General features: G+C 45.5%; 3 protein-coding genes, 2 long non-coding RNA genes and 1 pseudogene across 5 annotated transcripts in view; 4 read left to right on the forward strand and 2 right to left on the reverse strand.

Annotated features, from left to right (window-relative positions):
• The window catches only part of LOC135395481 (uncharacterized), a 10313-nt gene extending 8060 nt beyond the window's left edge, over nucleotides 1-2253 (reverse strand). The window contains exons 1-2 of the long non-coding RNA XR_010423113.1: nucleotides 2206-2253; nucleotides 2041-2139 (exon numbers count right to left, since the gene is read on the reverse strand). This is a non-coding gene — a long non-coding RNA (uncharacterized LOC135395481). The remainder of the gene's footprint in view (nucleotides 1-2040; nucleotides 2140-2205) is intronic.
• A 2286-nt stretch (nucleotides 2254-4539) lies between these two features.
• On the reverse strand, nucleotides 4540-9016 carry LOC135395688 (uncharacterized). Its single transcript, XM_064626785.1, has 2 exons — nucleotides 4686-9016; nucleotides 4540-4606 (listed from the first exon to the last, which is right to left on the reverse strand). The coding sequence occupies exons 1-2, from the start codon at nucleotides 9014-9016 to the stop codon at nucleotides 4540-4542; spliced, it is 4398 nt and encodes a 1465-aa protein (XP_064482855.1).
• A 14700-nt stretch (nucleotides 9017-23716) lies between these two features.
• LOC135394330 (tubulin alpha-8 chain-like) lies at nucleotides 23717-25146 on the forward strand. The gene is made up of 4 exons (XM_064625020.1): nucleotides 23717-23793; nucleotides 23846-24188; nucleotides 24264-24791; nucleotides 24847-25146. Exons 1-4 carry the CDS (start codon nucleotides 23717-23719, stop codon nucleotides 25144-25146), a joined length of 1248 nt encoding a protein of 415 aa, XP_064481090.1.
• A 2999-nt stretch (nucleotides 25147-28145) lies between these two features.
• LOC135394327 (tubulin alpha-1 chain-like) lies at nucleotides 28146-31518 on the forward strand (annotated as a pseudogene).
• Nucleotides 31519-45120: 13602 nt separating this feature from the next.
• LOC135395482 (uncharacterized) lies at nucleotides 45121-47711 on the forward strand. Its single transcript, XR_010423114.1, has 3 exons — nucleotides 45121-47188; nucleotides 47280-47372; nucleotides 47635-47711. It is a non-coding gene; the product is annotated as an uncharacterized LOC135395482 (long non-coding RNA).
• A 92-nt stretch (nucleotides 47712-47803) lies between these two features.
• LOC135395484 (uncharacterized) lies at nucleotides 47804-52188 on the forward strand. The gene is made up of 2 exons (XM_064626670.1): nucleotides 47804-47939; nucleotides 48798-52188. Exon 2 carries the CDS (start codon nucleotides 50100-50102, stop codon nucleotides 51228-51230), a length of 1131 nt encoding a protein of 376 aa, XP_064482740.1. The 5' UTR covers nucleotides 47804-47939; nucleotides 48798-50099; the 3' UTR covers nucleotides 51231-52188.
• Nucleotides 52189-71934: the final 19746 nt, after the last annotated feature.

The following is a 71934-nucleotide window of genomic DNA, read 5'->3' on the forward strand; positions in this document are numbered from 1 at the left end:
GGGCTGAGATCACAACAGGAACATTATGTCTGACACCTATTTACTGTTGAATACACATACACTCTTAAATACCAGAGTAGGTACGCGTTCCCCTATGAATCCGACCTATTGTTTGAGATAGCACAATTCCCGCTGTATGAGGGCGATAGAGGGAGCGCTGACACATTTTCCCCCTTTTTCCTCTATCAAAAATGCTTCATATATCTCTCGATCCTGCTCTGATCGGAGATTAACTTCTATTGAACTTTCTCTGTGTTTGTGGCTGCGGCGGTGTGAACTTGTCATGTACCGACTTCCCCAACTTCGGACCCTCAGGACCCCAGACGACCACGTCCCAGATGGACTTCATACGAATGATTATGATTGATCGCACTCTCGCGATCACAATATCAGATGTCAAGAATACACACGATATCAGTTACGGCATATTTGTGCACTCACGAAAATGTAAAAGATCACACCCGGAAATGTACAGCTGCGATTTACTTGATATCAAAAGTTGTGGCGACGTTGACCATGACTGAATGGCGTGCGGGGGCGGTGTTCGACTGAACCTCTTTCTTATGTGTATATTCAATGAGTGATGAACCACATGAGCTTCCGAAGCTTGATAAACATATTGGGACACAATAATTATTCTGTTTAGCTTTATTCCGGCAAAGGCGTAATGCGTATAATGCGAATTATAGCCGCGCGAATACGCAGTGCGAATCCCGAAATCCTGGGATCACGGCCAATTTTTGAAGTCCCGGGATTTCGTGAGAGCAAATATGCCAGGAAAATCAAACACCTGTAGGCCATCAGGCACAAACTGACTCCTTCGTAAGGACATGGCAGTTTTGATGACTGGAGGTGGCAGAGGACGCTGCCTACACGCGCGTACAGATATTTGCTGACTGTCGTTTCTTCTACCGCAAAGTGAACGCACGTCGTGAAGGCACGTCGAACGTGCCTTCAGTTTGGCAGCCAGTATTTGCACAAAAGTTCGCTCCGAGCTGGGGAACACCACCCTCGACGCCCTGTGCTTCTTCAGGTCGTGTTTAAAATCATTGTACAATGTGATAAGCACGCAGCAACGGCGTTGTAAGCCGTTTAGTGTTTCGCTTATTTCCATTCCTTGATTTCTTCCTTTTTTTTTCAAAACTGTTCTTCATTCAAATGGAATGTTACACCGTTTGAGGAAATTATAAAGTAATATTTCCTGTTACCTCAAGGGTAGTGGGACTCGCCTTCTTTTCACGTGCAACAGTGAAATGCAGATGGATAAAAAAGGAGTCACATTATTACAGCAAAAACAAAGACAAAATAAAATGTAACCATTTCACCGTCACTATTTTGCCAATGTGGTTACACTGCGCGTCAGATAATTCTGACCCGCGCAGGACTATACTTGGAAGCACCATCTGAACTCGCCACAATCCCGAAATCCCGTCCCGGGATCCTGGGATTGACAGCAAAAATCCCGAAATCGCGGGACTGCAAAAATGACTGGGGGGTGACAACCCTAGTTGCGCACGATTAGTTATTTACACCTACCAGCTGTTGTAATTTTAATTGAAATTAAAACCCCACTATTGTTAGTGTCGCAATGACGGTGGTCACGTATAGGAATCTCAGACTTTTTATAATAAAACTTGTAATTTTGATTGTTGTCATATTGATTAAGAATATCTTCTTTAAAGGTCAGCTACGCCGATTTCCCGATGTGTTAAAACGGTTGTGATATTCAGAACGAGCACGTCCAACTGCCCCCGAAACGCGCCTTCGTTTCTCAATCTTGTCTTCCTATTACGAAAATTAATTAATCAAACAAGCCATGGGCGCAGCCATTTTTGTGACGTAGATGGGGAAAACCTGCTCCATCTACGTAGATAGAGAATAGTGCTTCTGATTGGATGAAAGCCGAGGCTTTCTCCGACTTCCCTGGCGGCTTCTCCCGTTTGCGAGGAAATCCAGTTATGGCGGCCGGCTACGATGAGCGTTTCGTCCGAGGTAATCCCGAGAACTATTGAACGATGAAAACAACAACTGCGAACTCACCTCAACAACATTTTCGATGTGAAATTGTGGTTATGTGCTCGAGAATTTCGCCGCTCAACCGTTCGGCTGCCATTCACGTCGGCCCGTTTGCTGCTTTTACTGCAAGTGCAGAAATGGAAGCGATTGAGCAACAACGTGAGACTTGGTGGTCGTTTGAGCATATACCTGCAGAGGTACTCACAGTACTTTCTTTCAGCACACAGTACTTTTCTTGAAACAAGAATCTATAGAAGGTACACAGTCATCTTCAGCAGTGCACATATCTATGGGACATCACTTAATCACTTTGGAATGTCACAGACGTGTCATGAAGGACGCCGCATGATTAGTGGTGTTGAACAGACAGCTATTTGTCATATTTTAGGCACAAAAAGCAGTTTTGGCACCTGTATGTTGAGACAGATGTATCTCTACCTACTTTGCCGTGACACAAATATATGAAGCAACAAATGTACTCTCTACTTTATTATGGTTATTAGTCAACACTGCCAAGAATGCGGGAACACAGTCTTGAACCTCCTACACTCTTCAAAATGACCTTCACACACAACACATTGTAGGTCAACGAGAGTCCAGAATGATGTCCTCTCCCCCCCCCCCCCCCCCCCATTGGCTGAAAACATTTTCTACGACTTTGCATAAGGGGAAGTTAGTACAAGAAACGCACACGTTCCTTTTTTGAGCAAATCAGTATTCCGAGCGTTACCATACTGTAACAGAGCGAGTGTTTGGGCTGGTTGGTACAGGTTTCGATTAAAAAGAATTAAAAATCCCCAGTGCTGGGTAGGACTAGGACGGAGAATAAAAACGACAATCGAACGACGATCAAAGCCGGTCCTTGTCGTTTTTATTCTCCGTCCTTGTCCTACCCAGCAGTGGAGGTTTTTTTATTCTTTTTAATTGATACCATACAGTGGTGGGCCTGCGGTGCATTACGTGGTACAGCACACACTGTAAAAAATTTCACCCTAGAACATGTCCCCCGTTCTAATGACAGTCTTCTCCAGTTTTTCAAACTGCCATTTCCCATAGTGGTTTATGATATGACACAGTATTTCTAAATCTTTACTGTAGTTTACCGGTTGTAGCAGAAAAAGATACCATTGTTTCCGATCACAGGACGCAAGCCATAAATACTATACGGCAACAGTACATGCTGCTGTCTAGCAGTTGTTTGTGTTTGAACATGGTATGGTGCATGCAGGGTAAATCCCATGGTTAAAATATCCAGACGTGAACAACTGTTAGATTACATGATGTAGAATGCTGTTGTGAATCGATAGAAAGTCACTCGAAGTGGGACTTACGGAACTGCGCTGCTCGTGGGTGGACTCTCGAGCACCGATGTATTTCGTATATGCAGAAGCAAGGATGATAAAGTCCAAGCACACTCCTTTAATTTAACATGTCGTCTATCCAACTATATGCCTAAATTCCCGAATGTCACTCAAAAAACCCATGTTCCTTCGTCACCAAAACGTCAACGTCTCTTTTGTCCTCTTCCTCTTTCTCGCGGTTCCTTCGAAAACTACGGAAAGAAATATTTCCGCAACATCCTCCCCCCGAGATGAGTGAATTAAACAACTCATCTCTCCGCACATTCTAAAGGGAACAGTAACTGCACTGGTCGGCGGGTTACGTGTCCGGAGGGTAGCCTTATAGTACAGGAGCGAACTCGCCCGTCCCTGCCTTTATGCAACTCGGCTACTCTGACCAACTTCCACAGATGACGAGGGACCTTGTCTTCATGCAAGAGTGCGATGTCCCCGTTGTGTATGCAGTCCTGCTGGTGTCTCCCTTCAGGCGAGAAAGTATGCGCGGACCTCAATTCCAATAAGTATTCCCGTTTCCATCGTTGCCAAAATTGGTCGGCCATTTTCTGGAGATGTCTCCATCGGTCTCGCAGTATGACGCAATTCGACAGAGGTCTTTGTATAGGAGGCAACGCGGGTAGAGCTGTAAGCGTGCGTCCAATGAGAAGATGCGCGGGAGTCAACGCAGTCGGTTCGTCTGGGGTCGAAGGTAGGAAAGTGAGGGGGCGAGAATTACAAACGGCCTCGGTCTCGTGTAGAAGGGTAGTTAGTTCTTCGAAGGTGAGCCGCTGACGTCCGATAACTCTTCGAAGACTCTGTTTAACCGTTCTGACCATTCTTTCCCACCAACCTCCCCACCAAGCCGCACGCTCTGTAATGTATTTCCAATGCACGCGATTGGTGGAGGCGAAGTCTTGGGTTGTCTGACATCTGATGACATCCCATAACTTGCGCATGTCACGGTCTGCTCTCTTAAACGTGAGGGCGTTATCGGTATAGACCGTCGATGGCAGTCCTCGACGTGAGATGAACCGTCGGAATGCCATGACGAAGGAGGTGGACGTGAGATCAGAAACCAACTCTAGGTGAATGGCTCTCGTCGTGGCGCAGGTAAAGAGTGCTATGTATGACTTTACGGACGTATCACCAATCTTTACGTAAACTGGGCCTGCGAAGTCTATACCAGTTACAGAAAATGGGTGACTGCGAAGTACGCGGTCTGCTGGAAGAGGTGCAGTCGGTGCCGTTGCACTCTTTACATGGAAACGTGCGCATGATTTGCAGGTTAGCATAATGTGTTTCACCAGTTGTCTAGCTCGCGTAATCCACCACCTTTGTCGGAGTTCTGTTAGAGTTGCTTGTACTCCTCCATGCAGAATTCGGCGGTGAGCTGATTCGGCGATGAGTCTAGTTAGGGTGTGTTCTTTGGGCAGAAGAACAGGGTGCTTAATGTCTTCAGGGTCGTCGGTGTACTGGAGCCTTCCAGTAAGTCGTAAAAGGCCCGTTTCATCCAGAAACGGTTTGAGCTGATACAATTTTGATGTCTTTGGGAGATCCAAACCTTGAGTGAGTGTGTGGACTTCTTCCAGGTAGGACTCGTGTTGGGCCTGTTTAACCCATACCAGCTCGGCCTTCTCCATCTCCTCTGTTATAAGCGGACCCTCGACTTGATTCGTTCGTTGACAGTTTGCAACAAAACGCAGGATCCAGGCGGTGACTCGTAAAGTTCGTGTGTAGTTGCTATACTTGTTCAGCTCGAACAATGGGGGTTTCGTCGTGGCCGTGTGGACTACAACGACAGCTTTTGCCGCCTTCTCTTCTTCGAGTACTTGTAGGTCCGTTGTTGCCGTCCGGGTACCTGCTGGCGGCCATAATGACTGTGCTTCAGCTAGCCAACTTGGTCCTAGAAACCACAGCCGGGACTCAGCCATGGCAGAAACGGTAAGATCTCTTGTCAAGGCGTCAGCTGGGTTGGATACGCCCGGACAGTGTCGCCAATGTGATGGATCGCTTTTTTCTTGTATTTCCATCACTCGGTTCTTGACGAAGGGTTTCCATTTGCTGGCATTTCCCTTTATCCAACAAAGTACAATGCTGGAGTCTGTCCAGTATGTGGCCACATCCGTTATCGTTGGTAAGGAGTCGCACACTAGTTTGGCGATACGCACTCCTATCACAGCTCCCATCAGTTCCAGCCGTGGAAGCGTAAGTTTCTTGAGGGGCGCTACACGACTTTTCGCAAACACTAGTCCCACTTTAATGTTTCCTTTTGCGTCAACCACTCTCAAGAAAGCGCAGGCTCCATAGGCTTGCGGACTTGCATCGGAAAAAATGTGAAGTTCTGTGGAATAGTCGCTTTCTTCACCAGGTAGCAAACACCGCTCCAGGGAAATACTGTGAAGCTTCGGTAGATCAGCACACCAGGAGTCCCATTCTTTAGATATGTCCGCTGGCAACGGAGCGTCCCAGTCGAGGCCTCTTTCCCATAGCCGTTGAAATAAAATCTTTACTCTTATAGTGTATGGAGAAAGAAAGCCAAGTGGGTCAAAGATTTTTGCAGATGTTTGCAAGACACTGCGCTTAGTCGACTTGGCCGCTATGATGGTATCTAGGAGGTGTTCTCCGGAGAACTTGAGGTGGTCAGTCGACTTATTCCATACGATGCCAAGAACCCTGCTGTCCTCCGTTTCACACAACCGCCTCTCAGCGTTATGGTCTTCTCTGCTAAACTGCTCAAAGGTCGTCTGAAGTTCAGAGGAGTTTGACGCGAATTTAGTCAGTTTCATACCTGCCTTTTGCAGTATGCGTCGTGCACTGCTGACTATCCGCTGTGCCTCTTCCAACTTGTTGGCACCCGTAAGTAAATCGTCCACATAGAAAGAGTTTATCAGCGTATGGGCGATATCTTCTTCGGATCCTGTAGTGCACCTCAGGTGATGTTGAAGGGTGGCGCTGAGTAGGAAAGGGCTCGCGGTTGTACCAAACGGCACCCTAGTCATCCTCCAGACTTCAAGCGGTGGAAGCGTGGATCCTCGTAGGGGTGCGGTGGTAAACCACAGAAAGCGTAAGGCATCTCTGTCGGCTGGATTGATGCCAACTTGCAGAAAGGCTTTCTGTATGTCTGCAGTAACAGCGATCGTGTGCATACGGAAACGCAGCAAAATCGGAACCAGGTCAGAGTTCAATTTGGGGCCTTTTTCGAGGTGGTCGTTCAAAGACGTAGCACCTGGACCATGCGAGGAGGCGTCGAAGACTACCCGTACTCTGGTCGAGGTGGATCCATTGCGGATTACGGCTCGGTGAGGCATGTAGTACGTGTAGCGAGATTCTGGTGAATCGCCAACCACTCTCTCTGCGTGCCCGTTCTCTATATAACTTCGTATGGCCTCATCATACTCAATCACCTGGTCATTACATTGCAGCCGTCTTACCAGACCTCGCAATCGGGATTTTGCCAACTCTAAGTTGTCTGCCATTTGAATGGTACCAGCTTTCCAAGGAAGTGTTACCTCGTATCGGCCATCTTTCATAGTTAACTGTCGCTGAAATTCTTCCAGGATCGACGCGTTGTGTTCTACGTTTGAAGTATCTGCATCTGTTATGCCGATGCTGTCCAATTCCCAGAATCGTTTAAGTACGTCTGACTCTTGATGTTGTGTCCCTCCAACGCGGAGTACGCATACGGCTGTCGTGGTCTCCTTAGAGAGGCGACAGTCCAGAGTCGCTGGGCCTTGGAATGTCCATCCAAAGACCGTGGAAATAGCCACAAACTTCTCATTTCTGTCACATCGCTTCAGTTCACCGGTTAGGAGCTTCCACATCTGATCGCAGCCAATCAGGAGACTTATCCCGACCTCTGATGGGACGTTCCAGTGCACCAGCTCGTCGGCGATGAACACGTTGTCGCAACGAATTGACTGTACAAATTCGTTGTCTTCAGGCGTAGCCGTAAGGTCTTTGCAAATAAAGGGTACCGTCAGAGCTTCAATGCTGTACTCTTGTGGGCCGTACTGACTGCGTAACCCGAGCTTCACAATCTTCACTGTAGTTGGCGTTGTGTGTGTGTTGTTTGCAAAGGTGTTTATCTGCAGAGTGGTTTCCCCCACAGTCGTCAACTTAAGCTTCGTGGCCACGTCCTCTCGAATGAAGGTGCGCTGGCTCCCTCCGTCGATGATGCCTCGAATATAAGCTGCGTTTTGGTCGGAGGTTGCCCAAGCACGGAATGTCTGCAGCAATACGCTGGTGTCCTCTTGAGCCGGCACACTGTGGCTGTGGGTTGCCATCATGTTGGTCGTACCCATCGAACTGGGTTCTGTTGAGGCGCTCTGAGATGACTGTGACGGGTCGCACAACGACGACGCGTGTCGCCTCCCACAGTGGCTGCAACTTATCCTCGATCGACAGTCCTTGGATCTATGACCTCTCTTGGTACAGCGGTAGCAGCGCATATCCTTTGCCAGCTTGCTTCGTTTCTCTGCTAGGGGCATGGAGCACTGGCAGTGTGGCGCATCGTGGTCAACTGCGTTGCAGAAGAAGCACTTGGGTACTGCCTGTGCGCTGCTCTGTAGTACTGCTCCCGTAGAGGTAAGGTTGCTACCTTTAGCTCTGGGCGTTCTGTGAAAAGTTGTAGTCGTACGTTGTGGCGTTGGGAAAAGCTGAGGTGTGCTTGCACGATCCTTTACACCAGAGCGTTCACGACTCTCTATTTCGATGCGAAGAAAGTTCAAGACTTTGGTCAACTCGCTGCTTGTTGTCGTATCCACCCTACTCGACGGATGTTCGTCGACCTGTGCGCTCTGAGTATTCGCTGTAGGCTCCTCTAAAACAGTTCCATATCGAGCCAGCCGGTGATATTCGACGACCAACTCCGACGGCAACGCTGATAACAGTATGTCCACCATCATCGAGGCATAGCTCGCACTGGAAACACCGAGGGAGCGTAGTCCACGTATGTTATTCTGAACGTCGTCGTACATCGTTCGTAGTCCGCGCACATCGTTCGCCGATTTGACGGCAGCCAAGTTCCGTAGCTTTGCTAAATGTTCTCTCTCGATGCGACACTTGTTACCAAAGCGTTGCTTTAGGATTTCGAGGGCGTCATCGTAGCAGGACTCTGACGCCTGCAGACCCATGATAGCGGAAGCAGCCGACCCACGCACTAACGATCTCAGGTACTGAAACTTCTCAGTCTTGGAGAGGTTCGGGTTATCATGCACGGTGGTCTTGTACTGCTCCCAAAAGGGCTGCCACTGAGTTAACTCACCCGCGAATGACTGTAGTTGAAGCTTTGGTAATTTCACACCAGTGCGTGGTCTCTCCGCGTCTGACGTCGGTCTCGGAAACGACGGGGCCACTTGCGTTGCGGCCTGCTCCGAAATCTGAATTTCGGCCATCCTCGTTTGCAGTTCGGCTATGGCGTTGTGGGCTTGGTCTTCGTAGCTGAACATCGTTGCGTATTCTTCCTCCAGGTCGTCGTTTGGTATCAACGGCTCTATTTCCTTGTTAATTTGCCGTAGTTCGTTGTCGTTAGCCACGAGTCTATTTAGTAGCCCGGTGAGTGTAGCCTTGGAGACGTTCACGTCGCTTCGTAGCTCTGCCACCTCGTTTACCACCTTTGTGATCTGCGTTCGGCGGGCGGCACGTTTGTGCTTGAGACGGTCCATCTTGACTGTAGTGCAGTCCGTTATTCCCGGGTTTCGGCACCAATAATGTTGTGAATCGATAGAAAGTCACTCGAAGTGGGACTTACGGAACTGCGCTGCTCGTGGGTGGACTCTCGAGCACCGATGTATTTCGTATATGCAGAAGCAAGGATGATAAAGTCCAAGCACACTCCTTTAATTTAAGGCGGTGCATCACCACCGACGCTCTATGGGAATCCCCATACATTTTTCAACTCCCGTAGCGCCGCGAAAATTCGGTTGATCTCCGTGCAACTGCTTTTAAATGGAAGAGGATGCTTAGATCTAGTGCCTGATCGAAGCAGATTTTGCGTTTTAGACTCAGAAATTTTTATATCGTCGTCGAAAGGTTTGGGAAAAGCTATATTTCGAGATTCCGCTCGCTTACAAAATAGAGCCGCCCAAAATCGAAAATCTGGCTCGATCACGCACTAGAAAAACATATCAAGAACCAATACCAACAAAAAGATTTCATCTATGTTAAGCCGTTGACTCGGCACACGAGTTTTTGTCAGGTATGGTCATCCGTGGAGTACGCCGCTTCAGAATGGGCAGCGCAGTGCTGCCATCTCTCATGGAGGGTATCGTCACAAGGCACAACAATTTGAGCGCTGGAAATGCTATACCGCTGCACGTGCAGGTGGACGACGAAGCCGACGTTGACTGTGACGCAGGAGCACGAGCACACGCAGCTTAGCCCTGCCGCAAATACGTGAACGGACTATACTATACATGAGCTGTTCATTCATCGATGTTTATTTTCTCGGGGGGAGGGGCGGGGGAGGGCATGAACGTGGCATGTCATTCCCCCATATAACGCCGGGACGATCGCGTTCAGCCTCACTTCATTGGAAATTGTGTATTAAAAACAGGAATGCAAGAAAAAATTCAGAGCACCAGTCAGCTATCGTATAAAGGAAACACTTGAAGCAAAACCATTGCGGACAGGCACGAAAGCTTCTGGCTGTTTGAGATATGGAAATAGCGAGTTTTAGTATACCGCTACCGGGAGCACCGTAGGTTACCGCGTCTACCGCACTCTATCAACAGCTAAGATTCTGTATCACGCACGCTGTCATTGGTTCCGGTGGGCACGGTAACTTACCGGCGACGTTACCAACGGTATACTAAAACTCGCTAATAATTCATGAGTGCAGAACAGGGTTGCGCACTGAGATCACACTGGAGATCACTGAGATCACACTGAGTCACTAAGTCACTTAGTCACTGAGTCACTAAGTCACTGAGATCACACTAAGTCGTGTTGCAGGCAATGCTCGCAGCTTGTTGATGAATGTTGACAATAACGCCGCCGAGCACTTCAATTCCGTTATCGCGAAGTTTGTTGGGGGAAAGCGGATCAACTTCTGTCAGAGGCGGTCTTACCAAACACGCGCATTTGCCGCAGCCGTAACAGTGAACTCACGTGAAGGTTTGCATCATCGTGTGCACAAGGAGATGTGTCAAACAAAGCCAGGGAAGTACACTTTGAGCCTTCAAAAACGTTGTAGTGCACGTGAAGAGGCAAGGGCCAAGCGCCGTCTCAACACCAAAGCGAAGAAGGCCAGCCTTCCAGCCCTGCGTAAGAAGCCCGAGCGCCGAATTGCTGACTATGGGGAACAAGCGCAAAGACCAGACATGGAGCCAACGTCCTTCGCGACGGCATGCATCGACTACAAAAAATTGCTTGAGCTCTCAGAGGAGGAGCATGCCGCATTACAGGAAGACACCATAGAGCAGTCGCTGAGCCTCCGGTGGAAACAAGAAAGGAGAAAGCGGCTTACGGCGTCTTTTTTTTTTGGTAGAGTATGCAGGATGCGCCCCTCTACAAGTGCTTTAGTTACATGTCAGTATTTTGGGCTTTAGTTACATGTCAATATTGTGGGCTTTAGTTACGTCTGTCTGTCACTAATGCACCTGTTCAGTAGCTTCAAGGCGCTCGGAAACCATCACCCATTGTTGTGCACTTGCGGACATGAAAGTCGTTTCTGAACGCAGAAAAGGATTGCGCAGTGAACTAACACTGCAGTGCAAAATGTACAGACTAAAGGGTGTGGCTGACACTGAGCGTCCACCAAGCATCGGACAAGATCATATGGACGTGAACACCGCTGTAGTTTTGGGAGTCCTCTCTAGTGGAGCGCGATATTGAGCCCATGCTCAGTTCTGTGCTGCGCTGAACATGCCGTGTATAGTGACCGGAACATTCGTGAAATATCAGGACCAACTGGCGGACCGTAGCAAGGGTATAGGACAGAGTCACGTACCGGAACTGAGGAAGTAAGTGCGGTCTGTGGAAGTGCACGCATGTCTACCGGTACCAGATCCACGGCCAACTCCACGTATAACCAACCGTCAGTACTGCCTCTTCGTTGTAGGTACTGGACGACGCCTTGCGGAACGAGAAAAGGGTGGTGTACCTTGCGCGAATTTATAGCGACTGCCTCCTGCTAGAGCTTGTTGACCCTCGCTATCCTCGAAGCATGCGAATTAGAGTTCCCGATTACAGAAGGAAGTACGCCAGGCCAGAACAATTGTAATCAGTGTGCCGTGTGCTTTTTGCTAATCGAGACAAGGTCGTGATGTCGGCAGCTACGACGAGGACGAAAAAGAAAGCTAGAGAGGATTTCTGGAAGTTCCTGCGCGGATAGGCAAGATGACACTCACAATGACAATTTGTTACGAAATGCTCTCACTCCGAGATCCAGACTGACAGAACCACGAGCTGAAGGTCACTTCCAGACGAATGGGACATCAGAGACCCAGTTCGCGGCATGCTGATCTGTGCTTGGGTGAAGTCTGGGGCCGTGGTTAGTGACGACCAGGATGAGCACAACGGACCCGAATTATACAGACGACCAAACTGGAAACCTCCATTCGCACTTTACGTTCCAAGCAGCTGTATGGTCCAGGCAGACACATTTTTCTCCTCTACCCTGCTTTTCTTCCCTTTTCTTCTTCTCTTTTGCCTTTTTCCTCCTTCTCCACTGATGTCCAAGGATATGGGAAACGTCATGCAGCCTCTTTGCAGTTTTATTTCATTTCCGCTGACTGTGCAAGTAAATGAAGTGTTTTGTACCACCACAACGTGGTCTGAGATTTGTAAGCCCAGAGTGACAGAAAATAACAAAAACAGGTTGCGGCTTCGTTTCGCAATTTCCGCGTAATGTCGGTAAGCTATAACATGCCGACACCAACGTGTTTCAACCGCGTCGTGTCCAACCTAGGTTTTTTGTGTTACGAGGAATTTCATTTATTATATGCGAAAGCATTGCCGAAATCACACGAAACGACTGGTGACTAACCCTTCGCCCGACAAGAACACAGCACGGAACAGCAACAGATCGACGAAGAAGTTCAGGAGACAGCTGGACAGCCTGTGCGCATTCAAAAGCCGCGCCACTAATTGTTCCGTCTGGCTGAGCGCGATATGCGTGTTTACAGTATTGGACTTGGCATGGGTGAGCACGAGCGGTCATATGTTTGCACAAGATTTCGCTTGACCCGTCGCGCGCAAAGAGAAAACAAAAATAACAGAATAAGAAGACGTTACATCAGCGGTACCGCATTTCCAAGCAAGCGCCAAAATGTTGTGAAGTGGTGTCTGCGCGAACCATTTCGCTCGCTGCGCCATCCCTCGATTGTAGACGACGAAGTGCCGGCTCTGATGCACCGCCTTAACATGTCGTCTATCCAACTATATGCCTAAATTCCCGAATGTCACTCAAAAAACCCATGTTCCTTCGTCACCAAAACGTCAACGTCTCTTTTGTCCTCTTCCTCTTTCTCGCGGTTCCTTCGAAAACTACGGAAAGAAATATTTCCGCAACAATGCTGTATAGTATTTATGTAAACAACGAGATTTGGCCGAGGCAGGCCAACAATTAGGGACGACACAGACAAGCAAGCCTCAAGATGCAAGCAAAGAAGAGTTGTTTGCATTCGTAGTATTTATGTCCCGTGTCATGTGACCAAAAACAATATGTGCTTTCGCTCATGCTGCACAGCACAGGCGAAATTAACTGCATGAGAGGATAACAACATGAAACCAGAGGCACGGAGGATAAGGCATGACTTTACGATCTCTGTGTCAATTGTTCCATGTTGTGCGTACCAGCTCGCCTGTACCTGAGAATAAGTTTGATGCATTGTACACACACCTTAGACATGCAGTGTGTGGTGTGTTGTGATAGTAATGCCATTGCCAATTAAAAAATAATGCTCCAGGTGGATTGTTTCGGCATAATCTTGAACTAAGCATATCAAGGGGTAGGGCATCTGCGTGCCAAGTTTATCTGGAAGTCAGAATGTAAATGTTAGCTGAAGTCATTGAATAATTAACATTATCAATATATACTACTGCTGCAGATCATACCAACAATAGCACACAAGATGCTCCGATATGTTCTGCAGGAATGTCTCTGTACTCACAATATTAGTACAGCAGCTACAGAAAGGCATAAAACAAGTTTTTGTATACATGATACAACTTGAATGCAACACAAGCTTCTACTGCATTGCCAGAACACAACAGCGGAGAGATTTACATTACCTAAACAAGAGAAAAAGAATGTACTGTTGCACACATGATGCTGTTTGAATGTAATGCTGAAACGTCTCGAAAAACATAATTCATGACCGAAACACATCAACTGGAAGATTTCGATTTACCTCACTCAAAACTGAGAAAAGGTATGTGCTGTTGACACATGAAACTGCTTGAATGTAACCCTTGAGGACTCTGGAAGAACACCTTATTTGTGACCAAAATACAACAGCTGAGCCAACATTTAAATTTATACCTTGCTCAAAATACACAAGATGTGCTACCGTGCATGTGATACAATGATACTGCTTAAATGTACTCTGAAAGCGCTGACGTTAGAACACAAACACCTCAGGCATGGTTGCTTTAAGCTAGCGAGCAACGGCAAGAGTATAAACGAAGTCGAGCACAAGTGATGCAATGCACTTGATTCATCAGAAAATGGGATGTCTCAGTACCAGGTGTCACTGTTCCGTGACCAAAAACAGATGAACTTTGAACGGGCGTCTGGTTGGCACTGGTGACAGCCTTCAGCCTGAAACCCAGAAGGTGATAGTTGAGAGGTGGAATGCAAGCGTTTCGGTGATGCCAGAATGCCTGCGAAATCATTTAACAAATCAGGCAATTCCGAATCTGTTCTCAGAATACACCTGCTGGGGCCTAATCTCTAAAAGATAAAGCAGTAACTGACAGACAGCGCGTATTTTTCTTTTCTATGTGATGGCATTTGCACCGCATGACTGACTTGTCTAACAATACGCGATATCGACTTACCTTTATCTGCTGCTTAGTCCTGCCTCTGCAATCTCCTGCTGCAGATAAGGTTGGCACAGGATCCCGGACGAGATATCTTCGGCTTCGTGTGAAACAAGTTGCGCACTGCTTCCGTAACATTCGTATGAGCGAAAAGAACAGATCAAATCGCTGCTTTCGAAGGTGGCACCCAGTCGGAGTTGTAACCGAGTGTTACAGTCAATGGCTTTTTCTTTCGCCTTTTCGAAGGTTGTGGTTTGAAACATTGGAACTGCATGCTGAAGTGTTCTTGCAGACGGGAGCAAAACGCTCACGCATTCTCGGCACGCAGCACAGAACACGAAAAACACACCAGGAAGTCTGTACTGGCCTAGCAAATGCTTTGCAGTCGGAGGAAGCAAAACTCACGTTCCTCGTAGGTTTAGTGAAGTCCAGAAATATGCTGGCCCCCTAATAGCGAACTGCTTATCACTTCCCCAATGACAATCTGCGCAGCAGACGGCTCGGCAGAAGAAACCGGCCGGTTTGGCGGAAAAACAAAATAGATACAACTGGAAAGCTACCAGTTAGCTACCACTGGTAGCTTTCCAGTTGTATCTGTTTTGTTTTTCAGTTTGTACCTCCCCCCAATTTTTGTGGGGTCTGCTTATTGTAAACTTTCTCTCTCTCTGTATATATATATACTCATTGAACGATGCGACAGCACCAGAGGACACGTGTTTCGCCGTGTTTGCGGCTCGTCGGCCCTGGGTAGCTGCGCATCGTTCACGTGCAGCCATAGAAGCCATTTTAATCTATAAGTTTGAATTTCAAACACGTCTAGCATCATTTACTTATTTTTTTAATCGCTTTTCCCCCCTCTTTATATATATATATATATATATATATATATATATTTATATACTTGTATAGGCGTATATATAATTTCACACCTTGTACCTGATGAAGCGTGGTCCCCCACGCGAAAGCTTGTATATTTTAAACTAAGGAAGCTTCAGCGTTGCTTTTTGTATTGTGCTACATTTCTTATCGGAGCAGACTTCACCTGTTTCACCGAGATTCTGCTATTAGCAATTGACTGCGTAAAGATACACGAACTGCCTGTGGCCTTTAACCACAGTGCAATGAAATAAGCTGCGCCTCTACGGTTTCATGGTTAAGCAGCATGGTTAGGCTGTATATGCCCTGACAAGTGCGGTTTCGGAAACGATATTGTCAAACGCAGCTTCTTCGAGTGCAACAGGGGAAAGTGGTACGGGGATGAAACCCTGTGATCATTTTACATATACATACTTGAGGCATTTTTTATATCATATTTTTTATATCATTTTGATATCAGTGGTGTAGCATGAACTCCTGAACGTTCACCAGCGTTTGGGAGTCATGGTTGAGTGGCATTTCAAAGTTGAGGAACCTTTGAAGTATTAAGCGGCGCTTACGAAAGACAGTTTACGAGGACCAAAAAAATGATCGAACATAGCACCTCTATGGGCCGTATTCCCAAACCACCCGCAACTTTGAGTGCAGAAGCCCCAAAGTCGCAGAGCATAGTTTTCATGTGCTCCCACAGGACCTTCGGAGCCGTGCAAGAGCAAAAGCACAACTCAGCGGGAATAAAGTTTGCATCTCAAACGCTGTGCATTACGCGCGCCGTAGTAGTTTTGCCAGCGATCGACCTCTGAGGGGGGTTGGGAGGGCGTCAGGGGGGAAGCAAGGGGGCAGTTGCCCCCCCTGGCCTTAGGCTTCCTGGCCCATCTAACATGGTCGTTTGAACACAATCACGTTTTCTTTCTTTTCTTTTTTTACGTGGTTAGCTTGGTGCAGTGCGTAACGAACTTTCTGTTCATCGTTAATATGACTGGCTTTTCATGTAAGCAGTTACAGGTGACTGGCATGGCCTGCTGTACATTATGCTGACTGATGATATTTATTTTCCTGAGTACGCATTATCCAGTATTCCTATCCAATTAGTACAAGGTTTAGCCTCCTTGTCTATTGTCTCTTCAGACGCTATGTCCGTCTCGGATTGTTATGACGATTCCGGCCTCCAAGGACACACCAGATAAATCCTGTCGTGGGAACGTCGATATATAATTCGCCAGACAGCGTAAACACGGGTCAGCACCTTGCAAACAAAGCATTTTATCCCCTATTCCCCCAACACATTTAACGACGATGAACAATGTCCATCTGGGGTCAGCTCGTATTGGGAGCAGCACACTTTTCTTTCATGGTGTTTGCCTGCTACAACATGTACCGTGGAACAGTTTTTCAGCACCCTGCGGAGGGCAAGAACCTGGCTTTGTTCCACAATGACTGAGGACCGGCTAAACGTGCTGTGTATGATGAACGGTTCATCGCGGAAAAGTAGGTGGCGACAACACATTTGTGGAAAAAGCTGTCAACTCTTTTGCGCGAGAAAAGCAAAGGCGCCTACGGTTTCTGTTTAAAGAGTGAGGGACTTAGGGAGTAAGGATAGAGAATTATCGTCTATACTGGTACTGATGTCCATATCTGCTGAAAATAAACCACCACTTGATATTGTCAACTTGTCACAAGTAGACACTGCTGCTTCACCGTGTGTTCTCGTTTTTGCGAAATCAACAGGAATGAGATAATCGCTGACGGAAAGGGCAGCAGGAGTGGCGACGGCAAACGTATTATGAAACAGAAAATCAGGAGCGAGCCTTTGCACGGACAAGGGATTGCATTGCCGAGAAACGGCAAAACGCAAAAATTCCGAAGCATAGGGTTACTGAGCCAAAACAACATAGTTGCGGGCGCATTCGACACCCAAAACTAGAGGAATATACCGTACCTTGAGCAGCAGCCCGAACACCTCCGCTCCCGCCTTGCACTCGCGGCGCCCATGACGACACCCTTCCCCCCCCCCGCCACCCCCCCCTTCTGAAGAAAATCCTAGCGGCGCCCATGCCAGGGGGTGTTTATTAATTAATGCCTGTGGGTGTATGCATTGGCGGCTAGCCGACCTGTATTGGGCATTCCCAAAAATTCCACGTTTCACAGTGTTGTTACTGCGGCAAACGAATATTTGCTTTAATGCGTCTCATCTCACAGAATGCCTTACGCAGCAATCGTTCAACGTCCCGGACGAGCTATATTTGCACATGAAAACTAAATAAGCAACCACAGAGAAGACCTTGCGCGAGCGCTCGCGACTTTTGGCGCAGATGGGCTGTACAGCTACAATTAAGCTTTTCAGCCCGCGCGAATCTGTGCTGCAGGAACAGCACGTGGTCGGCTCTCAACAGAAGAGCGTTTGTGAGCCCCACAAAAACGTGCCTTTCCGCGTGGCGCGCTGCGAGCGACAGCGCGAAGGCTCGTGCAATTCGCCGCCATCTTGTCCACGGCCGTGACCACGCGCTCCCCATGCATCAAGCCTAGTTCTCACATACGACAACGGCGCACGGCAACGGCGAACGGCACGGCAAATTATGTCGTTCCGACGCCGTAATGGCGCCGTTCTGGCCGCCGTCTCACGGCAAAAGGAAGTTGAGCCATGCTCAACTTCTGCCGCCGGAACAGCACCTCGAACGTTTCGGGAGACATCCGCGTGAAGCTGTAATCATGCATTTTTATCAGCACAAACGGTACATCGCAATGCGTATTCTCAGACTTATTGAGTGGTCACGTACTTGAAGAAGGTTTCGTGGTCCCTTGCACGAAGCCTTGGAATCAGAGTGGCGGAAGCACCTTCGGCGGCTCTGTGACGGTGGATTTCACGGACCCAGAACCTTCTGCGTCTTCGTCTGTTTCCCGTATTTAGCTTACGGATGAGGTAAAGCAGCAAGAACGTTCCCAGGTATGACGCAGAAGCTCGGTTACTCGCATCGCTGGTGGCGTCCATCTTTGCTCGCTGCGGCTCGTGACGTTCGACATCACGTGAACACGGCAGCACGGCGAGGTGGAGCGACGGCGACACGCACGGCGGCGGCAACGGCACGTCACCGTTGCTGTTGCCGTGCGCCGTTGTCGTATGTGAGAACTGGACTTAGATTAGGCGCTCGGCACACCAGTCCTTCTAGCCAGACTTGTACGTATTTGGAGTATTGTATTTAAAATACTGTATTTTAAATACAATTTGCGGTATTTTGGTACTCTACTCAATACTTTTTGTTTTGTGTATTTGTACTCTATTTAAAATATATTTTATGGTATTTTCTACTCAATACTCTAAGTACATATTTTGGATCTTCCTCTCAAACTTTGTGTGTCTCGTCTTCCCATTATCTTGCTTGTTCAGTGGAAATTTCCTGAGTCCCTCGGACTTGACCCGGATAGTGACTCCAGACCCGGACATTGGCCCTTCTTGGAAACATCTTAGACATCTTGCCCCGTGTGTACTAATCCTTGGCCAGTGAGGGGCTATTATGTGCGGCCTGCTAGAAGTTTGCTTTGTTCTGGCTGGGTCACATATACTTGGTGGTGTTATGTAGTATCTCTTTATCACCTTTTTGGGACTTGTGTTTAGGTGACTGCTATCACATAGCGGCGGCTAGCGTAGTTCGCGGGGTTTAGGTGATTCATGTGACATAGCGGCGACTTGCCGCATTGACCAGTGACCGTTGAATTTTTGCGTTCAAGGATAAATAGTATCTTAATTTTATTTCAAACACTTTTTGAAGTATTTTATACTCTATCTTAATTACTTTAATTTTTATGTATTTATACTCTATCTTAATTACATTCTAACGTTAATATTTATTATCTTATCTTAAATACATTTTTGAGTATCTTGTACATGTCTGCTTCTAGCCCGCCATACACGAATGTGTCGTCGACACAGGGTTTGCGGGCATAAAGACAGAACGTCAGTGAAACTAAAAAAATTCACTTTTTCGAAAAACCACGAGGACTTTTGCACACATTATCATTGTTTCCTTATGAACACATCGTGTGAGTACCATTCCATTCTGTAACACTCGAAAATCGGCGTAGCTGAGCTTTAACAAAATGTAGTGTCCTTTGATATAGAAAAGACGTTTTAATTTCACTTGTGTTCATACGTCCCTCTATGTGCCCATGGTCTTTCAGGGTCTCTGTTGTGCTCGAAGTTCGATTAATTACTTACATCTGTCAGAACTTGTAATTTTGATAGTTATCATATTGATTAAGAATATCTTCTTCGGTTAAAAGTCACGTCCTGTGATATAGATTCCTTGAAAACTTGTGTGTATGGTTACCAATAGTGAAAAGGTATCGTATTCATTGTGTTTGATTCTTTCTGTGTGATACCTCTTCAATGCTATTCCATCATACCGGAAATGAGTAAGTATATTATTTATTATGTGAATTCTATTGTCGTGTTTCAGATCGTGACGGTTTTTCAGCTGGCTTTTTCCCCTTCACAGATCGGCATGACAAATCCCAGCACCATTGGCATTAATAAATATATTTCCACTGATCCACCACCGCACGGGGAAATAAAATCGCGAAAGAAGTCAGCCTGGGCTGAAAAATGCGCGACAGTAAGTGCACCCGCAGCCCTCCGCCCACATGCCACCCACGTCGCACGAAAAAAAAAACGCCAAAGAAGTCGGCCCAGGCCCAGTATAGGCTCCGTGCACTTCGCCAGAGGGCAACCCGACGCTCTACCTTCAGCGTCACTCCGCGGCGGAACTGTTCGCAACTGAGTAGGTGAGCCGGCTGCAATGGCGGTAGTTTTGTATGCCGCGGCTTCCAGAATTCTAACTGATCTGTTATGCGACTCCTTCCGAAGTTCTAACTTGAAAAAAAAAAAAGCATTAAGCTTGATGGGAGTGGTCATATGTACGGAGTCCGTGACACTCAGAACCCGATAAACGTTGGCCCAGTCGTAATTTCAAACTATGCTACGTTGCGCATACTGGTAAACATGGTTACGGCGTACAGATCAGTCGGTGCTGTGTAGGTCCAATGTCACATTGAAACAGCCTGCACTTCTAGCACGTGATGAAATATTCTTTACACCGTTGTCTGTGTACTGCGGTCTTTCCGAGCCGTGTTACCCATTACTGCGTCTCGAATTCAGCATTATGTATTTGATGCACGACGACTTTAACATTTATTTTACTTCACAAAATAGTATAGTTATGAAACACATACAGAAAGTGGTCTCATAGTGGAAACTAGTTTTGAGATATCGTGCTACTAACAAGAACAGATACCGAGAAACTCTTCCATTAAATGGAATACAGTCCAGAATAACGTAGAACACAAATGAAAATGCCTAGTTATGTTAGTTAGAGCGGAGTTGCAGATCATAGATCAGTTATTACAGGATAAGTGAATATATATTGGTTTTAGTCTATGCTTTTTCTTTCTTTCTTTTTTGGCGGTTTCACTAGTATGGTGAATCACACACAAGAATGCTTGCCCAGACTTGTTGCGCTTAGTGTGTGCTTAACATCTGTTGGCAAAATTTATCATGCTGCAGTTTTCCGAACATTAAGGTGACAGTACACCAAAATTGAGGGAGTTGGGAACAGTCCTCCTGGTGTTGGTAGTTGTTGACCAAAAAATGTTGCGAAATTCATCATCAGGCGCTTGTGTTGCCCTTCGACAAACACTGATTCTCATCTTGTCTGTGAAGAAAGAATTAGTCCTCTTCATGAAATTTAGAATGATATGCTTGCTTTAACAAACAAACAAAACTCTAACCTTGTCGTTTGAATTATTTTGAGTGACAGGTAGTTTTGCGCGACGATGTCAGATTCTACAACGCGTAGACCTTCAGCATCCGCTCCGATTGACTCTCTAACTCTGTGATGACGATAATCTTTGATAGTCTTTCTTAGAGCAAGAGCACGGAGTAGTTTAGAAGTGACAGCAACGTGCGAGCTCCGCATATGTTTCTCGAAGCTGACGAAGTGAGGGTGGATGACTTTGAGGAACCTACTACAGCTTGGAGGATGTTGTGCCTATTCGGACGGCTCCTAAATTACGCCCCGGACGACGCACTTGTTCGTTCATGCACATTTTCCGTCTGTAACGGTGAAGGCGTTCCCTTCCCTGTGTACCATAGGACCATTCAAAGGCTGGACATCCGCTTGGTTAAATTTGAAACGAAGCAATCGAGAATTCCTTTTCCAAGAAGGGGAAACACGTAAGGGGTAAGGGGGTTGTAAGGGGTGTGTGGCACCCATATTTGCAGCTTTTAAAGCTTTTTTGGCCTTCCTTGCAGACAGTTTGGAAGGGTGTTACAAGGTTTTTGGGGGTGCCTTAGCGGGGTGTAGGGGATGCTTGAAAAATCCCTACGACCCGATTTTACGGAGCACAAAATTGAAGCATTTATTGAAGGTGTGGCGGTCCGTGGACGACGATGAAGACGTGCCTATGCTGGCGCGCGCCACTGCGCCTGCCAGCCAGTTCTACCGGCACCGCCCTAGCGTGAGGCCACGTCCATCTGCCCGCTGGGACATTCCATCATCGCTGGTCAGGACTCATGAACACCGCCTTCTCTACATTTGGTGACCCGAACAACGAACACCATGTTCGACGTAATTCGGCCCAGTACCATCCCAAATTTCCGCAAGACCGCATACGAAGCCATCTCTGAAAGTCCAGTGCATCGTTCTCCCGAGGAACCGCTAGGCGACGACATCAATTCACCGCGGCTCACTCATCGCAACGCCCGGCTGCTCAACACCATGGTTCGTTCATCCACACAACTCAGTTCGCCATGGTCGCTCACTCCACGTTACGTCGCCACACGCTTCGTGATGGCACTCTTCGGGCTTTCCCCAGCGCCACTTTCCCGAGCATCACGCTCCAGTACCGGTCGCGGTACGCCGCTGGCGACTGCATGGCCCCATCCGTATCGCCATACCAGTCCCAAGAACCCTGCCCGCTTCGCCTTCCCACCAGGCTTCGACACAGTGTGCTGGCAGCCCAACCAATTGTGGTCAAGAGGCACCGGGCCAACGTTCCACCGGGGACCCGCACGGAGGCCACTGAGTTCTACTCCCGGTCTCCCCGTGCTTCGCGATGGTCCTCCCCGGCACTCTCCTTGGCGACATCAGCTCACTGCTCATGAACCGGTCGCGGTTCTGTCGCCCCACCCTCTTCATCACTTCAGTCTACCTGCCTGCTCTCCCCTTCAGCCCGCCCCTGGAACCCTCCCGGCCAGCCCTTGTCCGCACCATTCATCCCACCAGTTCCGCCAACTCAGCACCAGACACAAGTCCAGCCGTCCCTGTTCCACGTGTCGCCCCTCTTTCCCCCATGAACACACACGGTCCTCAGGATGTCCCCACAGTGTCATCCTGTCCTCGTCCTTCGATGTCTGTCCCCAGAGCGTCCTGAGGATGACACTCGCGGATTGTCCGTGAAGAGTCATTCAGGTGCGTCCGGTACCTGTCCCTAGGGGACGCTAGACGGACGGGAATATTACTTCATTTTCAGTTTATCTGCTAAGACTCCCCAAATATTGAGTGACACATTTGTGTTGTTTTCCGGGCCAATCCTAGGGGTGAATGACATTTTCCACAAAAAAGCGGTAGCTTATCAAGACAAATCTCAACAAGGTCTCAGTCAAAAACAAACAGGGTACAATAAAAGAAATCTAGAGTTTGTCTCTGATGTGCCGTCACACTGTCCTAAAATTGTCATTAAGGATGACCCGTGAACATTCAGAGTATACTGTGGGGACGCGGTATAGTGCCAAACTGACACAATGAAGGACAACTTGAGGATCAGATTTGACCCTCCTGAGGACGTCACCCCGTCCGTGAATGATGTGCTTACGCTGTCCCAAGGATGTCAATGTGTTCTTGGGGTCTCCTCTTCACGTATCGACGCGGACCTCAACCGCTAGCTCAACACCGCTCAGCGTCTGAGGGGGCAGTGATGTGGCGGCCCGTGGACGACGATGAAGACGTGCCTATGCTGGCGCGCGCCACTGCACCTGCCAGCCAGTTCTACCGGCACCGTCCTAGCGTGAGGCCACAACCATCTGCACGCTGGGACATTCCATCATCGCCGGTCAGGACTCATGTAGAGGAACACCACCTCCTCTACAAAGGTTATCAAGCAAAAAAGTGCGTCATTGACGCTTCGGGGGTTGTCTCGCAGGTTCTGTGGCAAAGTGCAAAGCGTGGGCGCCTATTAAGGAGTCTTTGTTTGCCGTCTCCAAATCCACCGCTCCCAAATACGCCGCCATCTTTCCTCGTAAGACCGCTCGTGAGCTCTAGTAGGATTCCGCCGTAAAGCTGCGAAGATTTTGCGAGGCGCGCCCTTCGGTGAATCTACACTTCGTCGTAACTTTCCCGTACGACGGAGTTACAATCCGACCCCTGTTTCTTGGCACAACCTCGCTGATCTATCCTATAGACTTTGAGGTACTTGAGCAAATAGTACACAATATGCGTGAATGATATCCATTCATGGGACAAACTGGCGTCCAACTAGGAAATTCAAGCTGGGAGTTGTTCTGTTTGGAACATGGAATTCAACCTGATGGGTAGGTGATGAAAGACACCAGGGTTGGAGGAATGATTCCGTCCATAAGAAAGTTCCTCGGCAATTTATGGGGACCTAGAACCCACTGTGATAAATGAGGTGCGGGAAGGTCTCTACAAGGACCCGTTTCATCCGGACATGTTGATAACTAGCAAGGAGGATTCCTCAAGCAAGTATGCTCGTGCACGCTATATTGTTGGGAGAGAGATCCTCGAACTGGTGTTGGAACGCATCCGTAAGCTGGCACGACAGTGCACGGACCTGCAAGGCTTCTTGATTTTTCACAGCTTAGGCGGAGGCACTGGCTCCGGCTTCACGTCATTGCTTGCGGAGTATCTCTCAGCAGCGTATGAGAAGAAGCCAATACTTGAGTTTACCGTCTACCCTGCATCCAAGGTAGACACCGCCGTTTTCGAGTCGCCTGTTTTGTCATATAGTGGACTGAGTTAATGAGCCTTTTTGACTGCCTAGGTTTCTACCGCCGTTGTGGAACCCTACAATGGTGTCCTCACCACACACGCAACTGTGGCGCATTTTGACTGCACATTTATGGCGGACAACGACGCTATATACAACATGTCTAAACACAACTTGTACATCGACTGTCCCGTCTACACGAATTTGAACAGGTTCGTTGGACAGATTGTCTCTTCCATCACTTCGTCCCTGCGGTTCAAAAGAGATGTCAACGTAGATCTGACAGAGTTCAAAACCAACCTGACGCCTTATCCTAGGACGCATTTCTCCCTCGTCGCCTATGCTCCCGAGATTTCGGCCGAGAAAGCATACCACGAACAGCCAACAGTGTCAGAAATTACCAAGGCCTGTTTTGAACCAGCCAACCAGCTGCTGAAGTGCGATCCCCATAACGGTACGTACATGGCCTGCTGCCTGCTCTACCGAGGCGATGTTGTGCAAAAGGAGGTGACTGCCGCCCTTGCTACCCTCAAGACCACGCGTACCTTTAAGTTTGTAGACTGGTGCCAAACTGGTTTCAAGGTAGACAAACACTTTTGAATTAATGTTGCGATAACTTAGTCTGTAGTTTTCACAGGTGGGTATCACCAACCAGCCACATAATGTAGTCCCAGAGAGCGAAATGACAAAGGTTCATCGTACAGTTTGCACCATGTCTAATACCACAGCCATTGCTGAAGCCTGGGCCTGTTTGGACTACAAGTTGGACTTTTTGTATGCAAAGCGCGCTTTCGTGCACTGGTATGTGACAGAAGGTATGGAAGGGGAAGAATTCTGTGAGGCACGTGAAGACTTGGCTGCCCTGGAGAGAGACTACGAGGATATTCGTATTGGTTACGCTGGGGAATCTGGAGAAGACAGTGGAGAAGAGTTCTAAGTATATTTGTTCTTTAAAAAGTATGGTTTTCGCAAAAGGTGCCTTTCTTATAGAAATAGCGATGATGGCATTCTCCACAGAATGTGCTGGTTCAAACCGGGGACTTTCGTCTTTTGGAACTCGGTACATCTATTATATCAGCAAACTGCAATTGGAAGGAAGTTGAACAATATGCATTTGTGGCACATTGCTTGCAACGATAATATTTCAGGTCCACTGATGGCAAGTTAATGAACAGGCTTTGGAAAATGCGGGGGAGAGGAGGACCTTTAACATGAACTGCACTAACGTGGCAAGCAGAAAGACAAAGTAAGGACACGAAGTACAGCACACAGAACGACAGTAGTCGTTTTGTATGCTATGCTTCCTGTCCTTGCTTTGTCTTGCTGCTTTTATACCACCATGCCTTTAAAATGCCGTGAATATCCTCAGTATTCAATTATCAGCTACTGAAGACTTGTATACTACGGACATCTATTAGGCGTCCTATACTTGTGCCAGAAGATTGGTAACATCCAAACGAGCCGAATGGTGTTCACTCGATTGATATTAATAAAAATATTCTCTGAGTTGGGAATTACGTATGCAGGATGTATGAGTTCTGTCTGTTGATTTCCTCTGTAGAAAACTTTAAAATATTTCTCGCTTGCTTAGAAAATGATTGTCTTCTATTTGTTTCAGATGTTCACTCGATTGACATTAATAAAAATAATGATCTTGAGTGGAATATTCTCTGAGTTGGGAATCCTCATATTTCTGAGTTGCATTTCAGATGAATACTTGTGTTGTTTCTGTGCAGTTCATCTATGTAGAACTTTCTGTTGCAAGACACTTACATACTATAAAAATTCGAAGTAAATTAATTAAATTTGCAATGCTTCTCGTTTTGATTGAGTATTGTTTCGCTGATGTTAGCATAATATTTCTTGCTTCCGTAGAAAATGTTTGTCTAAAACCGGTTTGCTCTGATATTGATGTATGTTCTTAGTTTTAGTTAGTTTTTCTTAGTTTAGTTCTTAGTTAGTTTTGCTGGTTATTGATTGTTTTGATAGAATTCTTCTTGTCTTCTTCAGAATCGAATAATGCTAGCATCTATTTGAGAAAAATGTTGAGTAAAAACATATCGTCTCCGTACAAACTTTGCCGGCAACCGGCCTTGAGAATGCCCCCGTTTGGGGAAAGAAGGAAAGGAATGAGTGAGAGAGTGAGTCCCCCACCCGTTGGAGTGACAAAGCATGCGAGTTTCGTCGCTTATGCTGTATAGAGAGAGAGAGAGAGGTCTCCCCACTTTGATGAAGAGGAGGAAAAAGCGAGAGAAAGCTGCTTTGGTTTTTCTCACTGTACCGTGTCCATTTTATGTGCGTTGGATACCTCCATCAAAGTAAGGTTTATAGTGTCTGAACAAAAATTTCATTTCATGGTGTTCGATGAAATTAGGTCGCGAGGATGATTTTATAGTGCTTCAAATGATAAATTAATTTCCTCTGTTGTTTATGTGTTGCTGAAAACGCCGCTTAGAGAAATCGGTTTGTTCTGATATTGTTGACTGTTCTTTATTAGTGCTTTTCCTGATTTTCGTGATGCTTTTTCCTGGTGATTGTTTTCCTCTGTTCTTGAGCCTTAAATCCATGCTAGTCAGTTTGAATTATTTAATTTGTAATGTTTCCCATTTTGATAGATTGGTTCGCTATTATTTCCCTACATGTGTCTGTTGTCTGCGTGTTGGAGGATGCGCCGGGTTGGTTCTCTATTAGTACTGGCTATTGATTGTGTTGAGTTGAGTTGAGTTGATTCCAATTATTTTCTTAAATCTGCGAGTTTTCTTAAATGTGGAGTATTTAGTTAATAATAAACTAATTAAAAGTTGTGTCACGTTGGAATAAAAGATATGCAACTTAGCTTCCCTATTCTGCTCACAATTCCTTACAGCACTTAATAAGAAAGTCCCCGCTATGTGATAATGTGGATATTGTTAGTGTCACAGTGATAGTAATCACGTCTCAGACTTTTATAATAAAACTTGTAATTTTGATGGTAATCGTATTGATTAAGATTGTCTTCTTTAACTAAATGCGGTGTTCTTTGTTATAGATTTTATTTCCTCTTGTCTTCGTGTCGCCCCTCTGTGTTCCCGTGGTCTTCCAGGGTCTCTGTTGTGCATAGGGTTGTCAATCGGGATATCCTGAAATCTCGGGATCCAGGCCAATTTTTGAAGTCCCGAAGTCCCGGGATTTCTTCCGGAAAATCCCGGGATTTCATGAGAGCAAATATGCCAGGAAAATCAAACACCTGTAGGCCATCAGGCACAGATTCACTCCTTCGTAAGGACATGGCAGTTTTGATGACTGGAGGTGGCAGAGGACGCTGCCTACACGCGCGTACAGATATTTGCTGACTGTCGTTTCTTCTACCGCAAAAGCTGAACGTACCTTCAGTTTGGCAGCCAGTATTTGCACTAAAGTTCGCTCCGAACTGGGGAACACCACCCTCGACGCTCTGTGCTTCCCCAGGTCGTGTTTAAAATCATTATACAATGTGATAAGCACGCAGCAACGGCGTTGTAAAGCGTTTAGTGTTTCGTTTATTTCCATTCCTTGTTTTCTTTCTTTCTTTCTTTTGTTTTGTCCCGTACGTGCACATGTGGCTTGAGAACGCGACAAAAATACAAAAATATCTGAAAGAGCAAAAAATTAGCGAACGTGGACGCGAAGTTCAAGAAGACATGTGAGAACATAAATAACACAAACAAAACAAAACAAAATGAACTTAGCACGAATTTCTGATGGCCACGGTCGCAGTTACAGTGACGGTACATCACGGTATCATTAAGATTTTATTACTACAAGAAGGCAATCTCCTAGTGGGTCACGGCCATCTTTTGGTGGAAGAAGAAGGAGAAGCAAAAGGATTGCTAAGCTATCATAGCAAAGCTGTTTCTTGGCACAACCTCGCCGATCAATCCAATAGACTTTGAGGTACTTCAGCAAATAGTAAACAACATGCGTGAATGCATATCCATTCATGTAGGACAAGCTGGCGTCCAACAAGGAAATTCAAGCTGGGAGTTGTTCTGTTTGGAACATGGAATTCAACCTGATGGCTAGATGATGAAAGACACCACGGTTGGAGGCAACGATTCCGCCCATAAGAAAGTTCCTCGGGCAATTTATGTGGACCTAGAACCCACTGTGATAAATGAGGTGCGGGACGGTCTATACAAGGACCTGTTTCATCCGGACATGTTGATAACTGGCAAGGAGGGTGCCTCAAGCAACTATGCTCGTGCACGCTATACTGTTGGGGGAGAGATCCTCCAACTGGTGTTGGAACGCATCCGTAATCTGGCACGAAAGTGCACGGACCTGCAAGGCTTCCTGATTTTTCACAGCTCAGGCGGAGGCACTGGCTCCGGCTTCACGTCATTGCTTGCAGAGTATATCTCAGCAGCGTATGAGAAGAAGCCAATACTTGAGTTTACCGTCTACCCTGCATCCAAGGTAAACACCGCCGTTTTCGAGTCGCCTGTTTTGTCATATAGTGGACTGAGTTAATGAGCCTTTTTGACTGCCTAGGTTTCTACCGCCGTTGTGGAACCCTACAATGGTGTCCTCACCACACACGCAACTGTGGCGCATTTTGACTGCACATTTATGGTGGACAACGACGCTATATACAGCAAGTCTAAAACAACTTGGACATCGACTGTCGCGTCTACACGAATTTGAACAGGTTCGTTGGACAGATTGTCTCTTCCATCACTTCGTCCCTGCGGTTCAAAAGAGATGTCAACATAGATCTGACAGAGTTCAAAACCAACCTGACGCCTTATCCTGGGACGCATTTCTCCCTCGTCGCCTATGCTCCCGAGATTTCGGCCGAGAAAGCATACCACGAACAGCCAACAGTGTCAGAAATTATATACCAAGGCCTGTTTTGAACCAGCCAACCAGCTGCTGAAGTGCGATCCCCGTAACGGTATGTACATGGCCTGCTGCCTGCTCTACCGAGGCGATGTTGTGCAAAAGGAGGTGACTGCCGCCCTTGCTACCCCCAAGACCACGGGTACCTTTAAGTTTGTAGACTGGTGCCAAACTGGTTTCAAGGTAGACAAACACTTTTGAATTAATGTTGCGATAACTTAGTCTGTAGTTTTCACAGGTGGGTATCAACAACCAGCCACATGGTTTACTTACAAAAATGGTTTTTGAGTTTCTGATGAGCCTGTGATGAGTTCTTAATGAATCATCAAAAATGCAACAGAAATGCAAGGTCTAATGTATTTTGACATCACATTATCATCTACAACCTTACATAATTTTTACATTAACTTTTTTAATGAGTGGTGTACGTACTATTTTTATTGTGTTCGTGATGCGTGCAGTGTAGGCAATATCGCCACACAACATAAAGTCATCAGAAATACACTTATGAAAATGATTTTCTAGTTTCTATACAGGACCTATAGAGAATCTTTCTATCGTGTCTATTGTCAATCTTGTGCATAGGAAATCGATAGAAGCTAGGGTTTTTAACTGGTAAACTCTATACACTTTCTATACAGGATTCAGGAACTAGAATGTAAAGACTTTATATACCGTCAGTATAGAGCTTATACTAGGCACGGAAGTTCCTATTTACGGACATGTGGCACTTGTTTTTTGCTGTACATTTGAAGCACAACTAATACGTATGATGTGTGCAATTATGAACATGGATACAAATGCTAATAGCAATATTGTGACTTCTCACTTCAAGCAACGTGAACATTTAATGTTCACTTTTTAATGTTGCACTTGACACACTGCTGCTTCTATACACTGTCAGAGGAAAAGGTATATGTATAAAAAAATGTAAACCAGGGCTGAAGTACCATTTTTGTACCTATTTCAACTGTCTATACCCCGTTTAAACCAAGTGTAGGGCACTGATCGCGGTAGCTAATCATATAATACGGGGCTCCATGAAGGGGCAACGTGCTGCACCATATTAATTTGGTGTGGAGATTGTGCTGGTTTAGTTCCAGAGTAATTTAAATAGTAAACACAGTCCTTAATGCTGTAATATATTAACCAGTTGGAGGAAATATTTTTAGTGGCTGTTCGCTACCGAAATAACAATTTATGCATGCTCTCCTCGCCCGTGAAGTTGCATCTCAAGCGAAGACGGCTCCACATGTGGCCAAGCCATTTCGTTGCTGGCGGTTACCGTGGTACAGGGAGCATCCCAACGAAGACTACTGAGGGATGCTCGCATGTTTTCTGGGGTGGGTAGACCTCTTGGACTATCCTAATCCCAGAGCAAAAGGGTTAGCACACCCCTCCCTCTCCTGTGCCACCATCATCTCTCACCTCCCCTCTTTCACCCTCCCCTCTTCTCCTTCCCCTGAGTGCACCGAGCCGCCACTTCAGAGCAGGCTGACCACACCTTTCCCCCTACATCACCCTCCCCCCCCCCATTTCGTTGTGCGCTGTTCAAGTATCTGTTCCTCTGCAAACACGTCACAGCAAGTGTTTCCCTCTCGTCTGTGCTTCTTTTTTTTTTTTTTTTTGCGGTTTGGAGTGGGAAAGCACCTTTCTGCTGCCGCGATTGAACAAATGGAATATTCCTGGATTTTGAAGTACAAGAGAAGATTATCGAGGCACTGCATCGGCTAGGCGCAAACCATGCGTAGTCAACGAGTTATCGAAGCTGTAAGCTTATCGAAAATGAAAGGAGATTCTATTCATATTGTATACGACTTGTACCTATTTCCTTCACCAAATATTCATTGGAAATGAATGAGATAAAGGCTGTATAGAATTCCAATAGCTTTTGTACCTGCCCTGCCTAGATTTTTCTATACAATTCCTATATTGCACGTAGACTAATCAGAAACCTATCGTATACTAATTAGGAAAGCATTGAAAACTTACCAGAAAAGCATCATAAACCAATGAGAAACTCAATCATCAAGTATGCATCAGAAAAGACCGGCCAATTTTAAATATAAATTCGTCAGAAATTCGCCACAAGATTCATCAGAAATTCTGATGGCTCTGATGCCGAAAGCCATTGACTTTTCAACAAAAAAATCATTAAAACATTTTTGTAAGGGATACTTTGGTTTCAGAGAGTGAAATGGCAAAGGTTCATCGTGCAGTTTGCACCATGTCTAATACCGCAGCCATTGCTGAAGCCTGTGCCTGTTTGGACTACAAGTTCGACTTCTTGTATGCAAAGCGCGCTTTCGTGCACTGGTATGTGACAGAAGGTATAGAAGAAGAAGAATTCTGTGAGGCACGCGAAGACTTGGCTGCCCTGGAGAAAGACTACGAGGATATTCATATTGATTACGCTGGGAAATGTGGAGAAGACAGTGGAGAAGAGTTCTAAGTATATTTGTTCTTTAAAAAGTACGGTTTTCGCAAAAGGTGCCTTTCTTATAGAAATAGCGATGATGGCATTCTCCACAGAATGTGCTCGTTCAAACCGGGGACCTTCATCTTCTGGAACTCGGTACATCTATTATATTAGAAAATTGCAACTGGAAGGAAGTTGAACAATGTGCATTTGGGTCACTTTGCTTGCAATTAGAATATTTCAGGTCCACTAATGGCAAAATAATGAACAGGCTTTGGAAAGTGCGGGGGAGAGGTGGACCTTTAACATGAACTGCACTAACGTGGAAAGCAGAGAGACCAAGCAAGGACACGAAGTACAGCACACAGAATGACAGTAGTCGTTTTGTATGCTATGCTTCCTGTCCTTGCTTTGTCTTGCTGCTTTTATACCACCATGCCTTTAAAATGCCGTGAATATAGTATCCTCAGTATTCAATTATCAGCTACTGAAGACTTGTATATTACGGATTTCTATTAGGCGTCCTATACTTGTGCCAGAAGGTTGGTAACATCCAAACGAGCCGAATGGCTGCAAGTCATAGTGGATATTCACCTATAACGAAAGAATAAATGTCGTTATTGAGCTTGCAAATGGTGTAATGGGCTCTGCAGGGCCGCTGGACAAACACTGAGCTGTTTGAGACAAACACTGAGCTGTTTGAATACCTGTGCAATTGATTCTGTGTAGACCTCCGTGTTGAAAGATTAAAAAGAATCAAGGGAATCAAAATCGCGCATATTTGAAGGACTTGTGATGTATTGGTGTTGCATGATATATGTCAACCACTGTCCATAAATCATGTAATCAGCGCAACGAACAACGCAGACAGAAAGACAGAGTAGGCTGTGTGTCGCCCGCCCGCGTTGTTTCCTGCGGTGGTCAACATGTCTTCGTGGGTTGTAAACATCGAAACATGAACTTTGCCCTAGTGTTGGCTATACGAGAAAAATATTCGGAAAAGTACCATTCATTAGCACGCATTAAAGAACACTCGGGTGTGTAGAACAGCAAGCAAAGCACAAGCAAAGCACAGTGGCGTCGCTCATGATTATTGCTGCCTCCCGGCGCTCTACCCAGAAATATTGTTTATTTATTTGATTTATGTACCCTCAAGGCCCTGAGACATTACAGAGGAGAGTGGTAAGTATATTACCTAAGAAAAAACATGTATGTAGCGTTAGATGTGCAAAGAAGAACGATTTACACATGAAAATACAGTAGATATAAAATATATATGCGGTGTTAGGAACCGGTGATTTAAACATGAAAGTATAGTCACATAGGCACTTCTTGAACTACCTGATATCAATGATCGATGCGATGGATCCAGGAAAGTGGTTCCAGTCAGACGATGTTCGACGTAAAAGCGAATCATGAAATGACCTTTGACCAATGCGGGAAGAAATATATGATGGGAATTGATGTTCTGAGGCTGGAACACATAGAAAGGGCACATACACACAAAGTCTAAAGTGGCTAAGAAATTAATGATGAAAGAATGAAGTCTCTCGAAAGGTTAGCCAGCTGTAGGACTTGAACCCACATCTTCTGGGTTACCGGTCCAGGGCTCTTACTGGCTAACCTTTTCAGTGACTTCCTTCTTTCATAAGAAATATATGTCGGCTATGAGACTAGGGGCTGCTTAAGGTAACTAGTGTGGTGAAAAATTTAGTTGAACAGGCAGAGACGAATAAATTTAAGACGGATGGAAAGGTAATGTTTCATGGCAATTGTGACGTTAGCAGTGCGGTTGTAATTCGCAAGTATAAAACGAGCGGCTCTATTTTATACATATTCGATCAAGTCTGAAAGTGAATTCTGGCCGGAGTCCCATACAGGGGCTGCATATTCCAACTTGGTTCGTACTAGCGATTTGTACAGTACATTTTTAACATTAACCGGGGTAGATGAAGTTTCGGCGTATATAGCCTAGAGCTCGGGATACGTTTATAGTAACATCTTCAACATGAGTTCACCATGACAATTAGTAAATGAGATGAAAACTCCGAAGTATTTATAGTTCGACACGAGTTCAAGTGAGACATTGTTGATTGAGTACGTTGCATGCATTGCGTTAGAACATGAGATAGTCATCAACTTACAATCATCTGCATATAGACGAATAGAAGAGGAATGTAGTACCAATATGTGGTTTAAGATGTGTGTGACCCTAAGGCCCGGTTTCGCCAACGTGATTAACATTTGAACCGAAATCAACGGTCCTTAACTTGTATTTAATGCTTAGCTCTGCTTCATTAAAGGGAGCTACTGTCACTGAAGTCACTATCATCACGTCACCGTCTAACGTTTGTAAAAATTATTTGAATGTTAACTTGAAGTAGAGTGTACTAGAAAGGGAGAGTGCACCGACCGAGGCCGTCAGCCGACGCGCTGGATGTGGACGGGGCAGGGGGCGGTGCGCACGAAGTGGATTGGACCAACCCAACGGAGTCCAGTGCGCTTTCTGCAGATAGTTCGTCGGATTGCAGCAACAGGTTTGAGTTGAGCGATCGCGCAAGCAGAATTGCAAACAACAGTACGTTACTATCAAAAGAGCACGTTAAAAGAAAGAAAAGAAATAGCAGGAGCGTGGAGGACTCCGTGAACGACGCATTCGCGCGTGATTACGCTTTGATCAACTGAATGGACGAATATCGTTGATTGATATCGTATCGATATCGAATTAAGTATCGTAAGTAACGTCCGGCTAGTTACGCAGGAAATGTGTAAACACAGGCCATCTTGTGCGTTCTGGCACACAACACAGATCGTAGGATACTCGCTCATTTTTTAATTGAACAATTATTTCTTTACATATTAACACAAACGATGCCTATATACATTTATACACTACAATTATATACAGTTTGGTACATATACGAGGTGCACAATTATGTGCATCTGCGGACTTTCAAGTGCTGCAGCATTTTACGCCTTTCTTGTTTGTCTTGGTTTAAAGCTTTCACCAAGAAGTGAAGGCCTGTGAGGACATAGAACTTCAACATGTATGACCTCACTTCATCTTTGTGGTCGATGCAGCCGAGCGTCCGGCCTTCAACCCTGACTAGTGACAGTACATCCAGGATACTGTTCACATGCAACTGATTTGTGCTGAAACACCCTGTAAACACACCCTCTAAGTAGTTCACAAAGTCAAACAGTTCTTTCGAAGGGTACATGAGACCACCTCTGTCAGAGAAAACCGTAAAAGCAGAGCACGTATCAGTCTTCCCTTCAGTGGCAGGAACAAGCAGTAGGGCACGACATGTGTGGCATGCAGACTTTTGCAGGCATTTTCTAGCAACATACCCAGCCATGTAGTAAACTAGACGAGCATCACTGTTTCTCTTGACAAGGCTAGAATGCTCTTCAGTGCAGCACGCGGTTTCAGTGCTGACAGCATCCTCCAAAGCATCAAGATTACCTTTCGAAATACACTTATCAATGGGGAGCTGTAATTTTGCAGACTGAGTTAAGTTTGCATCTCCTGTGTCAAGTAGTGCAGTAAGCACTAGCGGTTCAACACTGCTACCACGGACTGGTTTTGCAAGGCTATAATAACTCAAACAGTTGACAGTTATTAAGAACTGTTCTGGAGTCGGGTGATCATTACAACCTGATGAATGGCGTACAATTCCAAACAGGTTTTGAATAGGGTCTTGACTTAGCCGAGACGTCATGAGGTACTGGTAGCCAAGCTCTTTGGTGATGTAGCCAAGCAAGGAAAGCACGCTGCTAATCGTGACTCTGAATCCAGTTGCAGTTGACTTGCTAAGGAAGCCCATACCATTCTTTGCATGATGTTCCCATTCCGTGAGATAGTCAAGAAACCCTGTGAGTGCAGAAGTGCCACTCGAGTTGGGACGCAATGCTTCCGACTTGTAGCGGGATGTCATTACTTTGATGGGCTGATTGATCGTTCTGCAATAACAAAAAAAGATGGCGCAATCAGTGGCAGTCCCAGAGCACTGTCGCTCCTCAATCAAAACCATGAAAGCTACCTGAAAAATGACTCCGTGCCATCGATTGCTCCCACTTTGTATCTCGATTCAATGATGTCCTTGTAGTGGTTCAAGCCACGCAGCACACGGTCGCCAAAGAGCTGGAATGCGAGGGAAACTCGCATTTTTTCAAAGCCATTGGGTTCCAGATGGCTAAGCGTTAGCCCAAGCATTGCTTTTAAGGTGGTGATGTCCTTGTCAAGGTTGAAGGCCTCGCGAACAAAATATGTCGAGACCTGAAAGAGTGCAAGTAACTGGTAAGAAGCTGCACAAATTTGTAGCATGGCAGTGCGCAGTAGAAACATTCATACTCGTCCATCTGGCGTGTCAAAGCCACTCTTCAAAAGGGAGTTTCGTAGGCACTTGACCAAGTGCGGGAAATCCGACAGAAAATGAAGCTTGCGCTTGCAGTCAACAGGATGAGTTGCGCTGCACGTAATTTTGCTTGCTGTTCCCTGAACACCCATCAAGCTCCACATTCTCCTGTTCCAGGAAGCACCATCACATGTCAAGAAGTCCACAAAGAGTCCGGATTGCTCTGCCAGAACTGTAGCCTCGACTAGTATTCTGCACAACAGTTCTCCTTTAACATTTCCATGAGTGGCAAACACTCCGATTATCTGCGAAAACGACCCACTGAATGGGATGAACATGATGACCATCCCATGGTCACATGGTAGGCTTGCGTCTTCTGGTTGTGTAAAAGGACCCAGGTCCACAAATCCGCGCAAGCTTCCACAGGCTTCAACCGACATGTGTTCAGAGAGCTTCATTTCGTCAACAAGAAGTCCCCCATGCCGCATGAAAGTGTACATTCCTTGTGCCTTCTCCTTCAGGGTCTCGAGCATTTTATTGTTGAATCCAAAACTGCCCTTGTACGCAGCTGTGTACTTCTTCAGAGTCGTGTTGCTTGGAAGAACAAGAATTCTGTGCTTCCTGATATGCCTGTAAAGCTTCGGACTCTTCATCTTTATTAAGATGCATTCAAGCATCCACTCATCTGTGAACCGCATGCCCCTGGTGCTTTTCCTTTTTGATGCGGCAAAGCAGTGACGAACGCTTTATTGTTGCTTTGGCGGCAGCATTGCAATTTTTTCCTTGAGAGCATCTTCATTCACGGCAGCATTCCGAGCCTGCATTGCTTCAATATGCCCTTTCAAGCTTACAAACCGTTTGCAGAGGCGCCTGTGCTTCTGAAGCGTCGTCCTTAGCTTTTGGGAAGCAGTCAACATCCGTTTCCGATGACGACACTTCACTCTGGACGCTCTTGTAAGAAGTGCTCTGCGTAGGTATCGGCAGGACACACACGGAGTGGCTACAAATGAAGAAACGAGAAAACATGCAAGGTTAGGAAACAAAATGAAGCTGGTGTCTACAAATGCTAGTGGTGTTATACTCACCATTTGTTGTCAGTACTCCCAGGCATCTCTTGCTGTAGACAGAGCTTCGATTGATTTGTATTTGACCCCGCAGACTGTCTGTTAAATCATCCGTCAATATGGCAGATAAGGACATAGCACCGGGACATTTCTGCAATTCAGAGGCAGTCGCAAGCACCGCCTCTGCTTCTGACACAGTGCAAACATTTCCCTCGGTCAAAAGTTTCTCATCCACAAATGTCCTGAAGGTGACCTTTCCAGGTGCATGGAGACTGAACAGCACTGCTCTTTCTGAAGTTATCGTTCCTGTACATTCTTGGAGTTCAGAAACTGCATAGACAGTCCCCTGAAATGTTGGAAACTGCTGTTTCACCCAACAGTTTGATGGTGTTGTGAGCTCTTGTAGCCTCCTTGTAGTTAGCTCAATGAATTCACGGCCTTCCTTTTCATTTTCAACGTTTCTTGCACCGTCCAGGTTGCCGCTGAAAATGTTCTCGTCGTTCGCGAGTCTTCTCCTTTTGTGGTCCTGGGTGTTCAACTTTTCTGATAGGATCCGCTTCCGTGGCGCACGTCGTGACGGGGCTTTTGTAGTCAGGTATTTAGGTGTATTAGGAAGGATAGTAGGTACTGCATCATGCGCAAGGGCCGGCACTCCACGTGCTATTCTTATCTCCTGGCCGTTCACGACATGCACATAATCACGAAGAATGTACCTATCTTCAAAGTGCAGCTCACAAACTGCGCAGCTATCGTCAAGCGGCATGTCGCTGCGGTGAAGGTTTCTTTCCCACAGCTTTCTTCGTACTTCGTCTTTGGGTACACTGAACAACGACAGTTTCTGTCCGGTCGACACACCTGCATATCCAGTACGGCACCCCGGAGCGTAACAGTGTCGATTTCGCCGCTTGGTCATGGTGGTTTATGAGTCGGGACACTATATTATTTCATAGTAAACTCACACCTGGCTGAAATGACAAGGAAACCGCACGAGCACGACAAAAAATCGGTGTGACTCACTACAGCCAGCGAGACCTCCCCAATCCACCTCGATCACAGCGCCCTCACTCCAACTTTCCACACTTTGCGCTTCACGGGAAAGCACGGGAGGATACAGCCGGTCGGCGCACTCTCCCTTTCTAGTACACTCTAACTTGAAGCCTTAGCAACCCTTGATCTCTGTCCAAAGTTAACCAGCCTTGGTGAAACCGGGCAACGCCCATTCACTTCAACCCTGGATCGACACCCAAAGCTTACAAAAGTATGGAGAACTTGATGCATTGCTTTGTTTTGTGCGATGGCGCAAGTGATATAGCAGCAAGGCCTCTAGAATGGTGCATAAAAGCAAGACTAATCTCTGTTCAGAGCCATTAGGAAGGTCACACCTTCATGCCACGCACTTTCGAATGGCAGATTAAAATAAACCTAACCTGCGCATGATTTGGCATCGTTGTTTACAAGCTTGTCTCACAGCTTCTCCCAGCTCGTGTGGCTCAGTGGCAGACTTGTACGTAACAGGTAACGGGTAATTGCGTTAGTAGTAATCAATTACTTTTCTGAGTAATTTGTAAAGTAATCGATTACTTTTCTGGTCAAGTAATCGTGTATTTTCGAGTCCACTGTCCTCTCCCCATTCATGTGGACTATCTTTCCGTAATCCGGCCTGCATATACAGTAGGTCAGACTGTAGGTTGTAACATGACCCTGATGAGTCATCTGTGGGAGTCCCAGTTGGGACTCTTTTGTCTTTTCTCACTATGCGAGATGCACAGAGAACACATAACTCTCGGCCCCGATAACTTATTGCGATTCTTGTGCATACATGAGCTCCTGTCAGCCTTGTACGGAATACTGTCGGCGTCACAGTGATGTCGACGATTTGCAATGACTTGTCGCCGTGGTCTGAGCTATCTGACATGTTCAGAGCGGTGGAGAGAAAGGACAGAAACAGCACCTTGTTCAAATGCCTGCAGTGACTCCCTCAAGAAAAATTTCTATCAGTTTTGAGCTTTAACTCATGCAATTTCTCGGTTCCTCGCAGCTTGCAGTACGCTCGCGGTTAAGCACGACGGCGTTCAGACACTTCTGGTTGTACTTTTCCCCTCAGATATCGAAAGTAATTGGCAAAGTAACGCGTTACTTTTCTACACGTTACTTCATTACGTTTTCCGGCGACTAATTTGTAACGGTAAAAATTAGTTTTTCGTGCAGGATAACGGTAACGGTAACCAATTACATTTTTTTGTAACGTGTACAAGTCTGACAGATACCCAGCGCTGTCGCGATCGGCTTCCCTATTTTGAACGGGGAAGCGCTGTAACTTCAAACGCTTCCCAGTTTTGTTGTCAACATCGCTCTCAATGTGAACACAATGAACAAAGCAACAGTAGTCTCCTGCTGTGACCATCCTTCGTTGACACTTTTTAGTGTTGGGATCTGCGTTTTCCATTGTCCCGCTACATTGCCACTATATGTCATCCACCTACCCAGTTTGAAACGGCCTTCACGGGGGGCTTTGGTACCAGTACTCCGAAACTTTAGTGCACGGAGCCAATACTACTGCCCAAACTTGTACATGTTACTCGAAAAAAAAAATAATTAGTTACCGTTACTATTATTCTGTCAAAAAATAATTTTTACCGTTACAGATTACTCGGCCAAAAGTGTAATAACGTAACGGCAAGAAAAGTAATGCATTACTTTGACAGTTACTTTCGATAACAAATTAACAATGAGTCATACGGCTAATTAAAATTGGTGAAATTACACGTACCTTGACCCGCTTTCGGAAATTGGGAGCTTGTCGTCTCTGCACAGGATAGGAGATTTGCTTTATGTAAACATATTATGCATTTAAGCAACACATTGTTTTCGTCGTTTCTATCCATCACCATAAACCAGTCCTGGGAAGTAACCTAGTTACAAGTAACTAGTTACAGTAGTTACAAAAAATGTAACTATTGACTGTAACTAGTTACTGGTACGAGAAATGTAACTTTTAACTGTAACTAGGTACTTTTCTGGGTAACTAGTTACAGTAACTAGTTACTGCTTTTCGAAATCTAAGGTTTTCCATTTCGGAGCCACCTCGCATCACACTTCATTTGTCTTCTCTTTTCCTTTTTCTCTTTTTAACGACCTTTTGACCGCCTCTGCGGTTATGCTGTTGTTCCTTATTCTCAAAACAATAAGGACTGCCATGTTTGAAGAATATAAACATGGTAGAGCCTAGGCTGTCACTGAAAAGAAGCATGTGTCATATGACCGCCTTGAGTTTCTACATGCGAAAGAAACAACGAAAATCAGGACGGGACAGGAGGCCGAGGTATTCGAGAGGTGGAAAGAAGGCAGACACAGCACCCTAGCTGCCCTGAATGGTTTCCCAATTATAAGAAGAATATTTGTTAAATATAACACGCGCCCGAGTTGAGCGGCTTTTCAGCGTGGGCCGGGATATTTTCGCAATTAAGAGAGGCAAACTCAGTGATGCGAACTTCGAGCAGCAGCTGCTCCTTAAGTGCAATGTGTACAGATAATACGTGTAATAAAAGTAACTCTGCGAGAAAAGTTGATACGTCATCTTCATTACTAAATTTTCTGAAAGTAACTAATTTGTAACTGTAACTAGTAACTGTAACTTAACTAGTCACTATTTTCGCGATGTAACTGTAGCTATAACTTAACTACTTTTTGGCTCGGGTAATAGCAACTATAATTAGTTATTTCTCAAAGTAACTTTTCCCAAGACTGCCATAAACATATCAGAAAGGAAGTCATGAAGATAAATTAGGAGAGCTAGTCGACATGGTAGTATCAGTCAGGAAAGAACATCGCAACTAGAAACTCACCGTTTTGAGTAACCTCTCTGTGGGTCGCCTTCTAAGGCGTTGACCCTTGAGGTCTTCACTAGAGAAGCGTTGAGCCGCACTACATCCTAACTTGGAAATTCCAGATGTCTCACTATGTCTGATGCTTGACCTACTGTACATAGAGCAGATTGCGGTAGGAACAGGTCAAGGTGTCCCCAAGCACTGAAAATGCATGTGGGGAATCATATTACAATTACCTTCACTCATGATGGTGGAATGCAATCTGCTATGGAGTGCAATGCTATCAAAGCAGAAAGGAAAGGCTGTGATGGAGCCGGTAGGTTGGTTTCGTCTATGACTACAGCTTAGTCAAAAAGTAATGGATTACCCAAAATTGTAATCGGATTACTTGAAAAATTACTTACGCGGAAAGCTAATCGATTACTCTCAAAATTACTCGAAAAAGTAATTTATTACTAGCATCGCAATTACTTGTAACACGTTACGTACAAGTCTGGCAACGACTGAGGTTCCAAATATAGAGCATTATCGCTAGAAGTTTCCTGGTGGCTCAGAGAAAGAAGAGGGGGAAGGCCCGTAGGCATTCCGTGTGCATGTTTAGTCATTCGGTAAGTCCATGACCTCGGGGGAAAAAAGAGAGACCCCTGGTCAGTCATCCTCAAAGGCATGTGGGTCACATACAAGAGGCTTCTTTTTTGCCGATGAGAAGCTCCAGAAGAAAGTTTCCTTAGATAAGTCACACTAGCGCATAGACCTGTTGCGCTGGGCCAGGTGGCGCTGCAAACCTTGTGTGTCAGCGCCGCTCGTGGCGACCTTTTCAACACACGGCCGCTCCCTAGCAGACGACACTCAGTCTACGCTGGCTAAGTTGGTGTGGCATTATCGTTTATCATCTGCTTTACAGAGAGAAAAAGTCAAAAAGATCGGTAAATTCTTTAAAAGAAAGTTGATCAAACACGTGTACAATGTGCAGCACGATGTACATATACAGAACGCGTGTATGTCGCGAATGACGCTGTTTCTTAAAGTGTTTAGTGTGCTTCTCTGGTGCATTGGGGGTGCCAAAGTATAAATTTCATTCTGAGAAAAATCAGGCTTAACAAGAACAAGGCAAAGATTAATTCGCAGGTTGCTTATCGAATTCAATGGGGACTTAACAAAACGTTCGCCGTTATTAATTGAAGATAGTTGAACAATAATAACACGACACCTAAATGAAACGCAAACTGTTTTATGGTTCAACACCCAAATAGTTGCTTTTTCCTGGGACCTCTGGTTATGTTCCCCGCGTGCGGAATGTTCACGACTCTACCATGAACAAAGAATAAACAGCCATTGGTCAACGCAGTACCGATGATTTCGAAGAGTTTTCGGGCACAGCCATGCAGCTTGAGCAAACTTCTCAACTATTTAAATTTGGAATCCGCTATTATATATACATATATAATATATATCCTCGTATATACATGGTGTTCAAAATTCAAAATGGTGGTATATATAGGTTCAATATCAACATGGTGTTCAAAAACACAGCGATGACAGGAAACTGGATGATAACTTTACGCTACTTGTGTAAGAAACAGGTGCTGCTAATTATGTAGCACCTGTTTCTTACTCAAGGAACAGAAAAATAGCAGCCAGTTTTCTTTTGTTCGCCTATTTATAAAGTGCTAGTGAAAGCTTAATTTTGAACACCCTGTATGTGCACAAGCTTTGGTTCTGTACGCATGTTTAACAAAAAGTTATAGACAACAAAAACTTATATATATGGGGTTTCTGGTGACGGTGACCCAATGAATAATTGCTTAAAACAAGTGAGCTGGTGAATGTAATTCATGACTGTAAGACCCGGAGACTAGGGACGACGAAAACAGACACATACAGATGTGTCCAAACTCTGTCTGTGTGTGTCTGTTTTCGTCGTCCCTAGACTCGGGATGTTACTGTCACACAGCGACAATTATCCAAGGCATCGGCTGCACAGTCGACTTTTAGTATAAAAAGCTGGAAAATGCAAAGCAAATACAAGAAAACGAAATGTATATATCGTCAAAGTTTTTGTGTTCTATTTCATTAGAACGGATGCCGATATTTGTCTACTACAATAATTATACTTGGGTATTACACAGCCGCAATGCAAGTCTATGACTGAAAATGGTAAACGACGGCAGTAGTGAGGAATAATTATTTCAGGGCTTCATATTTCAGGAATTAGCTAGCCCTTGAGTACAACAAAAATACCGCCGCCTGCAGCCGGAATAGCGTTGCCAGTCGGGGACATTTCTTGGGCGGGCAAGAGCTACCTTCTTGCTGCTATGGCACCGAACGACACAACAGTAGTTTGCAATTTTTAATAGAGTTCGATTCAAGTACAGTAGAGCTCGATTTCGAAAAAAAAAACAAAATAAAGAAAACGGCGGACTCTTTGACGGGTCCTACCAGTTGCTATCAGTTATGCATACAAGGCGTGAGCGGCCGCGTGTTGTAGCATTCCGACGGTAGGGGTCAGAGAGGCGCTCCAGTCACCCTCCTCAAACTTTAGCGCAACAGCTCTATAAGCCGCAGTGGACCCACTGAGAACTTTTTTTAACAGATAAGCCGCGGATTATACGCGTGAAATACGGGCAATTGTCAAATTAAATTTCAGCGTCAGTTTTGTGTATTGGCGTTCATGCACTGCAATCGAAAGCTTGTGGCATCGCAAAAAGCCGGGGAAAATAAGGGGAAGCAGTGACATGGTGTATTAGTTTTGTTCTGAACTGATAAGTGAAAGCGTTGGCTTGTACGACAAAGGTACAAAAGCGACGGAGTGCTCCTACCGGATGCGACTCCCTGTCTGGATCGCATGTCACCTTCCACTATCTCTAGTAAGATGTTTGCGACAGATACATAGTGCACCGCGATACTTGCGTGGCTTACGACGCTATTACATCTTATGAGGTAAATAAAGAGGCTTTCTCCAGCTTGCGTAAACTGATGTCAAGAATTGGCTTAGGTATCTCATTGACAATTCCAAATCCTCTGCATGTATTATTAGTACCTGTGGCTGTTTTCGGAAACGGCGGCTAAAACAGAATTTCAGCAAGAATGACAAGGATTTGTGTTTTCCCACCCAAAAATCTCATTTTCTCGGATAGCAACAAACAACCCTTCGTTGAACAAAGTGAACAAAACTGTGTAAAAAAAAGTAAAAGAAACATTGGTGAACAAAATAGTGGTGCTTTGGCAGAAGCGGACATGACCCGAAGAGCTCCTTCCTGTCAGAGAGGAACTCTTCAATGACAACCTGCAGGTAGGTCACTGTACTCTTGTTTATGCAAAGGGAACAGACAATGTCCACTACTCTCTGCAAGTTCAGAAGTGTGCACCAGACAAGATCCTCAAAATCCTGCACGTGTTGGGCGATGAAGATAGGCAGCAGCCGAAGTAATGTCCACGTAGATGCAGCCGTTCCCCCAATTCTTTTCCCATGCTCAGACAGTTCATACGGTTTGCTGTTTGCATCGGAAGCCTCGTAGTTGAAATTCTCGATAATGTAATTCAGCTTGCCGTAGGAAATCCAGTTTTTCGACCTCGTAAAATACCTTATAAAAACTGCAAGATCACACGCGGCTATGCCTTCAAACAGGTCATGCCCCAGACATGGAGGTAGACCAGGCCCACACACATGAAAGAAGCGCAGATCGTTGAAACAGCTGTTACCCTTGATACCGCCCACTATGCAGCCGCTAGGGCCAGCTTCCTCAAGTGCATTTTTGTATCTGTCCACTGTACGCAGAATACCAAGTTTCTCTGAATGATCCTGAAACTGTTCACGCGTAACAGTACATAAACGACAGAAGTGTGCTGATCTGCTGAAACTTTCAACAAAGCCACCAATGCAGTGCTGCCCCAAGTTATCACCAATTATACAGAAAAGTGTGCCTTTAAGGTATGTGTCTCCAATAGTGATACCATTTTCTTCGAGATCCTTTATGTCAGCCACAAGCTTGCCAAATACTTTATCTGGTCCAAAGGCCTTCATGTGATTTCCTTTGAATGGAAGTGCCAGGCTGCAGATGATCACGCGTGGATCTGTGCTGCTTCGTGAAGTTACCAAGAGTGAAATAGACACCAACCAGCATGTGCTTCTTTTTGGCTGGTCCCAGGGGATTGGTCAATTCAAAAGCATCTTGATAGAGCAGTATTTCGAGCTTCCTCGGTTCATTAATGTTGACAAAAAAAAAAAAGGATTAAATGGTAGATTGCTCCATCTGTTAAGTCCAACAGTTGATCGTTATGAGATACGTGCGCTGGTCGTGTGACAAGTTAAAAAACTGCACGATTTGAAAGTAAGTGGCGAAGAGTAGACTTTATGGGGATGTATTGTGTAAAGCATTGCTTCTGCCTGTTATCATGGCCAAGGAAAATGTCCACTGGCTCGACTACAGGAAACTGCGTTGTGCCAAGTCGCGTTGAGTGTAAATCACCGAAGACATCACCACCAAAAGACATCACCACTTGCTTCCAAGAGCGCCTGCTGTTCAAGTCCAACCTCGTCCTGCTGAATGGTTTGCATGATGGTAGCAGAGATGGAGGCCAAATTCAACTGACGCACATTCTTTAGTTCTTCAGCAATGCACTGTATAGTGCAAGCTGGCACTAGAAGCTTGGCCTGCAGCATCAAGTAAAATCGTGCAAGGCTGTGCTCAACATTGCCCTTAATGTCAGTTATGTCATCAGCAGGGCACCTCTGAGGTAGGCAGCGTTGTTCACTTGACGATGCTTCCTGTTGATGGCCAATGCTATGGCCTCAGTGTTCTCAAAGTGACTGTGTCTGCTGAATCCAATATTTCTGACCACTTGCACTGACCTACGATGCCTACTAAGGTGCACACAAAACGCGGAGAGGGCAGGAAGCTACTTCTGGCAGCGTTCATAAAGACATCTGATCTCATGACCCTCTCGTATGTGCTGCTTCATATGTGACACTATCTCTATAATCGTAGTGAAGTGACGTGAGCCCGAAAGGACGTGACACACTCTCGTGGTTTCGGAGAGCAAATCGATTCTAGGCGACCGTCCTGGCGTGTTCTTGCGACGTCTCAAAATGTGACAGGCGTGTTCTTGCGACGTCTCAAAATGTGACATCTGAGTGCTGCATAGTTTGCCACCGTGTACACAAATAATGCATGGCAGCACGTTATTCTGCTCGCTTCACGTACATGTCTACAGTGGTCAATCAGAGAGTTAAAAACGCAAGGGCACCTTCCGCAACGATACATTACAATAAGAGCGCCTTTATCACCCTATGAGCCAGGACGCATGACACACGGAGATCTGAAACAAGGGAGACACCTCACAGCAAACGCGAGCCACCATTTACTTGGGTCCCATACGTTGAACAAAAACAAAGCATACGGTGCACCACGCTCAAAATGGCAAAGAACAGAATGTGCGAACCACGGAGTCCGTGGTGCGAACAGAAATGTGCTTACCTGACTACGTGCATTCACGAGATTAGCAACAACTTCGTCCTCCTTAGTCAACGATCGTCCGCGCATGACGTTCAGCGTCCGGCGTTTGCGGGTGACGGCAATGCCCCGTACTTCGCTTAGCCTTGCCTCCGCATTGATGTTTTTGGCCGGCGCGTCATGATGGCGCCACCGTCTTACGTAGTTTTCGCCGTATTGGCTGGACAATGACACTCTGCTCAGTTCGCGGCCCCGACAAGCGTGCCGCCCTAGTCGAAGGCGACGGCAGCACCACCATCCTGCTGGCTCTCCTACAAACCGCACACCAAATTCTAATTGAAGGTGTACTTTTTGGAATTACAAAAAAATAAATGGTACTGCTCTGACTTATGTGTTTGTTGTATTATCTCAATTGTCATTGTTGTTAATGTCACGTGTACCGCAACCGACTTTTCAAAAGCGACCAATCGTGTGCCTGTCCGAAGAGCGAAAGACAGATGCGCGCGATATCAACCGTTGCTCCGCTCCGTGTGTCCCGTCGGATCAACGTCTGTTGGAGTAAGTTTGCGAATGCGATGTTCACCTGTTTTTGCAAGCTTTTGAGCGCGAGCAGCCGGTATGTCTGAGAAAAGACGGCGAGCGCACGTTAACTGCTGTACCAAGTGGTGCAATAACAACGGTGCGACAGCCAACTGTAGTTTCTTTCGAATTCCCAAAGACGAAAGGTAAGTCCTGAGAGAACTGCCTTTGCATTAGCAATTTTGTCACCCAGAAATTGAAAGTCACCACGCGTCTGTTCAGGTTTCTACGATGGCTCCAGTACGCTAACAGGCCGGACATTGCTCAGAAACCTCCGGAGCAAGCTTACAAAAGTTCTGTGCTATGCTCTGAGCACTTCCGACGAAGTGATTTCATGGATCCAGTCTGTAAACGACTCAAGAAGACTGCAGTACCGACTGTGCCTGTGAACAATTCAAGAGTGCAGTTTCTGGTCCCAAATGGTAAGATGTGGCAGTGGTGATTTCAACAGCATATTATAGGCAAATAGCAGATTAGTGAACAAGCTTATTTATGATTCATCATTAAAAACAGGCACAGAGCTTTTCTGCCATTCAAGCAACATTCCAATGGGCAATGATGGCCGCACTTCTCTTGTGCACCTCCCTGCGGATGATGAGCGCACGGGTAAATACATTGTATTTTTATTTCTAATTTTTCCCCCCTTATGGTGAGGCGTTTAAATTGTCTGTTGCCAACGCCTGAAAGATTCCCTTCATCTCTGTGATCTGCCTCCTCACCATGGCTTTCTGTCCTTATCAGGAATGTGAAATGTCTTGAGCTACGTAAGCATGAATGCCTAAAAGCATTGCATAATTGCCAAATGTACACATATGTCATGTCCCTGCTGTTGTCCCAACAAATACCAACCTCCTTCTACTCCTACTAGGAATACTAGGTATGGATTCCATGGCCATCTCATCACCAGAAGCACTTCATGAAAATTCTGCTTCTCAGCACATAGGTAGGCCACATTTTTTGTCTTCTTCCTTCTTGGGCGATTCTATCTTTACTTAAGTCATCTGCCCTTGGAATGCATTCACATTATCAGCTCAACCTCCTGAGTTGTGGTATGAGTACTTCACAGCCCATCTCTTTTAAAATCTCAAACAGAAAGCACACACCAAATGCTGGCTGGCCTAGACCACCCATATCACCTCCCACAGCCCCACTTTCCTTCAGAACCGGAGAATGGTGAGAAAATATTTTCTTATATTATGCTTTACAGTAACTAAGGACTATTTTGCAACTGTAGAAATTAATGACAAACGACCCCACTTTCCATTTTTCACTGCACCACAACATTCTGCAAAACAGCATCTGCAGCAAACGAAAGAATTTAAAATGGGGACAGGATAGCCATGAGGTGATTTTTTTGACACCCGGCAGATTTATGAAATATAATACGGTCATGTCTCGGTTATCCGGAATTCATTTATCCTAAAACCTTGTTATCCGGACTACAGCGCAGGAAACACCCCCACTTCCCCCGTTTTAGTTTGTTTCACTTATCCGGAAAACTATGTTTCCGGACAGAATGAGTGGGGAACCTAGGCGTCCGGATAAGTGAGACATGACTGTACTGGTGTTTCTTCTGGTGCATCAGTGTAGCAGAGCTTGGACCGAGATATTTTTCTAATAAGGAGTCCACCCAACCTCGTATGACAGCCGGGCATGTAGATGACAATTCTGATTACTGAGGCCACCTGTTCTGTTGCGCTCTGTGCTCCCTTTTATGGTTTCAGAATAGCACTTACCATTTACTGTGCCATAAGAACTTTCATGGATGTAAAAATGTCATACTCGGCATGATTTGCTTTAAAATTTCAATCATGTCATGCAATTCAAGGATGCTATCTTGTACAAAAGTGAACAGAGGCCTTTTGTACAAGTGAAGCAAACTTCTCTGTTTTGCTTCAGACCTAGCACTGGTGTTCCCCACTGAAATTTTGCGCCCTTTACAATTCTGCACCCAAGGCCCCCAGCACGCTGCGCCACTGCATAAAGCATAGTCTTTAAGCTTCGCTTCAAAAGCTATGTCTTGTTTTTCAGTGCTTCCCTCCAGCTCCACTATGCAACCACAAGACAATGGGACACCCTCCATCTCCACCATGCACCACAAGACAATGGGACACCCTCCATCTCCACCATGCACCACAAGACGACAGGACGTTGTCCGGCTGCGCCATGCGACCACAGGATCACAGAACGCCATCCAGCTCCACCATGCCACCACAAGACAATGGGACACCGTCCAGCTGCGCCATGCCACCACAAGATGAGAGAACGCCATCTAGCTCCACCATGCCACCACAAGACGACAGAACACCCTCCATCCCCAGTACCCCAAGGTCAAGAGCAAAAGGGCGGGCTTATACACCCAGGACTGCAAGATACATTGCAAAGCTGAAGCAGCAAGTAGCAAGGCACAGAAAGGCCCTGAACCGTCTCAAGGAATAGAAAGGAAAAGCGGTGGCAAAACGAGACGCATTACTCGTAATGAAACGGTTCATGCCCAGCGAGATTTTCGCATTGGTGTCTAATCATATCGACCTCCTGCACGTAAACAAGCATGGTAGGAGATGGCCAGCGGTGGTCCGAAAGTTTGCGATGAACCTCTTCTTTCACGGGCCTAAAGCTTACCGGTTTGTTGCATCAAACTTGCACCTTCCAAGCATAAGAACAATCAAAAGGTGGCTTTCAAACATACCGATGAAGACTGGAATAATACCAGGTGTAATAAAGACCATTCGAGACACAACGGAGAACTGGAGCAAACGAGACAAGACATGTTCTCTGATGTTTGATGAGATGGCAATAAATTGGCTGCTACAGTATGACATAAAGCATGACATTGTTCGGGGCTTCGCAGATGACGGAGTGGAGACATCGCCTCGTGTGGCTAACGAAGCCTTCGTTGTGCTTGTGTCTGGTATATCGAGGAGCTGGGTTCAACCAGTTGCGTTCGTGGCTTCACACAATTCAACACCAGCCCCTACTATAAAAAGATTGCTGCTGGACATCATTGGAAAACTCAAAGAAGTAGGCATGATCGTAAAAGCAGTGATTTGCGACCAGGGGTCTAACAACGTTGCACTGTCCACCCTGCTCAACGTGTCACCTGAACGGCCATACTTCATGCTGAATGACGACAAGATTTTCTTTCTTTTCGGCACACCTCACCTCATTAAGTGCACAAGAAACAACCTGCGCCAGCATGTTCTAAAAATTGGCTCACAGACCGTGGAGTGGTCTCATATAGTTGCCCTCCACGAAAGCACCAATCCCCGCGACTAAAGTTAGCCCCCAACCTCACTGACAAACATATCTACAAGCACCCATTCGCAAATATGAATGTTCAAAGAGCAAAGCAAGGTGTTAAGCGCCACTATCTCCCTAGCCTTGTTTGTGCTTGTGTCTCTCCAGGAATTGCCTGTGTCCGCAAGGTCGACAGCAGAGTTCGTGGAGCGAATGGACAAGCTGTTTGACACCTTGAACAGCTCATGTGTGAGACAGAAGGGTTCAAAGTTACGTTTTGCAATTTCCGAAGACTCTGACCACATCCACTTCCTGGAGGAATGCCTACTCTGGATTGACCTGTGGCACTTTGAATCTTCCCGTCAACCGCATACCATCAGGGGATGGAAAATAACGATCAGGGCTGTGATACTCCTGTGGCAAGACATGCACGCAAATTATGGATACAATTATCTCCTCACAAGAAGGTTGCAGCAGGAACCTCTTGAGAACTTGTTTGGGATAGTGCGTCAGCAGCACGGGTGCAACGAGAACCCCAGCGTATTGCAATTCACTGCAGGACTCAAACACATATGCATTTCAAAGCTCATGAAGCTCTCAAAAGAAGGAAATTGTCAAGAAGACACCGCAGTGATGCTGGCGAGCCTTGCAAGTGAAAGCAGTGTGTCGGAGCCAACAGCAGCGACCCAAGATGGACAAACAGCATCTTTGTCCCAGTCGACAGACTCTCCAGTACCGTGGGCAGCAAGCTCAAAGATAGTCGATGATAATGTCCAGTACTATGTTGCTGGCTGCCTCGTTAAAGACTTCCTCAAAATCTGTCCAGATGCATGTGTGTGTGCACGCTTCCTGAAACCCGAAGACCAAGACACTCTGAGTGGCACGCACCAATTCCTGGCTCTTCTCAAAGCAAACGACGTACCTGGCGAGATGTTTGGGAACATTACTGTCCCGTCTGATAACTGTTTTCGTCACGTTCAAGCAATGGAGACTGTTTTCTTGGACACCATTGGTTCCGTGTGCCATTTGCCAAATGTGTGCAGGTCGCTGTGTGGCGTACTCAGACTCAGCACAGACATCTTCTGTAGTGCGGCATGCCATGATAGATTTGCAAAACAGTATGTACATATGCGTCTGAAATGGCATCTGCGGTTTGTCAATCGTAGCCTCAAACTACATAAGTCCAGGCATTCAGCAGCTGCCAGGAAAGGCAAGAAGCTTGCATAATCCCATGGCACAGCACCGCGCACGCACAGTATACGCACAGTGTCAAGGAACTTTGTGTACGACCTGTTCCCACGTGAATTTTTTTTTTCGTGACTAGCGGAGCATGTGCCATAAGAGGTTCTCTCTGTTTTTGTGAATGTAATGCTACATGCCAATTTTTCTAAATGTTGTGACATCTAGGTACACTTATGCTTGTAATGTGTGATACTATGCTAATAAGGCTTTATATTTTGTTGCATTATTTTTGTTAGAACTCTCCAAATGTCTTTGGTCATTATCTGGGTCACATGCACTCTTTGTGTATTTGTCTGGCATCACGTTTGTTCTCTTACCCTAGTCTCAGCTTTAGTCTTTTGTGTACCACACATATCTTAATATTGCTTCAGATGGCCTCATAAAATTGCTCTCCGTTCTGTTATTTCATGTGCTTTTACGCAATACTGGATACGCCATGATCATTCCGTCATTCCTGTCAATGTTCTGCTACTGACATCACGTAGATGTATATGTCTAAGGTAGCTGAAAGTACCAACTATGATCCAAAGCACCAGTGTTAATGCGTGTTAGTCTGTTTGACTGGTTCCACCGCACTGGCGAAATGTGTGCACAGGGCACTGAGATATGTCCCTGATCAATGTGATTGAGACTAATCCGTATTTGCCGTGAGGGTTCGTGTTGTAGCTATACAATTGTCTCAAATTCTTCGAGTATATTTTATTTACATTTTTAGAGAGATCGCTCTTCTTGTGTACATAGCGTGTATATCTTGACGCACAGTTTGTCTTCCACCCTCGATTACTGCACACTGTTCATTACCTTATCAAAATAGATACTAACCGCCAGTGAATTTTCCTGTGAAGTGGTTTTCTCATAATCGCTATCGATGTCAATAGAGTTCCTACTTCCTTAAACGCACATGTACAGCTTGTAACGATAACTGTTTCAATACACCTGATGAAAACAACCTGCGTGTACGTGTCACTCAAACAGACGAACCCGCACACACAAACCAAGACTGTCGTATTCACCCTGTGGATCAGCAATGCGTTCCTACCACGAAGACGAAACTACCGCGCAGTACACTCTATACACTGCAAATTCTGCAGGAAACTTCGTAGAAATCCAATAAACAGTGTAAAGCCACAACCACATGCTGCACACCGCCATGATGGATAGGGGTAGTGAACAACGGCCTCGCCGTCGCTATTCGCAGCCACCCTCCGTGGAACGATCCTCATAATGCGCATGCGCAGAAACCAGCCGGCCGCCACAAGGGGAGAGTTTGGCGCTAGTGCGCCTGGAGAAATCGAGCCAATGGGAGCCTATGGAAGTGTCACAGGCCAGGTATTGGTGATTACGGTAACACGCCGCCGTCAGATACTATTAAACGCCCGTAGAAATCACAGTATTTTTTTACAGTGTACATAATGCATCAGTGTGTCACCGCACCATGCGTCAAACTTAAAGGCAGTGATGGCCAGTAGTTAACTACATGTAGTTAAACTACTACTAGTTAAACTACTAGTTAAACTACCTGATTGTAGTTAAAAAGTAGTTATCAACAACTTGCAGAAATGTAGTGCGCAACTATCAGTTAAACTACTATTTCAAGTAGTTAACTACAGTAGTTAGGTTACTGCAGGCGCCAACTACTTCCGATTTTACCGCAAGCTTTACGGCACGATTGTGCTTCCGACTTTTACCTTGAGCTACTTGTTTGATGATCATCAAACAAGTAGTAGTAGTAGTTTAACTGGATTAATTAAGGATTAACTGGATTAAGGTGCAGAGCAATTGTGCTGTGCATGTGTATGTGTAAATTTTCACTTTTATCACTGCTTGTGATTCATATTTAGGTGTCCAAGAACACTATAGAAGGGGATTGGTGTTGATGGACAACGTTAAGTAGTTAGAGGTGTAGTTAAAATACATTGCAGTAGTTAAAGAAGTAGTTTTAACTACCTCCCCTGAAAAGTAGTTGAACTACTAGTTAAACTACTCAATCGCGAAGTAGTTAGTAGTTATAGTTAAACTACTGTAGAAGTAGTTATTGGACATCACTGCTTAAAGGGACTGTAAAGTGAAAAATGACCCCATATTTTTGCCCACTATCCAACACAACATCATTGTTTGATAACGCACAGAAAGCATTACCTCTCAATTCGGCATATTTTTTACGTATAAATATTTTAAAGATTGCCGGAACGTGGACGGTGCTGCCAACAAACGGCAAAAAAGAGCAACTTGGGTTTCGGGTCTAGGGCGTCCAGGGATTGGTCAACTCGTACCACGCGAGAGTTAATTTTGTAGAGAACAAAGTTGACGCACATTATCGTTACTTCTGAACGTCGCTTTAAAGATGACGTTCACTTCCATAGTTTATACATTAAAGGAACTGTAAAGTGAAATTCAACCCAGGGTAACCTTATGATTTTATTAAAGCCTGCCCAGACAACCATGAATCTTCTGAGGATATCCAGAAATGGTCCGAATGTCTAATGTCATTTGAGCGTGTCCACAAGATATCCACAGGATAATCCTTTCGAAAACGTCATATTTCGGACATCCGCAGGATTAATTGCTGAACAACATCACATTCCGATATCCATAGGAGCGAATTTTTATGATATTTTATACTGAATGACTAGAATATATTAGCCATTATCATGACGATGATTGTGAATTATGACGACACAGTTTGTTGGCGCACACACCCCAGGCGAAAATCTGGACTGCTCCCAGTTGAATCTGGACTGCTTCCAGTTGGGTGTTTGATGGTCCCGGGATGGTATGGCCCAGCTGGATTTCCAAGTGGGGTGGCTGGTTCCACTTTGGTGACATCAGTGGTACCACTCTACTTAGATGGTTCTTGAAGTTCCAGCTGGAGCCTCACTGGTACCATTTTGTACCCAGAATGGTCAATTAACCCACTTGAGATTCCAAGCTGGGCGGCTTCCTGGCTTCCCCCTTTGAGATTTCACCGTGTCCACACTTGCCGTATATCCTTCTGGTTTTGTTTGATCTATTACTCTGATCTGCGCACGTGCATGATCTCTTTATTGCTATTTATCCAGGTGCATGCTTCTGCGATAAAATATATGCTTTAACTTCAATTCGTGCACATAGTCTCATCGAAAAGTGATATTAAGTACCAGCGAAATGTCAAAGAATGCATACAAAGAAGAATACATCTCAACAGCGAAAAAAAACTAAGTTCAATGATTAGAAGAAAGAAGCCAAAAAAACGAAGAAAAGGTAATTGTAGAGGTTGATGCAATGCAGGAACATGAAGGCGCCGCGGCGGCTACAAATTCAAACGGCGAGACGCGAGAGCCGAGGGAGCGAGAGGGTGAGAGGCACAGGGGTGACACAAACCCGCCATTGTTGTAACTACCCTCAAGCGGGTGCTTTGTGCAAAACTGCCATCTTGTCCTGGTCGCACGTCATAGAAAACGTCATTTTCAGGTCATGTGACTTTGTTTATACGTCGTTTTGCCGCTTACCGACATATTTTCGCCGTCATAACACCAAGAGATTACCGTATTTTGCTAGCGTAAACTATGCGGTGCTTCTTCCGCAACATGGTAGCCCATTTCTCCTTAGTTTAAGTGCATGAGATCGGCTCGGTAAGTCTTAACGCGCAGTCGTCATCACATCTTTGGAAGTCAACAATACGAGGCTTTGTGTGCAACACTGCGCGTTTTACTGCAAGATTATCGGATAAAAATAATTACCGTGATCGAAAAACATCCAAAACGTCGTCCAGAAACAACAACCGCATTGTTTGCAAACGGTTTCGCCGCCGATCACGGGCGACGCCATTTTTAAGATCACGTGCGCCTTGACGTTTGCTGTGACGTGCGACCAGGACCTGTCCAGGATGCATTGCGTTCGCCCAGCACGCTTTCGTCTACGGAGGAATACATTGGATGCCACCCCTGTGGTGAGAGGTGAAAGCAGCCGCCGGCTCTAAAGCGAAACGCACCGCCTCGAAAATATTGTCGCCACCGGCGTGCGAGCTCGGAAGATCTCTGATTGGCTGCACATTATATGTATAAATATTTGGATGCTCATTGGTCTCCAAGAACTGGCGTCTGTTTCCTTCGTGCTGATTGGGCGAGAGTCATTTGATTGAGGCGCGCGTATCCAAACGGTCGGTCGAACGGAGGAGAAAGAAAAACGCGTCTGTCCGGCCACGCGTGTTCTCTCGGACTTCGGACTGCAACCGTTGTGCACGCAGACGCTAGGGGTAGTTTGAGGGCTTTGAATGCTTTAGATTTAAATTGTGGCGAACTGCTAATGTGAGAACGGAATGGCACATCCACCTGATCATCACAACAGCGGGAAGACGAACATGACATGGAATCCCTGCACCTCCAAAGGACGCAGAAATCGTCAGAGAGGAAGTCTGCACTCTTTCCGACGTACTGCAGGTGAACGGTAAGACAAGTTTGATTACTTTTTTATGACCGAAGGAAGTAATGCAGGTTTATGTCGTTAAGTGTATTACGTACAACATTTACGAGTCACTCGGTACGTTAGCGGCGTTTCATTGTGCAGTGCATTGCCGTAACTTGTACGTTTCTGATATGCCGCTAATCAAATTATGTGTGGTTATGCTAGTTGCTCCTCATGGACGTCGCAGCCGTTCATTCACTGTGATCTACGAGCATTCGTGACAAATGCGCTTTGGTGTTCAAATACGAAATCAAGATCGATTATCTATGATAGCAGTGATTTTCGTGCAGAGTTACGGGTCATCAATAGATTTTTTTGTTTGTTTTAGTTCTCCCGCAGCCATCGGCAACGACGACGCACATACCTCAGCATTGGCTTCTGAACTGCCCTTCGATGTCGAAGCACCTAAAGCTCCAGTGAAGCCTGTTACAAGACGTAAAAAGATATGTACTGTAGCTTTTTCGAGGGAGTTCCCGAGGACAAATAAACTTGATTTGTCATACACCATCGCTTTTTGATTGTTTGCTTTGTGACAGCATGATCGTTGCTCTACAGCAAGACAGCAAGCGCTGAAGACAAACGGATGAGGCTGGGGGGGGGGGGGTAGGGGGGACGAGAAGAGAGAAGGGGAAGGAGGTTGGGAAAGGAGGTCTGTCTGCGCATGCGCACTGCGCCCGAGCTTTCTTCCCGCGCTGCAGCTCGGGGCCGCTGTGAGTGGCTCCTGGAGATCACGTGGTTTGGGCGCCCTCCATTTTCCCTGGACCATTGCGTAAATGGGAGCTTCCGGCGGATGGCGAAAGTGACAGTGGGGAATTGGACGCGTTGCAGCACGTTGGTCTTGTCTTCGGTTGCTGTAGTAAGGATTGTGTATCTTCTCTGCAGTATTTGCGTGTGTTTTCGTGCAATGACAGTCCTTCCTGTGCAACACATTGTCGTAATTCGTGAACAGGTGGCGCCATCGAATAAATTTCCCATCCCAAATGACAACGTTCTGCCCGATTTGTTGAAAACGGGAGGCGGAGCCTGTAGAGAAGGTGAAGGAACACCAAAGCGTCTCCTGCGGTCTTGTGGCTGTTCCTTATCTTCCGTCACCCCCGTGTGTCAACCAGGCGGATGAACACGATATTGACAGCCGGATATCTGATCCGAAGAGCGCATTGGTGCACTACTCCGTGGAAGAAATATGTAAACAGAAACCAATTAATCACTCTTAATTAATTACAGTATAGTGGCTGTCTGGTTACTACAGAAGGGTATATGGCAGACCTTTATTGTGCGTGAAAGGGATACTGTTGTGATCAAGCAGTGTTCACGACCAAACCATCCAGTGTACCTCTGTCAAGATGGGAGGCATTCAATGCTGCCTACAAGAACCTGAAAGAAAAGTGAGAGTTTCATCTCAGTAAAAGTGAATAAACATACCCATGGTGAGACAGCACCTACTGCATCACACGTCAAAAAGGTAAAAACCTTTGTATGCTTCAGAAGGAAAGTTTTTCCTTGTGGCATGTAAAGCACATGCTTTGAGGACTTTTCTACATTGCTTTCCTAATGGTCCCCAGAGTCACCTGGTAAACTGTTTGTAGGCAACGTACCGAAACTTCCTGCATGTACCATATGGACCCCGTAAAATTATGATATGTAACTTTACTCATAACAAACCGAAGGCACACATGAATGAACTCACTTGTTCACTTCGCTGTTCCTGATAAGAGCGTACTGGTCGCTTTCTCTCACGTAGCAGTAGGACACCTGCAGCACCTCAGTCTTCAGCCACAGTATTCAAAGTACATATTTCTTGAAATGCAACCGCTGCGCTGCTTCAGTAACGTCTCATTTCGCGGCAACAAAGGCATTCTTCTGCCGTCGGCATCGGCACGCATTTGCCGCAAGGACACCTGAACCGAAAGAGCAATGCCATATTTCCGCCCTGTGAGGTTCTCAACATTTTATTACACATGAAGACTGTTTCCCACGGCGGCCAGGTGACGGCGATGACGGTAATTCATCCTCCGTCGACGATTCTGCGAATGATAGCGTGTCATGCTGCGTCTCCGGCGTGCCCTCGTAAGAACAAAAGTTTTGTGGGAGTGACTGCTGGACTATCGCAAGCTAGAGGGCATTCAAGTTTGGAAAAATCGACATCACACGACGTGGACCTCAAAACAACATTTCGCCCTTTACGGCTTCGCCACAGACCGGGACGCGGATGAGAAAGGCGAGGCTAGCCGTAGCCAACACGAGCCAACCGAGTGTTGTTGCTGAGGGAGTACTGACCTTTGTGCTCGAAGGCAATCTTTGAAATTCGATTACTCAAAGCAAAAAGGGATTCAAAAAGAAATATTTCGTAACTGAGGTATACTCTTCCTAGGCTTTCATAAAATCATAAGATTACCCTGGGTTGAAATTCACTTTACAGTTCCTTTAAAAGATCTGCAGAAAGAAAGGAAAAAGAAAAGGCGACAGAAGTAATATCACTGTTAGTGGTGGATACAGTATAATGCTTTATCATTGCACGGACTCATCGTTGGCGTTACCACAGAAAAATTGGCGCAATATGAGGAAAATGGGCTTGCCAATATAGGCGGCCCATATTAGTCCAATTGGGAGCCTGGTTGCACTTTTCATGTTGGACCAATATTGGTAGCCCATACGGGGGCCTATATTGGCTAACTTGGCAGCCCACATTGATCCCATATTGGGCCAATATTGGAGAGCTGCCTGAGCAGTGTTGTACGTAACGCCGTTACCGTAATCGATACTTTTTTCGGTATCTAATAGCGGATCGCAATACCTTTTTAAATCGGTATCCGAAAAGTATTTCTGCTACAAATTTATGGTAACGCGATCTTCGTATCGTTACCAATACTGACATTTTTTTAGTGCCCCACCCTTTCTTCAACGGTCCTATTTCTTACTCTTATTCGTAGTCACTGGTCCGCCTAGCACTCGACAAGAAGCCTGTGGACATGCCCTGTAACGGGAATTGTACCAAACGCTTGTTCAATTCTTTTCTTCGAACCTGGAGGAAATAACCACGCTGAGCTCAACAAAAAAAAGCTAATAATTAATCATTGGGTGTTTACGTCGCGAGACAACTGAGATCATGAGTGACGCCACAGCGGTCGATCTGTGGATTGCTTTTGCCCACCTGAGGGTTCTTTAACGTGCGATGAAAGCTCATCACACGGCCCTCGCGGAAGACGGTGTGTTTAAGCAACTTGTACCCTGCCACCAAGTTGCTGGCGTCCTCGGCCGGGTTCGAACCCGCGATCTCGGGATCAGAAGGCGAACACGCTACCGACTGAGCCACCGAGGCCGGTAACAACAACAACAAAAAAAAAAGCTGAGATCAATGAACATAAGTCACGTCCTTACAGTGCGCTCTGGATTCCACTGCTAAGCTGCTGTGTCGCACTGAGTCACGCTTACATATACTGTGCTATTGTTAACTTCGGATATGTTTCCTTGGTCATTGAACTCCACGGTATATATGACAATAACGTACACTGACACTACGTAACACCTCAGTTGTGTCGCGACTTAAACACCCAATTATTATTATTATTGTTATTGTTATTCGTAACACACTAGTTGTCATATCGGCCTCTGTCAGCTGCCGGACAGACCACGGCCTGCTAGTATGACAGAATAAAGCTTTGAGAACCAGCTTTTGATAAAAGTCAAGCAAAGTGTCTGAGTACATTATAAATATGCTGTCTTTTTGCTACAAAAATTGTCTCCTCGTAATTTGCTATTCTACAAATACGTAATCGAGATTTCAATGTTGCATCTTCTTCGTATTTCCAACACAACGTACACACAATTCATTCTGCTGTCTTCACCGATGGGTCTTTCACTCAAGAAGGTTCATCCTCCGCTTTCGTTGTACCAGAGGAGCCGCTGTCTTGTGGGTAAAAGCTTTCGCACCGCTCGTCATCCAACTGTGCAGAGCTCTACTCTATTCTTTTTTTATGAAAAAGCTATTGGAGTGTCACTTTCAAACCCACTCCTGGGTGATCTATACTGATTCTAAAGCAGCCCTACAGTGTATTGCAAGCGGGGGCATTCGAGGCTCCTTGGCATACATATGCCACTGACCAGACTTGTGCCCGTTACCAAAAAATAGGAACTAAATACCGTTACCCGTTACTTCCGAAAAAAGTAACTAAATACGTTACTCGTTACCAACATACAAAAGTAATGAGTTCTCGATACTCACAGGTAACGAGTTACTTTTTCGTTACCGCCGCATAGTTCAAAGAGCCAACAAACATGCCGTCACTTGCCTTCAACTCATTATTAATGAGAAATTGCACTTCACAAGAAGCTGATACTCGAAATTTACTTCAGTGATCTTCGTTCTCTTTCGTGTGATGACATCTGGTGCCGAAGTGGGGGTGATCGGAGGTTATGAAAACACAAGAAAAGACACCGGTTTTCGTGCCACCAATCACCAACCGTTCCCAAAAACAGACGAGGGGCTGCGTCATAATTTAGGGCTCTCTGAAGCTTAGCAAAGACAAGAAAAGGCTACAAGTCGAAACGCGTTTTTTGTAGCCATAGCACAATTGGTACCCATCCTTGGGAAGGAGTGATGGTTGGAGATTACGGAAACAAGAGAAAAGACAAGGGCCTTCGTTTAAGACGATTCAGCACCTCAACAACACATCCAACGAGGGACTGCAATAATACTTTGAGTCACACGTGGTCGTGGGTCACGCAGGTCCTCGCATTGCGCCACACGGAGAGCCGAAATGTGCTCCCCCGCGCTGAAGAAAAGGAACGAGTAACGTCAGTAACGAGTTACCAATTTTTGTAACTGATTCCGTTACTATTACCATTTCTTAAAAAGTAACTGAATCGTTACTTCGTTACCAAAAAAAGTAACCGTTACCAAGTAACGAGTTACTTGTAACGAGTTAGGCACAACTCTGCTACTGACATATTGCAACTTTACAAACGACTACGTGAACAGGGACACCGACTGTCCTTACAGTGGATGCCGTGCCACATAGGTATACGTGGCAAAAAAAGACGCAGATTTATTAGCTGCAGAAGCCCACCGCTGTCGACATATGATCTCCATTATATTGCCAAAAGGGGATAGACAATCTTACCTGTCGGCGCTTGCATCAGCAAAGGTCACCCATCAATGGCGTCGGGACATCCCGGAAGGATATATCCCTCCTCCACTCAGTAGATCCGACATTGTCCTTCATAATGCCGTCTGCCTTTCGTCGGACCATTACGTCTATCATCCGTCGACTTCGTTTGAACGTCCCATTCATCCCATACTTTCGCCACAAGCTGGGTTATAGTAACACAATGCTATGCCCTTGCTGTAATTACTCCAAGTACTGTCAAGCACATTCTTATCGACTGTCAGAAGTATTTCACTGAGCGACGCGTCTTCCACCGCCAACTTGAAGCCACTGGGACACCCTCACTTGCTCTTCCCCAACTGCTTGGGCCTTCGGTCAATCCTGGGCATCAGCTATGAGCTCTTCAAGCCCTCATCTCCTTCTTAGCAGCAACAGGGCTCCTGCGTCAAGTCTGAACATTCATCTTCATCATCATTCACCATCTTCTCCCCCTCAAGCAATGGGATAGAGTGCTGCCTCAGCGGCGAAACTTCCCACTGCATCATCATTACTCATTTGTTGTTGTTGTTCTATTTCGAACAAAAGTTTCGGCCAAAGTATCAAGTTACTTTTTGGTAACGGTAACGGTACTTCGTTACTTTAAGAAGGAAGTATCGATATTGATATTTCGATACTTTTTACTCAAGTAGCGGGTATCGGTATCGCGATACCATATTTCGGTAACGGGGGGGGGGGGGGATTTATTGGCAGAAAAAGGAATGGGAAAGATAAAAGTGAAAGGTCAGCCATGCAGCACGCCGGCTTCGGTAACGAGTACAACACTGTGCCTGTGTGTGAAAGCTATGCAAAACTGTGTGAAAGTACAGAAATTGCCCTTTTGCACACAGGCCGTCGTGATTGATACGCAGTTGTCATAATAATCTACCTTATACCCGCCAGGTCCGCTGCACAGCAGGGGTTTCTAGTGTCGTCATTCTACTATCTAGCAGCTATTGGTTGAACGCTTTGCCACCCCCACCCCCCCCCCAAGAAACTATTCGCTCCCCGCCTCCTGGCAAAAAATCCTGGGAACACCCATGCTTTTATGCGCGCTTAGTACGATCGGTTAAGTCAGCTATAAGGAAGGCCCTCTCAAATACTACATCACGTAATACATTTCGTAGAGATGCAGACTCTTCTCACCGAAGCGGAAGCCATAATAAACTCCAGACCTATAACATTTGTGCATAACGACCATACAGAGCCCATACCCCTAACTCCGACTGTACGCCCATCAACGTACTCTGTTCCTTCGACAGAAGTGTTATCGGATGTGACATTGAATTTCTTGAGAACAATGTGGAATAGGCGCCAAGATATTTGATATTGTATGGGACAGGTGGCACAAGAATTAACTGACGAATTTGCGGTCGGCGCATCACTCAAAAGCTGTAAGAGGAACCGACCTCAAAGTAGGAGATGTTGTTCTCATCGAGGATCGAAAGGGGGTAACATCAGGCCACACATGTACAAAATACCACGCAAAAGTATTTAAAATAAGATACTAAATACTCCACGTAAAAAGTATTTGAAATAGAGTACGAAATACTCAAAACTGAAAGTAATTTGAGTAGAGTACTAATTACTCTAAGAAGTATTTAAGATACTCTTTAAAGTACTGTAGTTTTACCAGCAAGTGAAACGTGTATTCTGCACGTGGCCGTACAAATGAAAAGAATAAACTTCATCCACCATACTTAAGCATATCTTTTATTTGTAATGTCCTGGTGTCAGTAATGTTTGGTGAACTTTGGTGAGCCCAAGTAAACTTTGGCGATATGTTCTGACCCAAAACTTCGTAATCCCTTCTGTATGTCAGCCCGGGTCTATCAACCTGGTAAGCTGATAAGTAAATTTAAAAATACTTTTGACACATGTTTAGCTTTGGTGACCAACGAAATAAATGCCAGGATTCTCTCCTAGCTAATCTCCTGGGGATTCACCTGGCAATATGAATAGGAAGTGTTTTCTGACGAAGCCGTCGGGCTATTGACAAGCAAGACCAAGTGTCAGACCAGCGTATGGTACACGGGGATAAATGACAGTTGCGCGAATAAAAAAAAAGCAAAAGGAAAGTATTTTGTGTACTGTGTAGCAAATACTGAATAACGTATATTACATTATTTGACAAATACTTGTCGCAAAAAGTATTGAGTAGAGTACAAAATACGGGAAAAAGTTTAATATACTGTATTTTGAGCACGTACTCAAGATTCGTACAAGTTTACATCAGGGTTTGTCTACTGAGAACATCCCACCGCACCCTACTCAGAAGGTATGTTCAACATCTTTACAAGCTAGAGTCACAACAGCCTTCTCACAACGATTCAACAAATGCATAGTGGCGAGCGGCAAGCTGTTGAATATTCTTTGTATATAATTATAGGGTTCCGGGTTTTAGGAGTTTATTTCTGGGCGTTACCGGAGGATGTTTTTCGGATCGAGTTTATTGTTTTTTCAAAAAACGGAGTTTTTCGGAGTTTATGATTTGCAGCTCAGTTAATATCCAAAAATATGTGAAAACTTGACGGTGCACGCACAGTTGTGCCGCGAAAACGCCGTTGTCACATTTATTGCTTCAACACTAAAGAGACACAAGCTTAACAATACATTTCGTGCGACGGACAATGACGTGTTCCGCAATTCTGAATGCACCCTTTCCGTGTGCAGTGTTCACTGTTATGCGGCAGTACTTACATACGACAATCTCTGCATCGCGATCGCCGGACGATGTGAACTCCTCGTAATCAGGGTACTACTTGACGTAGTCGCAGGGCAGCTTTCGCTTGCGTCCCATATTGTCGTCAGCACTGCGACTAGTTGGCCTTTCAAAAAGAACACTCCGTATGACCTCGGTTCGATGCTTATTTTAGTGCTGAGGTCACGTGTTGGACAAGAAAATCGGGAAACAGACTGGGGAAAACCCAGGGCGGTGAACCCTCAAGTGGTCGAGATGACCGCCGAAGAAAACGCTAGGACACGGAAACCATTATTATGTTGTGGTGGGACCGGTATCCGAGGTCAGAAGAAACCCAGGGCACAAAAGGAGGTCAAGAACAATAACCCGGTTATTAGAAAACATCTGCCAAGCGGAGTTTTTCGGATTAATCCGAATTTCTTAAAATTTTACTGGAGTACGTTTTTCGGATTGTTTCGGATAAATCCGAAAAACCGGAACCCTATATATAAGCAAAGATGACGACATCCAAGGTCATTGCTCACGCGACCTTTGCAGCATTCACTTCCATTGCTTCATCAGCCCTTGGACAAAACACTGCACGCATCACCCTCCCCGCTGTCACTGTATTTCACCTTGCGCATATTTCATTAATACTAGAGAGCGGAGAGGAACTAGATTAGTTCACCCCAAAACCGAATCCCTGGATACACCCGCAACCCCAGCGTGCACAATGCGTCGCGCTGCCGTATAGCCGCCCAGCCGCTTGATGTACCCGGAACATTTGGGACATTTTACGGTAAGGTTTCTGGCAGAGAAAAATGCTCGCTGAATATCTCAGCAGCTCCCTTCTTTCGTAGAGGTTCCCCGTAATTCTAAAAATATAGCAATGCTACAACTCTGTATAAGCGCCAAAAATAGCTCCCTCAACGTCTGACTTACGTGCGAAAGTCTTAACCTCCACGCACATACTGAGGCAGCGGCGCTCACACACCGCAGCAGCAAAATGCACTGAACGCTATGTTGCCAAGGCGTGTCACTAGCGTAGCCAGAGGGGAGTTCTGGGTGGATTGGGTTCAATTCCGCCAATGAAATATGCTGATGGGTTCGAAGCCTACCACCACCTGTGCATTCTGAGGTTTTCCCTGGGTTTTGCGACAGACTTTCCAGGCGGATATCGGTACAATTCTCCCTGATGTCGCCCCAGGGCGCGTACTAATCCCCCTGTCTCCCACTCCTTCCTGCTACCTTCTCTCCACCTGTTCACGCCTGTACGCCGCCCATAGGCACAGTTCTTTCGCGGCGCTAACACAGAATTTAAAAAAAGGGAGAGAAAAGAGTTGCGATACAGGAGCTCAGCTTGCCATTTCTAAAAAAAAACAAAAACAAAACAAGACAGAGGACTATAAAAACAAACGGGAGAGAAGTGGGGTGAGAGAACACGGTGTGTCAATCAAGTGTTTTTGGCTGCCTCTCCTTTCCAAGTGGATATGTCTGCTCTCCCTTTCCTTTTAGCTGTGAATTCGTTGCCCATGACAAAGGACTGCAGTGTAAGAAAATGATATCGACATCTTAAAGACATTCTGACGATTTCCCTCGAATGAAGTCTAAGCTTGACTTCTCACAAATTACGTTCATGCACGACTTCTACCGCAACACTATCGGCGATCGTCGCTCCGTCTACGCGATTAAACAGAAATTGTCGCGGTTTGAAAACGCTGGAGTATTGAGTGGACATCTGAGGCGCCACATCAACGCCTCGCAAGGTCCGCATTTGCCGTTTTTCTTACTACCTCACATAGCTGTGAACTATTTATGAGTAATTAAATTACTGTAAGTACTTACTTTTAAAGCTAATTGTATTGTTCCCAAATACTTTCAGGATCGAGTGACGGTAACTGTAATTTATACATTTTGCTTGTAGCTGAAAGGATAGTTACTTTGTGCCGTGGTTCAACGATTTCTTTGTAAATTTCTGTCTGCGGCGTTATCTGTTTCCAAAGATCGAGTCCTCCTATCAGGTTTTTTATTTTCTTATAGTTATAGGGTGACATACTCAAACGAGGCTGTAACTGTTCGTGTGGACACTCGTGGCGCCCAGTCCATTATGTACATTTACTAGCCTCTCTCTTTTAATAAATTTCTTTTATGCTGGTGTGTACGCACCACTTTATTGATGACTATCACGTCTTGTTCCATAAAGTAACATACCACAATACGTTTAGCGTTGATGTTAGATACACTTTCTGGCCTCGTTCATGTGTTCTCTTTTGTGCGTATAAGTTTCGTTCTACGTAACAAATCATGAAAGTTATGGACTTCTGGCATGAACAACATTACTTTGAAATATGCTGTGGGGCACTCTGTAGTATTTACCCTATTTAGACAGACACCACCTGAAGTAACTCGAGTAACTCAATTACATTTGGTGAATAACGGTAACTTTTCCTGTAACTAAATTGCTTTCTGAATCGCGTAACTGTAACTTAATTACCCATACAGTAACTTATACATCTCTGCCACACCAAGTGTCTCGACCTGAAACCTTTGGGCTAAACACGAATCTTTTACCCGCACTGCACACCCTAACTCGAAACGAAATATTGAACGAAATATTGAAATCATGAAATTCGTGTAGGTACTGGTTATTCAGCGGCTTGGTACTCTGTACATTCTGTCTATTTATATGTCTCCAGTCCTTTGTGATGTCTTCGGGATTCTTTTTGAATGAGACAGTGCAGTAGAAGGAGGATAGAGTGACTCGTTACATCACAGGAGTGTTTAGAGAGGGCAAACAGTTGGCGCCGTTCCATCAACAAAGGTTGCGTCCGCGCCACTTAGTCATACTTTAATTTCTGGGTCTGTGTGTCTGGGGGCCCCCCAAGGCCGGGGATATTTTCTTCTATCTTTCTGTTGTATGTGACATTGTTAAAGTATGACCTCGAGAGAAATGTCTTACACAAACGGTAAGCGCCATCATCCTCTGTGCAGCACGAAAAGCTTGCACTCCATACAAGCATTCTATTGCTACCTGAAGGATGGGACAAGTAGCAATGCTTGACCACATCGCGTTAGCCTATATCGTAATCTTTTTTCTTTAATTATTGCCTGACTAGATGAGTCACGAAAAAAGTGAGCCCATCTTCCTTATCCATTTAGCCCATAATTTCCTGTATTGTTCATTTAACGATTAACGCATATTAACTTAACCGACATTTGTCGCTTTTCTTCCCTCCCTCCCTCTTTCGCACGCCGTAATACCTCCCTCCGCCTCAATGTGGTGTTCGCTCCCGAAATCAAATATATTATCAGTTGCTGTGACTTAAGCCTCTGCTCTACGTGTGCGGTGTCGTGGCGAACAATGAGCATATTCTCGTGGAATGTGAACTCTATGGCACGGAAAGGCGAGCACTGCGTGATCAGCTGGCCCGTGTCAGCAAGGGACCATTCAACTTTGCTGCACTCATCGGCCCCTTTGAAGTTCACCAGGCTGCTCCAATAATTACACTCGAGAAGAAATAACTGACCTAAATACACTCTTCTAAATATACTAAATACATTTTTCACTAGTAACATAAAATGAATGCAATATATGCGTTAGAAAGCGTATTATAACTGCACGTAAACTGTTTATAACCGGGAGTATATTACAGTTGCTTTTGTTCCTTTATATCTTTCTCTTTCTTTCTTTTTTTTAAATGTTTTTATGGCATTTGTTGTGTCTTCGCGCATGAGGTTCGTAGAACGCATGAAAGGGTTATCAAGGGTTATCCGCTTTGAACCAACTGCGAGTCCCTATATTATGAAGTCTGTTCGTGTCTGCACATCAAATCAAGTCCCAAACAAGTCCTTACCACAGAACCATATGAGCACGTTAAGGGCTGTTGATACTCCGTACTGTAACGTCGAAGAGCTGTTACTGTAACGATACTTTTAGCGACGATACTGTAACGTCGAAGAGCGAGCGAGCGCAACGAGGTTGACTGCCGTCGGCTGCAGTCGGAGTGTTTATGCTCGAGCGGCAGACGAAGACGAAGCAGAAACAGCAGATGAAATCCAGTGCAGCTAGAATCCAGTGCAGCATGCCGTAAACACCGGATTGCGCCGGACGATGCCGCGCGAGTTACGCTGCCGTTGAAGTATCAACAGCTCTTTACTTTTCAAGCTCATCAGAAGCTTCTTTGAGCCTCGTCCCGCCCAGTTGTACTTTTATTAGGGATGATGTGCCAACCGAATCCGCGAATCCTCGATTCCACGAATCCTAGGCAGGGATTCGAGATTCGGGAATGCGAATCCCAGCGCCCATAACGGCGCCCATAACGGCGAATCGAATCTTTCGAATCTACCAACCACGTTTGTTTGTTTCTTTTTGAAACTGGCGACTCCGGAGTCCGCGAAAGCCTCATTGACCGACGGGTGTTTTCTTGTTTCTTTGTTTCCATTGCTCTGGACTGAGGGAGTTCGGGTAGGAACTGGTACATTACAAGTTTAAAACTAATATCGCTTTGCTTTCGATTGTTGCTTAGGTGGAAATAATTCAGACTGGCGAATTTATGTACTTCTCGTAGTCGATGAACAATATGTTAAATAGATTACGTTCGAGAAGAACTATATTGGTATATTTTCTCCCGAAACTGAACTATTATTTAATTTGTTTTTCATTAAACAAATGTATCATATTCTGCTTCGAAACACTTTCCAGTATATGTTTTTTTTCTTGGCGTTTTAAACTGTTTTTTTAAAAAAGGATTCGAAAGATTCGAGATTCGTAAGATTTGTGGATTCGCATAACTTTCCTTGGATTCGGATTCTGATTCGAAAAATTCTGAATACGTCCCCTGTCTAATTTTTATGTACCAGTGTCTAGCTGTAGTTTCCCCAGATATCGACATGGGGGGGGGGGGGGGGGTATATGTTTATGGTTATATGCGTTGGTAGCCGAGCTGTATTGAGCAATTCCAGAAATTTCAGAAGGGTATTGCAAAAAAAAGAAAAAAAAGGAGGGTGTAGACAAATCCCTGGTGTCTAGTTCTTCCTCCTCAAGCTCAAGGATATGCTTCCCATTTCGAAGCTTCGCCAGGTCGCCTATGCACTTATATTTTGTTCAACGTTACTCTTACTGCGTCGTTTTCCCCCCTTCTTCTTCTTCTGCCCTCTTCCTTTTCGGCCCTTCATCAAGCTAATCTTTCTCGCTTTACAATAAAGATACTCCTCGTCCTCCACCGTTTGACATGTTGACCTCCTCGATGCTCCTGATCAGAAACTCGTTCAGATGGGCAGAAGCGTATAGAAGGGTGTAGACATTGCAGAGACTGTGTGGCAGGTGGAGCAGCTTCCGTGTCACGCTCTCACGGCGGGCGGGAGGACTCCGTGACTTGGCCAGAGAGGGTGCCGCCCGCGTGCACGCTCGACGACTGCGCCGTTCATGACTCCGACAGAGGGTGTTCCAGAATAGGACGTGAGGCCGAAGGGAGGAGGCCAACAACATGAACACACTCCACTGACAGCTACGCTAGGCTCAGGTAAGTGGCCCCAGCTATTTGTCTCAAAGAAATACACTCTGCTTGAGTTGCTATACTGAGAACTGTAAAGCTACGGGGTGGAGAGCCTTGAGTCGTGCGCAGAGGGAACCCCAAAATATTCAGCCGAGCAAACGGTGCGTTGTATCAGATAGAACAGTACGCCACATATTTCCCAAGCACGTTGGAACGACGCCCGCGAATAAATCTCTCGTGCAAAACATTTAAAGCTTGGAAATTCTGACGCATTTGTCCTTCTGCACAGCCTTTGTCCTGTGATGTATTTAGCTGTTCGAAAGAATTAGCGAGATGTGACAAGAGTTTCAAACAACGGTACCAAGCACGAATGATTCAAGTCAAGTAAGACGCGACCGGTCCCCGCGTTTTCAGACGAAAAAGCTTCCGTGATGGAGCTTTTCGTGGCGCTACGAAAAATGGAGAGTTCTTTTTTTAGCGGCTCTGGGTGACGCTCGTTGGGTGGGATTTGTTATTAGTGAGCGTATTCTTACCCCTGCTCGCGACTTTAACGAGGTACCTGTCCCGTTTTGACGCATTCTCAACTAGTCCTGTTTGCAGTCCAGGTCAGACTAAAACATCATTTCGGATCAGGTTCGACAACCACCGATCTGACGTTATAAAAAAGCCAAACTTCCCGGTCTCTCGCCATTTCAAACAACCAGGTCATTCACTAAATAATGTGTCACTTTTTATTCTCCAGTCAAATTTTAGCTCAGATCGGTGCAGGGAACACGGCGAATCTTATCTCATTTACAAATTCCAATCAACCATTAACGAAGATCTGGGAGCACTTTCAACGGTAAGAAATCTGGCCGCCTAGATGAGCTACACTCTCTTCCTTTTCGTTTCCTTTCTGTTTTTCTTTCTTTTTTTTCCCCCGCAAAGTTTGAAGCAGCGCTCACCCTGCCCGGAATTTTCCCCAAAGCGGACAGTGACCTACGGCGAATGACATCACCACCCGGACTTGACCTTCTGGAATATTCCCGAATCTGACTCACTGACAAACGCCTGTGGCGTGCCCGTACCGATTGTGACGTCATGTACCAAACCTATTTAAGTAATGTGTAACCAGCTACGCATCTTTTGTCCTGACGAAGACAGTGTCACTGTCGAAACGTCGACCCCTTGCCCATTTTACTTTTTAACGTCTCCCTATGTAATAAACTAGTGTTTGTAACTTCCCTAAAATCTGTTTCCGCGTCTTTTTTGAACTAATATATAATATATATATATATATATATATATATATAATTGGCTGTAGGTAGTGGTATACTTTATAGTGCATGCGAGCTATGTGAGGCAACTTAAACATTGCACCGTCTTTAGACACATTCGACAACGAGATGCGTACGGACTCATAGAGAAGGGTACGGTAGCGGATGAATAGCGGCATAGTATTTCGTTACTTTTATTGGGTGGCGGTAGCGGTATTTCGTTACTGTTTCAAATTTGTAGCGACGCGAGTATTGCGTTACTTTTCTGTGGAGTAGCTGGTAGCGGTATATATTTAGTTTTGGTAGCGGGTACAACACTGCGTAGAACCCAAAGAGTGGCGAGTAGCCTATATGTTGTCGGGGTCAGTCCCCCTTGACCCATTTAACGTACACTTAAATAAGGCTCCTTATTAGCGTAATTTACTGACAGGCATATTTACTCCCGGTAAAAACTTAGTAAAAATGTGACAGCACGTTCACGCTCTTTCCTTTTACTTAGGAGCGGAGAGGTGTAAGTTACTCAGAAGAGGCAATTAAGTCGCAGTTACATGATTCAGAGAGTAATTTAGCTACGAGAACAGTTATCGAAACCCAAAGGTAACTCGGTTATAATTATAGTTACTCATCAAATGTAATCAAGTTACTCTTGAATTACTTCTGCACTGAGAAAAATTTCTCTGTTGTGTTAACAGGAAAGTGCTGAAAAAAAAAGTCCAGGAGTCCTGTTAATATTTACATAGGCCTGTTTCAATAATGTTACAGGGACTGTTGATATAACCGGTATTGTCTGTTGTAGCAACAGGCTTTCTTGTTGTTGTATTAGAACAGGTTGATGTAAATTTTACAAGGCCCCAGTTACATATTACATTCTAGTTCTGTAGCTATATCAAAATTACAGCACTCTGTCCACTGCCTTGGAAGGATTTCTCTCTACAGGTAAGAAGCTACAAGAAACGTGGTGAAGTCCATGACAAAACCGTCAGTCCTAGAACTGCTCGTCTTTATTGAGGATTTTCCTGTAGTTCCATACACTTGCAATCATACATTAACTCTTCTCATGTGCAGAGGGGCTACTCTGATGGTCTATTCAAGCATCCAAGCATTTGTTTCATGCTGCTTGATGCCCCCAACAAGAGAACCTTCTCTGTGCTCGAACAATGCTTCTTGTGCCTTCATGTAGCTCCCAGCGATTGATAGATCTCAAGGAAGCATCTGAAATGTATACCCCATCCAAAGTACACTATTAGCAAGAGCAAGTGGCACAAATGACAGCGCAACCGTACAACTGTAATTTTGGGACTAGGTACATAAGATGGACATTGTTCTGTCAGCATATGTTTGAGCGCTGTATAGTCCAGGGTACTCAAACCATATGCCTGCAGGGCAATCAATGTGCAATTTGTGATTTGGAACAGTACTGTATTCTGTGGTTCCGTGACATTTCATCGAACGCCCTTTCATCGATCGCCGTTTCGTCGAAAAATGGACATTTCATCGAACGTCAATTCATCGAATGCCGTTTCATCGAACGCCGATTCGTCGAAAATGGACATTTCATCGAACGCCGTTTTATCGAATCGCTTTTATACCTCAGAGAGGGAGCGAGAACCTGAAATTTATCACTAGAGATGTTTTGTTTTGCTTTTCTTTACTGTAATTCACTATAGTCGCTCA

The sequence above is a fragment of the Ornithodoros turicata genome, chromosome 5 (genome assembly GCF_037126465.1).
Source record: "Ornithodoros turicata isolate Travis chromosome 5, ASM3712646v1, whole genome shotgun sequence".
NCBI lineage: Eukaryota > Metazoa > Arthropoda > Arachnida > Ixodida > Argasidae > Ornithodoros > Ornithodoros turicata.

Bases quoted from the DNA above. Each gene is read 5' to 3' on its own strand.
- LOC135394330 (XM_064625020.1), top strand. From the start codon at position 23,717: ATGGGACAAACTGGCGTCCAACTAGGAAATTCAAGCTGGGAGTTGTTC. The intron at 24,189-24,263 runs GTAGACACCGCC...TTGACTGCCTAG, and splicing joins CCGTCTACCCTGCATCCAAG to GTTTCTACCGCCGTTGTGGA. The intron at 24,792-24,846 runs GTAGACAAACAC...TAGTTTTCACAG, and splicing joins GGTGCCAAACTGGTTTCAAG to GTGGGTATCACCAACCAGCC.
- LOC135395484 (XM_064626670.1), top strand. From the start codon at position 50,100: ATGTTCAAAGAGCAAAGCAAGGTGTTAAGCGCCACTATCTCCCTAGCC.
- LOC135395688 (XM_064626785.1), bottom strand. From the start codon at position 9,016: ATGGACCGTCTCAAGCACAAACGTGCCGCCCGCCGAACGCAGATCACA. The intron at 4,607-4,685 runs GTGGTGGATTAC...TTCCATGTAAAG, and splicing joins CTAACAGAACTCCGACAAAG to AGTGCAACGGCACCGACTGC.